This window comes from Acanthopagrus latus, chromosome 22 (genome assembly GCF_904848185.1).
Source record: "Acanthopagrus latus isolate v.2019 chromosome 22, fAcaLat1.1, whole genome shotgun sequence".
Lineage (NCBI taxonomy): Eukaryota > Metazoa > Chordata > Actinopteri > Spariformes > Sparidae > Acanthopagrus > Acanthopagrus latus.
In genome coordinates, this window is record NC_051060.1 from 3,373,832 (window position 1) to 3,445,671 (window position 71,840).

The 71,840-nt window shown below is 42.0% G+C and overlaps 1 protein-coding gene, 3 long non-coding RNA genes and 12 other non-coding genes across 16 annotated transcripts; 10 read left to right on the forward strand and 6 right to left on the reverse strand.

Annotated features, from left to right (window-relative positions):
* The first annotated feature begins 12,196 nt into the window (after positions 1-12,196).
* Positions 12,197-17,319, forward strand: LOC119012692. The gene is made up of 4 exons (XM_037086726.1): positions 12,197-12,244; positions 15,596-15,653; positions 15,743-15,900; positions 16,186-17,319. The coding sequence occupies exon 4, from the start codon at positions 16,191-16,193 to the stop codon at positions 17,127-17,129; it is 939 nt and encodes a 312-aa protein (XP_036942621.1). The 5' UTR covers positions 12,197-12,244; positions 15,596-15,653; positions 15,743-15,900; positions 16,186-16,190; the 3' UTR covers positions 17,130-17,319.
* Positions 17,320-19,796: 2,477 nt separating this feature from the next.
* Positions 19,797-22,459, forward strand: LOC119012682. The gene is made up of 3 exons (XR_005072563.1): positions 19,797-19,852; positions 20,565-20,640; positions 22,048-22,459. It is a non-coding gene; the product is annotated as an uncharacterized LOC119012682 (long non-coding RNA).
* Positions 22,460-34,903: 12,444 nt separating this feature from the next.
* trnav-cac lies at positions 34,904-34,976 on the forward strand. The gene has a single exon. It is a non-coding gene; the product is annotated as a tRNA-Val (tRNA).
* A 65-nt stretch (positions 34,977-35,041) lies between these two features.
* Positions 35,042-36,697, forward strand: LOC119012678. Its single transcript, XR_005072559.1, has 3 exons — positions 35,042-35,391; positions 35,832-36,179; positions 36,282-36,697. It is a non-coding gene; the product is annotated as an uncharacterized LOC119012678 (long non-coding RNA).
* A 444-nt stretch (positions 36,698-37,141) lies between these two features.
* Positions 37,142-37,213, reverse strand: trnad-guc. Its single transcript has one exon. It is a non-coding gene; the product is annotated as a tRNA-Asp (tRNA).
* Positions 37,214-37,823: 610 nt separating this feature from the next.
* trnav-cac lies at positions 37,824-37,896 on the forward strand. The gene has a single exon. It is a non-coding gene; the product is annotated as a tRNA-Val (tRNA).
* A 184-nt stretch (positions 37,897-38,080) lies between these two features.
* On the reverse strand, positions 38,081-38,152 carry trnad-guc. Its single transcript has one exon. It is a non-coding gene; the product is annotated as a tRNA-Asp (tRNA).
* A 613-nt stretch (positions 38,153-38,765) lies between these two features.
* Positions 38,766-38,838, forward strand: trnav-cac. The gene has a single exon. It is a non-coding gene; the product is annotated as a tRNA-Val (tRNA).
* Positions 38,839-39,022: 184 nt separating this feature from the next.
* On the reverse strand, positions 39,023-39,094 carry trnad-guc. Its single transcript has one exon. It is a non-coding gene; the product is annotated as a tRNA-Asp (tRNA).
* A 612-nt stretch (positions 39,095-39,706) lies between these two features.
* On the forward strand, positions 39,707-39,779 carry trnav-cac. The gene has a single exon. It is a non-coding gene; the product is annotated as a tRNA-Val (tRNA).
* Positions 39,780-39,963: 184 nt separating this feature from the next.
* On the reverse strand, positions 39,964-40,035 carry trnad-guc. The gene has a single exon. It is a non-coding gene; the product is annotated as a tRNA-Asp (tRNA).
* Positions 40,036-40,648: 613 nt separating this feature from the next.
* trnav-cac lies at positions 40,649-40,721 on the forward strand. The gene has a single exon. It is a non-coding gene; the product is annotated as a tRNA-Val (tRNA).
* Positions 40,722-40,905: 184 nt separating this feature from the next.
* trnad-guc lies at positions 40,906-40,977 on the reverse strand. Its single transcript has one exon. It is a non-coding gene; the product is annotated as a tRNA-Asp (tRNA).
* A 612-nt stretch (positions 40,978-41,589) lies between these two features.
* trnav-cac lies at positions 41,590-41,662 on the forward strand. The gene has a single exon. It is a non-coding gene; the product is annotated as a tRNA-Val (tRNA).
* Positions 41,663-41,846: 184 nt separating this feature from the next.
* Positions 41,847-41,918, reverse strand: trnad-guc. Its single transcript has one exon. It is a non-coding gene; the product is annotated as a tRNA-Asp (tRNA).
* Positions 41,919-59,420: 17,502 nt separating this feature from the next.
* On the forward strand, positions 59,421-60,073 carry LOC119012542. The gene is made up of 2 exons (XR_005072508.1): positions 59,421-59,528; positions 59,574-60,073. It is a non-coding gene; the product is annotated as an uncharacterized LOC119012542 (long non-coding RNA).
* Positions 60,074-71,840: the final 11,767 nt, after the last annotated feature.

The window sequence follows — 71,840 nt, forward strand, 5'->3', positions numbered from 1 at the left end:
AGTGTTTCCTCTCTGTACCGTTGTTCGGAGCATAGATGTTGATAAAAACCACGTTAAACTGTTCAAAACGAGTTTTGACTAAAAGGCACCTCCCCTGCACAACATGCCTGACCTCCAGAGAGGTTGGAGTAAAACCCCCAGAGAACAGGAAGCCCACTCCCCCACTGAGGGTGGTGTTGTGGCTTAAAATCACTTCTCCTTCCCATTCTCTGCTCCAGTCTGCCTCATTTCCAACATTACTGTGTGTTTCTTGTAAAAACAGGACATCAGTGTGTTTCAGTTTAGCCATTTCAAACACTACTGCCCTCTTTCGCGTCTCTCTAGCACCATTGACATTCAAACTGCCTATTTTAAACATCCATAATGATGGAGATGTTAAAAACAAGACTAAAAACAATCAATGAAATGAATGAAAATAAAATCTATTCATTCATCTTCATTAATAAGCAAGTTGTTTTCTGACTTTATTGATCAGTTTTTTCAGCCTATACACTTCCTGGTCTGTCAGGTCTGACTCAGCTCTGTGCTTCACAACATGTCTGATTGAATCATAAAAACCCTGCAAATCAGGGAAGCTCTGTTCTAACGCTATGTTCCTCAACTCTTTGGTCTGTTGCAGAAAGGACTTCACTATGTTTGCAGGATACACCTGAGCAGCAGTCTGCTGAGTGTGAGACAGGTCGCTGCTGTCAGACACACACCCTTCACTGTCACTGCTGTCATACAGAGCTGCTCTGCTCTCTGCAGCACTCGGTTTACCTGCCAGACGTCCAGCTTTTCCACCCACCTCCACAGTCAACATGTTCCTCCTCTTGCTGCGCTGCTTAGGAGGAGGAACAGACACCAACACAGCCCCTCAGGCCGCCATCTCCTCAGCTACTGTGTTCCCCTCACACAGCTCACCTGTCCCCTCACCTGCTTCACACAGCTCACCTGTCCCCTCACCTGCTTCACACAGCTCACCTGTCCCCTCACCTGCTTCACACTGGTCACCAACGACCTCAACCCTTTTACACAGCTCACCTGTTACTTTACCTGCTTCACTTTGCTAAGGTGCAGCCTCGCCGGCCTCTTCCTCACCTGGTTCACCTCCCTCCTCTGTTTCACCTGCTATTTGGTTTCCCTCACCCATTTCACCAGAACCCTCACCTGCCTCTTTCCCCACACCCGTTTCCCCTACATCCTTGCCCAGCTCATCTCCCACTTTACCTGAAAAAACACCTGACACCTCGTCCTTACCTGTCGCCTCACTCGTGTCATCTGCCACCTCCCCCGTCTCACCGCTCACCTCAGTGCTCTCTTCAGCCCAGCTCTGCATCTCTGCCACTTGTTTTTCTGCAGCTCCTGTCACTTGTTTCCCCCCCCGCGGCACCGGCCATTGCGGCCGCACGCCGCACAGCCGGAACAGGTCGGCCGTCGGCAGCGGCAGCAGTAGCAGCGGCCAGGACATGCCCTGATTAAATGTCCCTCCTGGCCACATCCAAAACGCTTCACAGTGGATGAAGTTGCAAATAAAATACAATCAAAATCATCCACACGGACTCAGAACCGATAGTCAAACTCTTCGTCTTTGTTGTTTAATATCATAAAGAGTTGTCTGCGGTGAGACACAACATGTCTCAGCAGAGGTGACTTACAGCCTGACAACACCTTTCTTGTCGGTGACACCACCTTTCCATGCCTGGACAGCTCTTTAATCAGGAAGTCATCACTAATGAAAGGTGGCACATTTGATAAAGTGATTTTTGTTGCCGGCAGTGTCAGCGGTGTCACCAGCTCAAACATCCCATTCACCATGATGCCCGTCTCCACCAACCTGTTCACCTGTTCCACCTTTTCAAGGAACAAAACCACCGCACTGTTCAGGCGGACTTCACAGAGCCGTGCCCGATGATTTCTCCCACTGCCAGAGCAACCTCCTCCATACTGCACGGGGAGCCGGCTCCAGTTTTGATGCCATACAGGATGGCCAGTCTGTGATCTCTTCTTGTACGTGTCACGCATCACATGTCACGGGTCAAAATGCATGCGCAAACGCACTAACTACTGCAAAACACAAGCGAGCTAAGTGACCTGGTTAGCGGCTTCAATTGATATCAACAAGAAGGGATATGAAAAAAACAAGTGGGAGCAGGACTTTTTTTTCACTGTCTTTGAGAGGTGCTTTCAAAATGTTCATAAAAAGTACAACACTGACTTCCCTCCGAAAAGCGAGCTGAGAGAGAGAAAGGTGAGGGAACTAAAATCACAGCTAATCGGACAACAGTTGTTTTTTTCACACAGTGGAATTCACAAGCACAGGCCGCCACCGAAGCATCGTTGCGAGTGAGTCTCTCTAAGAGGTCCTTCCTGGATGGAGAGATGATAAAAGAGGCATTCATTGAGGCAGCTGACTCCTTGTTTCAGGATTTTAAAAACAAACTAGAAATATTATCATCAATCAACGATCTTAAGCTATCAAGAAGTACAGTTACACAGCGGTGTGAAGTGATGGCCGAGGACCTGACACAGCAGTTTCGGAGAGACATGCATACTGCAAGTGTTTCTCTCTGCAATCAGATGAGTCTACAGACACCAGCGATACAGCCCAGCTGTGCATTTTTATTTGGATGGTCTTTAAAGATATTACTGAAGAAGAGGAGCTATTAACATTACTGCTCATGAAAGAACACACGCAGGGAGAGTTCATTTTTCAGTCATTCAAAAACATTATGGAGAAAACCAACAGCTCCCAGTGTGTAAATTGTGGCCAATTTTGATGGCTGTTACACTCTCTCAATATCAGTTATTCATTGTGCTATATAAAGTATACTCGGTGTATGTATAAATGTATGTTATAATTTTTTTATGTTTGTAGATCATTTTGACCTGGTCATATTGAAAGTAGCTCACAAGCTAAAAAAGTGTGGGCACCCATGCTATGACACATACAGTATGTCCAATCCATCATAGACAACGGCTCTGCACAATATAATAATGTTTATACATCAGCAATCAATACTTTTATTCAGAAGCAGCGCATAATTAGGACACAGTGGTCCATAACACTCACAACAAATGCAGTTTTAAGCTTCCAATACATGCTGCTAATAACTAGGCTAGTATCTGCCAAGACACAAAGAAGCTTCGCATGGGGTTGAACTGGTGGCGATTAGCTTGTGTCCGTATGTCCTGTTAATCCAGCTCGTTTCCTCGGTGTGGATGAGTGGCATTGACAGCTGTAGTGTCAAGGTGACGTTATAATGTAGGACCCAAATGCAGCAAAGTACAACCAAAAGCAGGGTTCAAATCAAAATGCAAAAATAACAAATCCAAATCCAAACCATACCAACGGAGACATGAGAGGAAACAGTGACACACACAAAACGAACTGACAAACACAAGAGGGAAGACAAAGACTATATACAGACACACTAATGACAAGACGAGGAACCACTAGCAGCGCCACGATTTGGATTGTGGCTGGGCCTCCAGAAAACTGGATAGGCCAATTAAATTAAGCCAAAAAAAAAAAAAAAACCTGATTCCCCTTCATCTCTCTTCTGTGGCACTGAGGACAGCAGCTCAGTAGCCTGTGTGGCTCTTGTGTCGCCGTCCTCAGCTCAGTGCTGACGCCGACAAAGATATACACCTTGGCAGTAAGCCTAACTTCATTTCATCTCTTTTGAACGTTCAATACACAAAATATTGAAATGGATTATATCTTTGGAGGGTCTGTTTCTCTCTCCATTTATTTACCCAGCACAGCGGGCAGGAAACTGTCCAAAATGATTTAACTGTTTCATATACATTCAGAATGACAGAAGAACTGTATCGACATGAAATAACAGCAGCATTGAATCCGACACAGCTGCTAAACATTTCTCCTGTAGCTTATTTCTTCAGAATAATTAAATGAATAACATATCTAACCATATAAACAACAGCATAACAATCTGAAATAGCTGATAAATAATCACACAAGCACACAATATAATTAAAACTTGCTTGTGGGACTTGGGGCTTGTTACAGCAGGAGACGGCAGGGTTTCGTGCTGAACACAGCAAAAACTTCTTGATTTTCCAGTGCATTAGTCTATTCTCTTTCAAATAAAAGCAGGGACAAAGAGTACAGTCTGTCTGTCAACATTGTTGTCCTGGTGCCTGTTTTTACCTGACTGACATCTGAAAAGAGTATCTCCACAGTACATGTTGTCATGGGCAATGTGAGGAGGGCCTACAGGAGACTGTTCATGTTGGGGAAAACGTCATGTGGGCACGCGTCGAGCACTTCCACGAGTGTTTCTTTTTTCTTGTTGTGGTTTTGTTGGCCTTTGCCTTTCTTTTAAGCTGCTGCACAAACACACTCTTACCTGTACTCTGCATCTTCCACAGGAATGGAAAAGTGCGTGCAGGTGGGCTGGATGAGAGCCTTGTCACCAAAGGTGTCTGACCATGGCAAGCAGGCAGCAACGGCTCTCATAAAGCCATATGTGTTGGGCTTGAAAGGAGTGTTCATCTCCATCATCTGCTTGTCCAGTATGTCATTCCATAATTTCTGTAGGTCCGAGTTTTGCTGTTCAGGTGATGATTTGCCCAGAGTAGAATCAATGTGCTCATTGTCTAACCTGGCCGGCAACTTCCTCTTGCGTGATCCACTGATATCCCAGCGCACAATCCCATGTCTATCCATCAGCTCATCTGAATTTGACAAGCAGAAACAAAAACGTTCTCGTTTACATTTGGTGCAGTAGGGAGTCAGCTGCAAGTTTTGTTTGGCCAGAACTTTCAGAGAATGTGGCAAGGGCCTCCAAAATAGGTCCTGGAGCATCAACACCTTACTGACTGCAAATGTCCATGAGGTCCACCTCATATCACAGGATCTCTCCAGCTCCAGTGTTTTTTACCCTGGTCGCATCTGTTTTTAAATTTCCAGAAATCTGGCATGTCTGTGCGCCCCAGTATATTTATGCAAGCTGTTTATAATATCGAAAAACACTGAAATGCCAGGAGACATTTTAGCTGCTGTGCACAGCACAAGGTTAAGTCTATGTGAGTTACAATGCACATAATACAGCGTGGGGAAACGTCTTCTTCAGTATCACATGTACCCCTCCTCTGTTCCCCAACATGACTGATGCGCCATCAAACCCAAATCTGACGCAGATGCCAGCTGCCATGGCTCCAGCACTTCCAAAATTGTAGCCGATATTGCCTCTGCAGTCATGTTGTCTGTTTCCACAAATCCCACAGCCCGTTCATTCAATGTGCTGTTGTGCAGGTATCTGACGCATACTGCCACTAGCTCTCTTTTTAACAAGTCTTTGCACTCATCTGCTAAAATCGCATAATATGTGTCCGGCTCATCATGCAAATATGCTTTTATTTTATTTTATTTTTTTTATAAGGAGTGATGCTGCGATTTACAGTATCACAATTTGTATAGTGTGTGCAGTAGTTTACCTTTCTTGGGTAATTCATCCAGTCACCTTTTTACTTCTGGGTCATATTTGGAAACCAGGTCAAGTAGTTCCAAAAAGTTACCCTTGTTTAATGCATCTGGGTTTTTCCGATGCCCACGCAATGGGATTTCTTGTTTTGTACAGAGCAGGATGAGCTCTATTACCATCATGATGTGCTGTCTATGTCTTTCAATGAAAGAATTATCACTGGCTGGTGACTTTGCTTAAAACCATCCATTTTCCCCAGCATGGCTTCACAACCCTCAGATACATGTTTACAGTCTTTGAAGCCTGTATTAATGAATCTATCCTAATAAGCTGCTTCACGGAAATGACGACAAGACTCTCTTGAGATCTCTTGAGATGCTGTATTCCAGCCATGGGAATTTTGAGTACCACCTGTCAGAAGAACTCCTGTCTTTCCCTGATATGTGTGTGGCTGGGAATGTACCGCGTTTGGGCTACCTTGCAGGCTCATCTATTGATGACAGGTCTAGCGGAGGTTGTGACAGGTCTTCTTGGGGAACGGCATTCGTGCTAGGCTGCTGGACCCTGTTTTCTATAACACATGAAAAATTAAAAGTTACCTCTTCCTACTGCCAATATTATTGTTCCCTCCAGAAAATGTGCATGCAGACAGCCAAACACTAACGTTAACATTAGCTTGTTTGTTACTTGCCTTGCTGGTGTGAAGCGGTGGCTATGGGAGGTCTTGATGGGGAGAGGGCGGCTGAACTGGATAGAAACTCCTCTCTCGTAATGTTACTTAAAATGGCAGGAGTGTCCACCACCATCATTCATTTCATTGGATCGCTTGCTGTTGACGATGCAACCTGTGGGCAGGCTTAAGAGTCCACATGTGGGGTAGAAGCCACTGATTGGCTGAGAAGCTTTCACTCAAAGCTTTCCTCAGGCTGCTTATGGGATGAACAGCTAGAATGAAAATCACTCTTTACTCACTATAGGCCTGGGTCAAAATGGGTGGGCCCAGGCCCAATAGTAGTGCAGCGGGTACAAGGAACAGGTGAGTGGAGCCTGGCTGACGAGCAAAAAATAGGTCAGCCTAAGACAACAGTGACAGACAGAAGGAGACTAACATGTAGTGTTGGGCACATTACAAAGTAATTTAAGTAAATTACAAAGTAGTTACCAAGGAAAGTAACTATTGTGTTTTTTGTTTTGTTTTGTTTTGTTTTTATTTATTTATTTTGTTTAAATATGCCTGATTTTTTTCTAAGCTGGTTTCACAAGCCAGTTGCATAGAGTATAAGTGCACAGACAGGTACCTACCAGAACCTTCAGTTCAGTCTGTGCCACAAGTTTTTGTGAAGCTGGAGCAGAAAAATGCAGCTTTAGCTGCTTGGACGACTCTGTGTCCTTCTTTGTTAGCAGAACTCAAATTAGCCACACCTGGCTTGCTGTCATCATCAACAGTGTCAATGCTTCAATAGATTAGAGCTGCTTACAATGGACGTGGACAAGAACTTCGCTTCAGGACATAATGTACACTTCACATGTACGTTTGTGCTTTGAGGTAAAAGGAACTCTTACTCTACTTTAGCCAATCATCATCACTGATATGGTTGTCTCACTCCTCCCTCACCAAAGAAAAAGAAAACAGCTTTGCAGCTCCTGTGGCTGATAGCCAAGTTGGATGACAACAGCTTCAGTGAGTAGATTCAGTTTATAATGCACCACATTTAATTGTGGCTAATGGTAATGGCGTTGTAATGATGGAAATAGTAATTAATTAGATTACTGAAAAAAATAACACCATTAGTAACGCCGTTTATTTTAATGCCATTATTCCCATCACTGCAAACATGCAACAAGAGGGGATGGGAAAACTCCAAGGAGACACTGAAAAGACAGAAGAGACACAAAATGGCATGGAGACAAAACATAAAACACCGAACCATGACACGTAGCATCCCATCAGTGGGCTGATGATGGCAGTGCTCTGCATCCTGACAAGTAGAGTTGACTCTGGTGAGGAGAGCGGGGCTTGTTGCCCATTTGTCCAGAGGGGACAGAGTTTGAGTGTGTATATTTACAAATTCATTGCAGGATAATAGGATAGATAGATTGCTAATTTGACACCAAATCAATAAATAATCAGTAACAAAACAGACATTAGATACCTTTCAGTCACTGCTGTGGTCCGGATCCAGTTCTTGCTGCAGTACGTCCTCCTCCTCCGACAGTGAGTCGACAGGAATAAGCCGTGTGCCGCTGTCGTTATGGACCATGTCCTGTACCTCCCAAATTGTGTACTTTTTGTTGTTATTCTGGTCTGCCATTATTCCTTGTGGTGGTATGTGGAAGAAAATGGCAAGAAAACAGAAAAAAAACACCATCTAAATAGTCAAAAACTGAAAGTGTTCCACTGTGCGCTCTGTGTTTTGGTGCGTAATGGGGGCGGAGTTGTCAATCACCCACAGCAGGTTAGACGTAGCGACATTTTGGGAATCCATTGGTCAATTTGGATGATTGACACCTCTGTTGAACCGTCAGAGCCAATAGAATTAAGGTGCATTCCCCAAATCCAACACTAATCCGCCAATCACAAGAAGGCAAATACACTGTGTGCGAAGACAAGGGCCGTACCTACTCCACCTTATACCTGTCCTCCTGAAACTGAAACCTTTCCTGAACTGTAAGGAATCATTTCAAAGTGACACAGACACATTGGATTAGCTGGTGGAGGTGCTGTAATGCACTTGAACACAATTTATAATCACAAAACAGCAAATGTAAGACATAAGTCATGATTATATCTGTATGAAGTGATGTTTATTTTTGCTCTTCTTCGGCTGCTCTTTCAGTGATTTTGGGGCGTTATACCATTGGAATTTATAGAGTCCCAGCTTTCATATGACATGCTGTTTGTATTGTTAGCATGAAGTAGTGTAATCGCTAGTGCAAATTTTGTGGACATGTGTCATTAGCATGATTTTTCTACGTGCTCATTTAGTTGCTTGGGGTTGAAATTGTGTTTTGATTAGGTAAAAGTGGTTATCATGAGCTTTTCGCCCAGCTTCTTCCTGTTAAGTGGGTGTGCTGCATGAATATGTTGCTACATGGTTAGCATGCCCTACTGATGTCACCTAAAGTGGACTGGATGGTCTCTCTATACTTAGATGGAAATGTATACATTAAGTCAGCTCCGAACCTCTAGCATGAGAGCTGACCTCAGTTCAGACCTCTGTGTGGGCCTCTTCCTTCAGCTAACCTTTGACGCTCCCTCAGAGCTGAATAACGGCTCCCGGACATGTATACCCAAACATCGCCACAGTCTCAAACTCAGCATCCTGTCCTGTTAAATCATAATTCAGGATGTGTAAGCAACACACAGACACTACAATACAAAGCAGACAACTCCACAAACAGTGAAACAGACTGGTGCTGAGATTAAACATCAGATTATTCTAACACCGTGACTGATTAACCAAATTTGAATTTAAATAGAGAAATAATGGGTGTTTTATTTGCCAATTGTAGTCCTTCTTCAGTCTGCTAGTTCAGTGCAGTCTTCTTGCGCAATCCACTTTACTCCACAGAAAAATCTCAAGGTTTGGTTAAGGTTTAATAGATTAAAAACAGTTACTAAACTCACAGTTGTGTAAAATTTCAATTAAAAAGTTATGAATACCCACATTCCCACATCATTAAAACTATTTAAATCAATTAATGCCCCTCCCACCTTTCCGAATGAAGGCCAGAAAACTTGTGACTTCTGACCTTGTGGATATAAAATGTCAACACTTTATCGTTGTATCTTATTAGGTAATTGTTTGAAATTTGGACATAATTAAAATATGACTAGTATTTTTGAGTTTAAAAATATGTTTTGTGATGTTGACCTTTGACTACCAAATTCTAATCAGTTCACCCTGAGTCCAAGCTTACGTTTGTGCCAAATTTCAAGTCATGTTTCTCAAGTAGCATGTCCATGAGAATGGGATGGATAGATGAATGGATAGACGGACAACCACAAAAATATAATGCATCTGGTTATCGCAAGCATGAATTTGGAGGCTTAACAATTCCAGCTATCAGAGTAGAAAATTCAAGACTACATAAACTCAGATAAAATGATTTTAAAGTAAATTTATTTCAGTGTGTCAATCCATCTTTATTTAAATTTAACCTCAGGAATTCAGAGGAGAATACATGTCATGTTAATTTGCTCATAATTTTAAAAAATCTCATGGCCATTCCTTGCTTCCACAGAAACGTAGTCACTATTACCATTATTCAACTTCTCTTTAATTCAAGATAGATTTTATTTCAGAAATTATGTTATTATAAAGATCAGACAAATACTGAGCAATCTTTTTTTTTTCTCCAAACCTGATAATAAGGAGGGAGAGTGGTTGTCCATCGGTCAGAAGGATAAAAAAAAAAAAAAAAAACTGAACCCCGTGTGTGTGTGTGTGTGTGTGTGTGTGTGTGTGTGTGTGTGTGTGTGTGTGTGTGTGTGTGTGTGTGTGTGTGTGTAAACTGTTACACTTTGTGGGCAGACAGATTTATTGGAATTTCAACAATTTCTACAACAAGATGTAGCAAAACTTTGGCTAGAGGGTCCATTAGAGAGGGAAGAGATATTGGAGGGGAGGTGGCTCACTGTGGCACTGGTGGACCAGGTGGCGTGTGAAGGCTCACATTGAGCTTGAGGCAAAAGGTGCTGGCAAAACAGATGCTGACAGCTGGGTTTCTTGGTGCGGAGCCACAGGTTGATGGGATAGTGCAGGCACTGGCTGCCAACCTGCCACAGGTGTGCATGTGCGTCCGCCGGACACACAAGTCCACCACAAAACTTGATGTAAACAGCATCTTGCATGGAAGCATGTCATTGGTGTATAATTGGGTGAATGTGACAAATGAAAAAAACACAATCAATGGAATGCCATTTTCCACTACCATACTTTTGTACTCTCCATAGGATATGATGATCATGCATCATCAATCTTCTCAAAGAAATGACAATGAAATCAATGTGTTATATGACTGTTGCCCCAAAGGCTTTTCCACTTTAACAAACACAATGTTAATCAGTGTAACCAAGCTGAGAAATATAACGGGCTTACATGAACACAGATAACAGAATAGAAAGCAGGCAAATTAATCAGACAAAGGTTGGCACGCAAAGCAGCTCTTTCTTAATGGTGTTTGTGAGGTGGCTCCATGAAGAGCCAGCTGATTAAGCTTGTGATTACTATAACAATGCATTCAAATTGCATTAGCATGTCATAGTTCCTCCTGTTTCTAGGGAAGAGACAGAGATTGACCCCACTCCCCTGTATACTTAAACACAGGAGGATTTCTGAGTCAGGCTATCCAACCAAGCACCTGCTGCTTGCTGCCAGTGATGTCCCTTCATTTCAACGGCTTCATTCGCTACTGTAAAAACAAATACCGCCTCAGGGAAGGACAGTCTTCATCCTCTGTTCAGATCTTGAGAGAAGATTTAAAAGTAACCTTTTAAAAAGTAGCTATCTAAGATAAATGATTCACAAATCATATGCTATTTGTGGGGATCCTAGTTTGTTTGCTCTAGTTTCCTGTTTTATTTTGTAAATGTTGCCCTCTTGTGTCATTTTTCAGTTCCTCTTTCCAGAGTTTTTCACTTCATTTCCTCACCTGTCTTTGTCCCTCCGCACTCCGCCTGTTCATTGCCCCATCATTAGTGTGTCTGTACATAGTCTTTGTCCTCCCTCATGTCTTAATTCTGTGTGTTGTCATCCGTTGTTTTGTTCCCCCTGATGTCCCGTTCCTGTGCCCGGCATCTTCCGTGTTAGTTCGTGTTAGCCTGTGTTAACTTGTGTGCGTCTTGATCTGTGTTCCTCTGTGTTCACCCTGTGTTCTCCACCAGCTTCTTCCCCAGTGTTTCCTCCAGTGTCTCCTCATGCCTCACATGTGGTATGTTTCTTGTCTTGGTTTCTGTTTTTCTCTTTTGATTTGTACTTTACTTTTGTTTGTACTTTGTTTTAGCCTTTAGTTGCTAGTTTGTTTTTTCCCCTAGTGACTCATTTTGGTTTTCTTGTTCTGCTGGTTTTTATATTTAGCTTTGTTTATTAAAAGTTTGCTTTTTGTTCCCCTATTTATGCCTCCTGTGTGTTTGCATTTGGGTCCTCACCTCATTTCATTTACGGTTACGAATAATAGACTGTTTTATTACTATAACTTAAAGGCAAACTTCCACATTTTTAATATTTTAAAGATATCTCATCTAACTGACATCATTGATGCTTTGTAGGTGGTACCAGTGATGTTCTGGTAGTTTTGATTACCCACTGTAGAGCCTGTCTTTCCTGGGCCGTGATGAACCATATCAGTTTGTGATATTTACAGTCAAGATGATTTATCTTTTAAAGTTGACACGAATCTTGCTCCAGGAGCAATAGCTGCCTTCTTACCTAAGGTTGTACAGACATATGGATTTTAATTAATGTTTTCAATACTGATTATCCACTAAGGTCATATTCATCCTGCCATGTTTTGATGGATGACTGAATTTCCATCCCATTTCCCGAGACCCCTGCAATGTTTTCAACATCATTCCTCCTGCTGAAAAGAATTAACATTGTCAAGCACAGTAAAGGACAACTTCAATATCACACCACAAAATGAAACTCTGCAAAGTGAATACATGGATCTGGATTAATATGTTTGTTTGTTTTTTTTGATAAAGCCACTTGTGCCCTTTGATGATTAAAACAATCTGTTTGAATCTCTTCAGATGCACTGTGGGTAGAAAGGTTGCAGTTTGGATGGCCCTGTCACCACCAGGATTATAGCAAGTAAGTGTGCTCATCAGTAGAGGTCAGGAAAGCAACGCCTCATGTAAAGCCAGCCTTCTGTAATTAAGGACCAGTGATCTCAATCCTTCTTTCTGACTCAGCATCCATCCATCGTACCTGCTCATCCTGTCTGTGTAAGAAAGATATGTCGTTCCACTTGCCATTATCTCCATAATTTGTTAAGGATGTATTTGTATGGAAATGTTGGCGCCCTCTCTCAGAGGGTGGTAAATGAATGCCACTAGCAGCAAATGTTGACAGTTAATGAGATACATGTCCGAGTGTGCTATGAGAGAGCTGCTCCTGTCCAGATACTTGTTTTCAGGAAAAATTACATATGATATCCGGGTGGGGAATGTGTCCTTGCCCCAAGTGAAGGAGTTCAAGTACCTCGGAGTTTTGCTCACAAGTGAGGGGATTATGGGGCGTGAGACTGATCGGAGAGTCGGAGCAGGTTGTGACGAAAAGGGAGTTGAGCCGGAAGGCAAAGCTCTCGATCTACTGGTCAATCTTCGTCCCTACCCTCACCTATGTTCATGAGCGATGGGTCGCAGGCACAAACGGCCGAAATGGGCTTTCTCCGCAGGGTGGCTGGGGTCTCCCTCAGAAATGGGGTGAGAAGCTCAGCCATCCAGGAGGGACTCGGAGTAGAGCCGCTGCTCCTCTGCGTGGAAAGGAGCCAGTTGTGGTGGGTCGGGCAACTAATGAGGATGCCACCAGGGCGCCTTCCTAGGGAGGTGTTCCTGGCACGTCCAACTGGGAGGAGACCTAGGGGTAGACCCAGGACCAGGTGGAGGGATTATATCTCTTCTCTGGCCTGGGAGCACCTGGGAATTCCCCAGGCAGAGTTAGCTGATGTGGCTGGGGAAAGGGAAGTCTGGGGCTCGCTACTTAAGCTGCTGCCCCCGCAACCCGATTTTGGATAAGCGGTTGACAATGAATGGATGGATGGACATATGATATCTCTGCACTGTCTTGTGCATTAATCACTGACACACTGCTGCAGAATGTATTCTTCACAGAGGTTTTTTGGAGGCAGTTTTGGAGGTAAACAAATATATCCAAATAACAACATGGCATTATTGAAATGCAGAGTAGTAAAGAGTGTAAGTGAATTCAAAGCAGCTCTTTCACAGAGCCTTCGATAGAAGTATTTTTACTTTGGAGGACAAAAGCTAAAACTTAATGTTGGCCGTGTGATTGAAGTGCTTCAAAATAGGCTAAAATGGGTTTTTCTACAAAGTACAGCAAAAGACAGCCCTAAATACTGCTGAGAAGATCAACACATAACTATTTTGTGAGAGTTCATGGTTGTGAAGGGAAGAGTGCATTGTTTTTTGTCTGTAAGAGAGACAAAAAGTGGGGCAGAGTCCATGTTGAACAATAATATATCACCATTTAGAACAATTACATGTTTCATATTTTTCAATTACTCTATTAATTTAGACAAGATCTTCCCAAGGCTGTGAATGGAGAGAAAAAAGAGAGTGCTCTGTATTTGATATAATATATAAAGTTGTTTTGCAGTGCAGTTGCCTGCGATAAAGCATTAAATCTTTCAAAAAGTGTAACCCCACTGTGATATTGGTTTGTGGACTACTGTTTCATAGCCTTGACTTAAGTATTATAGCAGAAGTAGCAACTTGCCAATCACAAAATTGCCATGCATCAAAGCATACCCTGCTTTATCTTCTATTTCACTCTAGATTGGGCTATAATTTACAAAATGAACATCATGCTGTTTGAAAGAAGACTTGAAACTAGAGATTGTGACCATACGCTAATTTGGAAACATTTACTCAGATAAGAAATTACATAAGTAGGCTCATTTACTCATAATCTTACAGAAAATTAGACTTCTTTTTTATATTTGTGGAGTCGCCCCCCTGCTGGTCATTGGACAATAAACGTTTAAGGCACGTCTGTGGAGAGCTCCATCCATATTTTACAGTGAGTGGTTCAAAATAAGATTTTTGTGGATTGACCAGCAGATTAAAGAGGACTATGCTTCACTGGGCTTTCAACATAAAAAAAAAAATGAGACCTTGACACTAAAACAATCAAAGGGGTTTTATTTTGACATGTATAATGCATTTCTCAGCATTGTTGTGTACTTTTACATTAGAGAAGCAGTTGTGAAAGAATCACCAACTTATTACCTTAAATTAACATCGGCCATGCTTGTCCTTAATGTGTATCATGACTGTTCAGTCTTTATGTAAGTTTGAGGGCAATGACACTGTCATTATCCACTAATGCTGATTTCATTAATCTTTCTGGTAATAGGAGTATAAACCTGCAATCACAGTAGAAACAACAGAAAATGTTCTTATGCAGTGTGATAATCTTTCATACAGAAATGAGGTGAGAGCCAGGAGGACAATAACCTTAAAACCAACTTAATTGAGGTTGTCTCTCAGTCCTCTGATCATGCATCTCAGCATCTGGGCAGGTCTTCTTGGCTGACACACCATATCAGCATCTGTTAAAGAGTTTGCCCTTTCTCTTGGGAGTCCCTCTCATCGGCTCACACTTGGCCCTTTGCCACTGTTGCTACTGTGCTGTCCTCTATGAGTCCAGCCTGCACTCAGTCAGGATTAAAAATGGAAGCAGATATTTTCATTGAAGGGAAATAACCCAATCTGTTGGTGCTCCTGCCACTGTGCACATGCAGGGTCCAAAATGGAATAATCTTCCTTTCTGAGGTGCATGAATGCGCTTGATGGAGGGAGAATGTTACATGCACGTTATGTCTACTTAAGTAACGTTCTAAATTCTACTTGTTAAATTAGCTTTAATACAGTCTGGTGTTTGCTTACTAGTGTAGACCTGTACTGAAAATCCTTACTTTTATTGTGGTACATTTAGATACATTCATTCAGACTGGTTGTCTGCTGGCCAAAAGAATAAAATCACAAAGATACACTGGTAGTTTCACACTAGACAAAACATCCTTGGCCTCAGGTTTTCTTTTTCAGCTGTTGTAATTTGGCTTTTTAAAACTTTTTTTTTTTGAGCACAGATGATCTGGTAATGTTAGGGGTTGACAGATCCAGACTAAAGCCTCAAACTGCTCACAGACTCATCGGGCCACTCCCAATATTATCAAACATGTTTTACATGTATATAATGTAAAATCTGGATGATTACTCAGTACTTCCCAAGAGAGGCATCCAAGAGCAGGTGACAGTGCTACAAAACATCAGTAAACATTGTAGCCTTTCTGGCTAACATTACTGAGCTGGCACACTACTGTTAATAATTGAATAATATATTGAATGTAACATACAGAAATTGCATTGCATTATGTTGAAGTTGGTGAATTTGACCCATTTTCACTTGTTCATGCAGATGTATGTGTGTGACTTCATTCATGAATGCTCATTAAAACTCAAGAAAGACAGATGACGTGAGAAGACTTATATTTAAATTCTTCATTGAATAGACAGAAATAATTTTTGCCACCACAGATGACAATCAACATATTTGTTATTGTAGGAAGAGGCTCACAAGCTCGGAAGTAGCCATATCAGCTTACAAGAAAACGCCTTGCAGAGGCAGATGACACTGAGATGCCTGTCCCAGAGAGTATCACAGAGGACCCCATCCAGATCCAGTGCTAACAGACAATGACTACACCTGCCATCCCTCTCCTGGTCAGTATTTAAAAACTTTAGCCCATTCCTTTTTTTACAGAAAGCTGAGATATGTGTAAATCATATCATCATCTTCATGCTATCAACCTAAATGGCACAGGGTCATGCAATATCTGACAAATTATGGCAAAAGACACATTGCCTTGTGACTCTAAATATTGTGTTTCTTCACCTCATAAAAGTTAAGAGTTTCTGTTAAGCTCATTGATATCATCCAGTTATGAGTACAAACTGAAAATGCATAAGTGATACCAAATAAGGTGTATGATCTTTTGTCCTCTAAAGGTAAAATGGACAGTGCTGCTAGGACGATTCAGCAGTTGAAGGTGCAAGTGGTTACACTGGAACACGAAATCCAGCAGCTGACACTGAAGAATCAGCAGCCACTGATTTCTAGGTTCTGTGTCACCGATGAGGACCACCGTTACTACACGAGATTCAGCTCCAAGAAGGTCATCACTGTGTTTTGGGAGTCTGTTTACCCCACTGCATCAAGGCTTGTCTGTTGGTCTAAAGCACAGCAAGCAGCGGAAGTGATGCCTAGCCCACAGCGAAAGCTTGAACTGATAGATGAACTGTTCATGTTCCTCTTTCGCGTAGCAGCTGGGCTTCAGGAGAAGACTTTGTCATCTCTCTTTGAGGCCAGTGTGTCGACTATTAGTCGCATCATTCTAATATGGACAAACTACCTCTACCAGGTTCTGGGATCACTACCATCATGGATGACAAGAGAGCAAGTGCAGGCCACAATGCCTGACAAGTGCAGGCTCTACTGTCCTCAGCTCAGAGTCATCATAGACTGTACTGAGATCCGCTGTGAAACAGCATCTTCCCTCTCATTACAGTTGGAGACATTCTCAAGCTACAAAAATCACACCACTGTCAAAGGTCTGATTGGAGTTGCGCCATGTGGTGTTATCACATTTGTTTCTACGCTGTACACTGGCTCTGTTTCAGACATTGAAATAACAAAGAGATCACACCTTCTACAGCTACTGCAGCCAGGGGATGAGGTAATGGTGTACAAGGCCTTCCTGATTGAGAAGATGCTGTCAGAGGTAGGGGTAAAACTCATCATCCCTCCATCAAAAAAGTCCACCCAGCTCAGCAAGGAAGACACTCAGAAGACCCTGGCTATTGCTTGTCTGAGGATCCTAGCGGAAAGGGCCATACGCAGGGTGAAGGAATACCACATTTGGGATGGGCTTGTTCCACTCTCTATAGTATGATCTGTCAATCAGCTCTGGGCCATCTGTTTCCTGATGTCTAACTACCAGGGACCTCTTGATATCAAAGGGGACAAACCAGTCTGAGGCTTCCTATCTTGGATCCTATCTTATTGCAAGTGGCTGTATGGCTGTGGCCCTGTGTACTGTAAATGTTTGCATGTAAATGTTAAGTGAGGGGAGGATGACTGAAATAAAGTAAAAACACAAAAACAAGACTGAATTATTCAGTAAACGGGTACTTTGATTCTAAGGTGTTCACAAGTTTATAAATCACTGATTCAGTCTCGTTCTATCATTTCGTTTCTCTTTACACTTATCCGTGAGGGTCACAGGACGTTGCTGTTTCCCCCTAAGGGAAAGGGCTTACTGGGGCCAAATCCAGTTCACATAATGAGCATAGTTGCCAGCTCATCGCAGGACCCTTACTGATGGCTGTGGCTGCCACACAAGGTGCCATCTGCACATCAGGAGCAACTTTGGGATCCAGTATCTTGCTCAAGGATACTTCGACATGTAGCTCAGTTCCGCCCAGGGGAGCCGGAATTCGAACTAGCGACCTTCTGATCACCAGTCCACTAGCTCTACCCATTGAGCTACAGCCACCTCTCAGTGTCCTTGTATAAATCTTCATCATCGATCTTTAATCATTCACAATCATCCAGGGAGTACCCTGCCCTCGCCCTGAGACAAGGCTGGGATTGGCTCCTGCAGCAACACCCTGCAACCCCATGGAAAGGGATAAGCGGTTACGGACAATGCATGACATGACATGACTCATCTGGACTGCTCACATTTGCCACCTGGTGGTGGTTGATGTACACTGCAGATAATGTAAACTCAGCTGGATAAAATCAAAGTCTCCCCCTCCTTTTCTGCCATGTTGCGGCACTGTTAACGCTGCAGTGTTGGCATCCTCTGAAAGAAGAAACATCTGTAACACAATGTAGTGTCCAACTTTACACTTGTAAAGGTAAACTAATGAATATGAAGCAACCTGCAAGCTGTACCCGATCTGAGTTTAGTTCATCTACGATCTGCTATGGCAGCGGAGCTGAAAGGTTTCAGTCTAATCTATGTGTGTACTTCCAATGGCTCTGCTTTGTTGCACATCTACTCAGTTGCAGCTCTGGCAGTCCAGAGCATTCCACAGCTGATATGCAGAGCTTCTATTTTTGCCAGATGCTGGAGCATTGCGCATCAATTCAGCCAAATTCAGCACATAGCGGATCAAGCGAGACAGGAAATCAGACAATGAAACAACATCAAAATATTAATGACCATCCTGGCTGAGCTCAGGGCCAACAAACCGAGTGGGCTACCACCTCTGAGCTTCCACTCTCTTGGGGAGGGAACGGTAATGGACAGGAGATTGATTGACAACTTCATAACTCCTGGAATATAGATTGCCCTGAGTGAAGCAAATACTGGAAGGCCCAAAACAAGAGCTTCTGCTCCACCTGGAGTCACGATGTCAGAGACATGATGCCGCCCTGGTGACTGATATGATACACTGTGAAGGAACTATCTGTCCTGCTTGAAATGTGCCCGCCCCAAATGGAGAGGAAAAGGGCAAGATGAACCGCTGTTAGTTTCTAAGGGGGCTTCAACACACTGCTCACTGTCCTGCCATCTCCAATTGCTCCCCAACTGTTCAGGGAGGCATAGATGGTTAGCATTGTCCTTCTTGACCTCTTAGAGCAAAAGCACTGTGAGAGTGTAAAGCTCGAAGACATGTGTCACCTTGAGTTGAGTTCAGGAGTCTGCTCCACTAGATGAAAGTGTTCAGCCTTCTCTAGAGGGGGACACTGACATTTAAGTGGAGGGAGGTCTTGACCCTAAAAGGCAAACCAAAGAAAAGGCCAGTGGTCTGCATATATGAGTACATGGAAGTATGCATCCCTCAGATCTATGGAGGTGAACCACTCCCCACTCTCTACCAACTTCAAGATCTGACTTGTATTCAGCATCTTGAACCCACCCCACACCCTGGGAGTCAGGGTGAAACACCTGTGCTTGTACAACTGGAATGTACACTCCTTCCTAATATTCTCTGGCAGAGGTGTCTGTGCCAACTAAATCTGCCTTTGTGACATAATGGCAGATAACAAAAGCTGCATCAATATCAGTGGTAAGCTGGGAATGAGTTAAAAGGACAGAATCTATCAGGCTCATTAGGGTCCTAGTCCTCTGGGTAAGTTTGCTGTGTGTTTTGTGAAGTTTTTTGTTGTTGTCGTATGGTTTTGAAACCAATGTTATTGGGAGGTTAGTTTTCAGATGTACAGGAATGCTTGTTATCATAACTTCTGATTTGGTTGAGGAATTGCTGGTGTTTTCCTAGTCTTAGAATGATTCGTCCTCATAAAGGCAGAGCATCTGGGGGTTAACATCCTACTTAACTTCGCCGCCACCTTTTCTCTAACCATGAGAATTGTTTCTTATGTGGTGAGCAAGGTGTCACATCGCGGTGAGGGATGTCCTGTCTTGGTGTTTTGTCTTGTGAAATTCATGTTTTATTTTGAAAAGTAACTCTCCTCTTGTTTCAGGTCACTTGCCCTTCCTCTTGTGTCCCTGGTCTGACCTCATCCCTGATCCTTGATTGTTTTCACCTGTGATCCCCTCCCCCATGTGTATAAAGTCTTTGTCTGCCCCTGTCTGCCTCGCATAAGTATTTCGTCCTCTGTTGTATACTGAAGCCCTGATTCACAGCCTTGCCCTTGATTCTAGTTAAGTATTGTTCATGTTTTAATTTCTGTATTGTATCCTCCTTAGGTGAGTGATTTTGATTTGTATTGTTCTGGTTAGTGTTTGTTTTCTCTAGTTCTGGTTTGATAGCCAATTTTGTTTTCCTCCTTGTGGAGCGCTTTTTGTTGTATTTTTTTTATAGTCTCAGAGTAGCAAATTTTCATAGCCTGTGTTTTGTCCTCTTCGGAGCAATTTTGTTTTCTAGTTTAAGTTTTAGAATTAAGATTTCTGGATAGTGTAGGATCCTCCTTCGGGAGCGCTTTAAGTTCTGTATGTTGTTCATCTTGTGTGTCCTTTGTGTACTCTAAGAGTTTCATAGCTGATTTATTTGTCATTCACGCTAAAGTCCTCTCTCTTTTGTCAAGCCTGACACAAGGTCATTAGGTTAGAAAATGCCCAAACAAGGCATACCCATGTACCCTGCCAAGGCACCTCTAACAAGCAACCAGATAGAAGACCCACCAACCTCACTGTGAAGTAACAGCTTTCCTAGTAGACACAGGAGCTTCTCTTGTTCCACATTAAATCCAGCAAAATCTTCACATTTGAAAGTATTTGAAGAAACAGTTAGAGCTGTAGAGGTTGGAGGTATTCCCATTTGTCTACCTATATCTAAGCCTAGTACAGTGTCTGCAGGTCCTTTCACTGAAATAATGTGAAGATTCACCACTTCCCACTCCTTTCTTTTGTCAGATACCACACCTGTTAATCTAATATCTGCTGATCATGCCAGTTTAACCCCCAGCTCATTCCTGCTCAACCCTTGCAAGTGAGTGAATTGAAGTACTTACTTTTTGATCTAATTACATTTTCACCAATTTCTATAAATTAGGCAGGTCACTCCAACTTCGGACAGATTTTCCTTAACTTCCCAACTTCCAGACATTGCAGAAAATGTAAAAAAAAAAAACCTGCTCTGAATTGAAAGCAAATGTACTTCAATTACTGACCTGCAGAAGTTGAAAATGCATTAAAAATTATATGACCAGCAGAAGGGAAGAAAAATACATTTTGAAGCTTCCTGGACATGTATTTAATAAATAACCAGCTATTTATTAAACAGCAGAATATTGTTATCAAATCATTATCTACCTTATTTTGAAGCAATCACTGAGGTTATATTGTAGTGATTTCAAAGAAATGTTACATGTTGGCAACAGCGGTGCATGAAAATGCAGCAGCCAGTAACTCTTCCAAATTATAGTCTGTACAAAAAACATTGGTGATGTGGTACTCGTTCTGACGTAGATTTAAAAGATACACTATGTGTTTATGTGTATTTGTATATAAATAACGTTTTTTTTTTAATTTGTGTGGCATGAAGGAGTTTAATTTCATTATGTAACACTGTGTTGTATAACCACAAATAAATTATCATGTACTACTTACCATTACTTTGTGTACCTGTGAAATGTTACCAATCTTTTCATCGTCAGAACTTAATCTCGATGCGTTTTTTCAGATGTTACATGCCTATTTGTATCTTAATATTGTGTGCACTTAAACAAGTGAATTTTTTTTTTTGTAAGATTATTTTTACAAGGAACATAACATTTTACCATGAATATCATTTTTTTTTTATTTTTTTTTTTATCTAAATTACTGACATAAGGGAAATCTAGCAAAACATTGAACAGAATGGAAATAAATAATTAGATGTGCTGTAAAGAACCTGCCGCGGATATAAAAGAGTTTCATGAAGACTGGCCCATTTTCTTAGATCAAAGGAATGTGAACTGTTGCAGCAGGATGAGCTGTCTCAGAGAGATAGGCAGCTGAATATACATGACTTAGCACCAATTAGCTAAGAAACACGGGTGAAATCCATATGAATATTCATCTGATGGTGATGACCCATTGCCAGCCACATCACGTCCCTGCATATTTTCCAAGCTAGTTGCATATTGTTACATTTCCACACTTGTCTCACCTTTTCTTGTCCTTCCTACAGTTATGCATAACTCTTTAGTTTCTTCAAACACAGCACAAGGATAACAAAACAAAAAGAAAAGGCTTTCAGGTGCACAGAGAAAAACACCAACATAAAGCATCAAAATTTGCTACACAGCTCTTTCTCTGACACAAAATGTTAACTCTGTGAATAATTTGAACATTGGTAGCTGTTGTGGCAGTGGTGCTGAGTTTGTGTCAACATTTTGTTTTCTCTTCTGTTTAGATTTACTGCTGCTGGAAACCCTGTCAACATTATAATGTATCTTGAGAAACACCATCAAAGGCAAGCACAGCATCTGCAAAGTGCTGCAGTCAGGGTTCTATTTGTTCATCTCTGCTGCTCCAAGTGACCAAACAAGCTACTAATACCACTGAGCAAAGCTTCTCAAGACTGGACAAAGACCAAATTGTTTATCAATCCAGACTGACCAAGTGAACCTTCGCAGTATGCACAGTAAGATTATATGATTAGACAGGACTTGCCATGGTGCTTAAGGCTGTCAAGTGAGTGAATCAATAAATAAATGGACATTCTAAACTTTAAAAAGGGGTGATATTTTAAGCTTCTAGTACCCTGAGTACTACTTAATTTTGTGCCTAAACTTGAAAAAAATGTAGGTTGTGGCTAAAATGGAATGGACTACAACTGACTACACAAGTGGCATGCCCTGTAGGGAGCATTTATACATGTGCACTGGTGCATCTGCATTGCTGGCTGTGATGAGCTGATTGTCCTTCGGCTCATGGCTGTATGTCTGGACACAGTGTCTGCAGGGATGACTGCAGCTCCTCAAAAATCCAAATTGAGTAACTTGGTTTTGGCAAGCCAGTGTTTGCCATGGGCCTGCTTATTGAGGAGCAGCCTGCTCTTCAGACATCCAGTTTATTTGCTCTCTCTCAATCTAGAGACACTCTGGCAAAGCCAGCAGCTGCTGTTGGATTATTCTCCTTCTCCTGGCTGCGACAGGTACTGCAACATAAACATACCGGTCACAACCCTTTTGAGCACCGCCACTGAGCTCTGGAGGAGAAGCTAGAAAATTGTATTCCTCCAAGTGTCTCCACCAATCACTTTCCTTGTGGCCTGTGCTGTTGCGACATGCAGTTACATTTCTGGGGAGGTGCACATCAGGGTAAGACATAGGTACAATGCCGATTCAACATCCCATTATTGGTTTGAGAAAGAAAGTTAACAGTTACGTTAACATTACATTCAGTATGTTTCTGCTCAACAGCATTAAGTTATCTGTCTCCATCATATTTACAAAGCTGTTGGTAAAGGGGCATCGGAGAGCGTGATTAATCTGTGTAATTCTTTTTTAACGCATTATTTTTTGTTTATGACAAAGCATGACATCCGTATCTTAGTCTCAGGCATCAAAATAAAGGCAGTGAAAACAGCAAAGACAGTACTTGTTATATTGACAGCCCTAATATGTACACACTTCAAATCCTTATATTCCATAAATTAGCTGTGCGCATCCAGTACAGTGAAGATCCACACTGAATATTGATGGATTCACCATTGTGGAAATTGCACATGTTAAATTTCCATTCCTTTTTTGTTACATCCACTATAATGTTGAGAATCAGGGGGCACTTTATGGCTGTCTGGACACCCTGGGCTGTCTGGGCTTTTATTAGAGGGGAGCATTAAACCATATTTCCTCTTGAGGAGGCGAGCGGAGCAGCTCATTCCAAACACTAAGTGATTCACTCCCCAGCAGTTACTGCCCCTGCTCTCACTGCTCCCCTGTTCCACTTGCACAGGTCACATGTCCTCACAGATTCCTCCACGAGAGTTACTGTGAGCCCGCCTGTCACTTTGGAATCCTGTGCTTGGCTTACTACCAATGCACTACTCAAATCTACCTTGCAGTAAGCAGGCTCCACTGATTCATCTGCAGTGAATGATGTGCTATATACCATGCATATAATTCACAATTATTACTGACTGAGAGGAAGACACTGGGTGCAGCTATGTGTAATTATGGTTCTCAAGCACTAAGCAGAAAACTGTTCAGCTTGGCTGTTAATTCAGTGCACACTAACCCCTAAAGCATTGGAAGATTAAATCAGGGAAAAATTGGTGTTAAAATGCTTTTCACTGAAGTGAAAAGCCTGATCATTTCACTGAACCCTAATTTATTGCCTTTTTCATTTGGAGAATGTAATATTTCACTGCAGAAATCATTAAACCAAATTTTGATTTAAAGGCACTGTTTTAAATTGATTTTAAATAAACCAACCATTTGAATACTGTCTTCGCCATTTTCACTGCCTTTATTTAGATACCTGAGACTTAGATAAGAATGTCATGCTTTGTCATCTTCAGAACAAGTCTAGATACACAGAACTGCTGTTATTTGAACCATAAAAGTTGTTGGATATAATTTACAGTATTTTTTTGTACAAATAAAATCCAACTAAGAATTCACCCAGATAAAGGCACCTAATGCATGGTTAATGGATTTTGATAGTGATCTAAAAAGCAATTAGCAAATGATCCAGTCAGCCTGGGCACTTTTTTTCGATGGGGGTAATTGGCTGGAAACACTGGATGCAGAGCTAGCTGCATGGCGTTGCCTCACATTTATCATTTCAGCGTGTTTCACCATGTCAGCAGGTTGAACCATTCATAGTGGATGCATGAGACGCATGTGTCAAGTGTGGTGGCTGCGTTTCGTGACCTAGGGATTCGTAGTCTCACCTATTTCTGTAGTATAGTAGGCAGTTTGCCCATGTGACAACAAACACGAATGAGCCGCAGCAGCTAAGCTACCCAGCCACCACTCAGTACAGCAGCATCCAGTGTGTCCAGCCTGAAAAAAGTTTGACAATACAAACTTGATAATAATATCCCAGTTCTCAATACAATTCTTGGAGAGATGCAGACAGTTACACATTATCCATCAATAGTATCTAGGATGGTTATCAAAGATCTAAGTGGCCTGGGAGAGAGATCTCTAACAAACTCTTTAGGTAAACACTGTAAAGTCCCCACATTTTCTGACATAAGCCTGGCTAGTGTTGGTGTTGTTTACATGGCTAATAAATACTCAGCCTTGTCTTGCTAGTCTCCCTCTCCAGTCCCCATACCTGTTTCATAAATCAAAAAAAAAAAATTGTGTTTCTAAATCACTGCCGCTGCTTAAGCCGAATATAGGCTACTTAGCAAAAGCACGAAGATCACCTTCTGCTGCTGAGATCACTCTTGCATGGGCCCCTGCGTAACTCCGCGTGTCTGCATCCGGGTACCTTTCATACAAGCCACATGACAGAAAAAGGTGACAACCATCAGCTCCTAGGTCATCACCTTCATCACAGGCCTCACCAGGTTTGTCATGAACCAGCTCTGAGTTCAGACAAAATATGGGAGATGACACCACGATTTCACTTGATTAACATAGGAGTTTAGTGTACAAACTGAACAACTATAAACAAAATAAGATAAAGTATGTAAGTCAGTATCATCAGTGGTGTTTTAAGTGTATGGGTGTGTGTGTCTAAGTGTAGTGCAGTGTAGCTAATAAAAATAACCAAACAAAAGCCCTGCATGCTGGGAAGGAGAGTGACAGATGACTTGATAGCCAGATTATGAAGAGAGGAGGAGCCCTGTTGTGGATCAGTTTCAGGTGATGCATCTCCTCCAGACATACCTCCTAAATCACCTGCAGACAATTCAGTTAACACACAACAAACTGGACAGGGTCATAGGTGAGTATTCCTCTCATGTTATCTCTTTAAGTTAATATCAAAAAAATACAAGACACTTGGAGATGCTTCAGTTTATAAGAAAATAAAATTAATCCAGCTGTTAAGGTAAATTGAAAGAATTACAACAATAGACTATGTGTAGATTGTTTTAGTGGTTGTGGAAGCTTCTTCTGTTAATGCTCAGTTAGGTTAATGGAAAATCTGAGGCATAGTTAAGATTTTGTACACCAAAAGACCCTGGCTGTCTGACACTGCTGCCTTCTAACATTAATATTAGTGTTACTGGACACACTCTTAATTTTTAAAACATCATTCCTTTGCTGTCATTTATTAATATGAGGGCTTCTCAGGGTGTGACACATTATATTCTGTAAACACCTGATTTGTGTGTCTTATATGGTGTTTGTGTTAATTTATTTTGTATTAGTAACACTATGCAATACCTTTTTATTCTTTTTGTTTGGTTTTTGAACCATGTGATGTAAATTTGTGACAGAAGTATGGAAAAGACATAGTATTGATAAAAAGCCTGAAAATAGAAAATTCCGACAACGGGGCAAAAATAGACTGATAGACTGAAATGGGAAACCTTTCTTGCAAAGCATGGTTGTTAAACTTCACAATCTGGCAAATTTTACTGATGTGATATATCAGTAATTGCAGAGAGTGGTTTTAAGCAGTGTGGTGTTTAAAAGTGCTGCAGCCAAGGAACAGCAAAAGAGATGACAAAAGCCAGCCACCTTTTAGTCATTTGTGGAGGGAAAACCCTGTAAAACTAAACTATTATGGGAGTAATACAGTGTGTTACTACTAATGCTGGTTGTATTATGTGCTTTTACCCAAGTTGTTAGCAGGTGAAAGGTGAAATAAACCATGACCATTTCTCACATATTGTTCTTCTGTTTCTCTACAGATCAGCTCTCAGCAGTATGTCAGTGCCAACATGCCACTATGGACACCAGACTTGGATGGACTTTGCCAGACTGTAGGCTAACACATAAATCAATCCAGCTGTGGTGTGTTTTATTATATTCCTTATCTTGCTCTCTTTTTGTTCTTGAGACATCACTTCAGACACTTCATTCATTCTCAGGGTGGATGTAGACATTCTACAGTTTGGTCCAATGTGGATGAAACTTCAGGAGATGCATATGTTTTAGTGGTTGGACGTAACATTTTACCATTGTCTCTTTTCTGTGCCTTTAGGCCAAAACTAAAGTCTGTTGTAAGAAATAATTGCAGTTAATACACTGTTGCATCACTCTCAAAACCATTGATACTGTACTGAAAGTAATCAACAATGAAAACCTAAGAATTGTAAAAAGGTTTAATTGTCAACCATGAAATAATGTCACTTATTTGGTATTCAAAAGCATTCATGTAATTTATTTTTTTATTTATTACAATGTCAAATAAAGAAGCAGTAACAATATTATACAGTAAAAAGGCTCAGGTGCAGGTATATTCTGTATAGTATACAGTATACAGTGTATACTGTGGGCTGAGGGGATTCGTCAAGCCATGATGATTTAAACGACCTGACCTGATCTGTTTAAGACCACCTCATTCAATGACAACCAAACTCCCTGTAACTGACTTTTTGCCATACAAGGTCAGGGCTGCATCCTTCGGTGTCTGCAAATTGTTGAATTGCCTCTGGCTTGGAACATTTGGCTAGTCCGAGCAGCCCTGCAGCAAAGTCACATTTTCGGAAGAGAGAAAGGAACATTAACTAATTACAATAGAGCTCTAAAGGAAACGTCTTGCTGGTGGCTTGCCTATAGCACTGTCCTCCATTGTTAAAAAGTTGAAGGAGTGTATCTACATGGTGAAGGCACACTGAAAAGTGAGTTTTGACAAACTGTCAGACCACTGATGAACAGCTCTAGTTTAAAGGTTGTGTTGTGCTGTCTTGCAGTAAAACTCTTCTGTATTGTCAATATATTTTGGGACAGAACAGCATCATCATTACAGTTGTGTCTCTTTCCCCTGCAAAAGAATCAGTTGGTACTTTGTTGAATCACAGGGCCCTGGGGAAGGATGGCTCAGCTCTGGGCTGAATGCCAGTAAAGGTCAGCCCACCAAGCTACTCCAGCAGACAATGTATGCATGCTGCCAAACAGGATGACGGGCAGACTGAGCCAGTAACCCTCGGGGCATATGTGAGGGTCAGAACTGTGTGTGTTTTTGTGTAGAGGTATATATTAGCCTTCTGTTGTGGGAGTGAAACCACCACAGGCTCTTGGTGTCAGCCTTTCAGGGACTGAGGACCATGTATTTTTCACTTGATCTATTAATTTCGAGCAATTGTGTACCCCCAAGAGTCACAGAAGTTTAACAGCTCTGTTAGAGGGAATCCTTCAAGTTGCTGGTCTGTCTGTTAAGCCTCTGGTACTGCTTGGGTTGCTTCAGCAGTGTCTGAATGAAGCCCCACTGCGGTCTAGAGAACTGCACAACCTGTTGTATCAATACTCACTCACAAAGAATACAAACTGTCATTGTGTAGGTCTCCTTTCTGTCTATGGTGTTGGATTTATTAGAGTTATTTTTCACTCGTGTGGACTAGAGATTAAAATCTTCATCATTTTCACAACTCTTCATTTTTCCATTTTCTTCCTCCCCTTTTTGGTGACACTGCAGTTCATTCAGAGGTCATGGTTGGTGTAGATTTGGACATGATTTAGAGTATTTTGAGACAGGAATACCTCCAGCCCATAAACATGATTATATGCATCATAAAGTGAAAAACAGTTCTGCATAAATGTTGTGTATGTCTCCTGACACTTTTGGGTTTTTTTCATAGGCACAAACCCTGAGAGAGAGAGAGAGAGAACATCAAACTATAAAGGAACCAGATGAAGTCCAAAAGGTTTGTTAATTTAAAAAAGATAATAATAAAATACAATTTAAAACAAAACGTTCAAGTTCTGATCTTGAATTACACATTATCAAAACATAATATAATAATTTATTTTCAAATATCAATTTAATTCTGATATTGTTTTGAATAAATTATTCTTTTTATTGTAGAAACACAAGCCCTTTGTCTCTGCATCTTAAAGTTGTCCTGTTCTGCCATGATTATCTTTGACCCAAATTGGCCCCTTCGTCCAGCATCATGATCCAGTGCCCCCCTAACCTCTTGACCTGGCAGATCTTCTCCTCTCCACAGAGTGAGAGGATGTTGTCTTTCTTGCTATAAACAGATCACCAGAGACCTTCTTTTTGTAATTTAAAATGACTAAGCACATCTGGTAAAACCTCGGCAGGCGGCGCGTACGGACGCAGCGGCCCCTCTCTGTCCCAAAATGGAGTGACGAAGGAGATTGTTGTCGACTTCCGGAGAGCCCCCACCCAGCACCTTCCACTGACCATCAATGGTGCTGCTGTGGAGAGAGTGAGCAGCACCAAGTCCCTGGGTGTGCACCTCTCTGAGGACCTCTCTTGGAGCAGCAACACCGCATCACTGGCCAGGAAAGCTCAGCAGCGCCTCTACTTCCTCCGCAGACTGAGAAGAGCCAGAGCACCAGTCCCCATCATGCGCACCTTCTACCGCGGCACCACCGAGAGCATCCTGACCAGCTGCATCACTGTGTGGTACGGCAGCTGCACTGCATCCTGCAAGAAGACCCTGCAGCGCATAGTGAGAGCAGCTGAGAGGATCATCGGTACCCCCCTCCCCTTCCTCCAGGACATTTACAAAACACGCCTAGCCCGCAAAGCACTCAGCATTGCGGGCGACCCCACCCACCCCAACCACCATCTCTTCAGTCTCCTGCCATCCGGGAGGAGGGTGAGGAGCCTCCGGGCGAGAACCAGCAGACTGAGGGACAGCTTCATGCACCAGGCCACCAGGATGCTGAACTCTCTCCCAGAACTGCCCCCCCTTCCCTCTCCGCCCGCTGCCCCCACAAACTCTGGACCTTGCTGACCCCCCCCTGACCCCCCCCTCCCCCCACGGACATTACTGACCCCCCCCCCGCCCCCCCCCCCAAAAGGCACCAGCCACTTTACAAACTCAGTAAAAACTCAGTAAAAGAACACTTAGAAAAATATATATATATATATATAAAAATAAAAAAATTGCAAATTGCACTATGTACAAATGTTTCACATGTTTACATTCCGTGATGTCACCTGTATATATTTAAAATCTATATTTAAATCTTTATTTTTTCATTTTTACTTCTACTTTTTTTACACTCATTGTGGATAGAGAGTAACAGAATTTCAATTCTCTGTATGTCTTGCACATATTGCAGCATTGACAATAAAGCCAACTTTGAACTTTGAACTTTGGTTTTTCTTACCCCTCCAAAGAAGATGAACTTCTTTTCCTCAGGTCAAACGAGGTCAAGCACGATAGAGTCTTCTCTCTCTGCATCAGATGCAAAGAGAACTGTTTTCTAACACAGATGTTGTGATTTAATGTGCCTTACCAATGTACATCTCTCTCCCGCTCAACATTCTCCAGTAGGGGGAGGTCATACAATAGATCTTTCCCATGTTATTGTCAAGCCCAAATGAAGTTTATTACTAAATGAGTTTGAGGTTTGGGAGAAACCAGCCCCTCCCCTTGGTGATGGGGACAGACGTCCAGATCTGTGTGTAATACTTGTGTTATTTACCAGCTAAATGTCTGATATGTTTTGTTAAGATAGAACTAGAAGGAATATATGTAAGTCCTTGGTCCTACTGTGTATTGTATATTTTATTGTTTTATGTTGTATACTTTAGTGTTGTTTGCCTTAATCGTGTTTTAATTCTTCTTGAATTAAAAGGGATCATAATCATGTCACTTCTTTTCACAAAGACAAAAATTCAACTTGTAAGCATGGTGAAGTTTTGGAAAGGTTAAACATGATTTCGAAACATGAAAAAAAAAAAAAAGTTTAGTTAGATTAAACTTTTGTGAGTATAAACTCAAATCACAGAAGGAGGGACACTCAGCCCAACCGGCCCCCACCCCTTGTGGTCCGTCTGCTGTAGGTCATAAAACAGAGAAACAGATTTCTCTGCACTCTTCTCTCTTCTCCCCCGCTTCTTCTCCTGATTTCCTCTCTTCACTTCTCCTACTCCACTCTCTTTTCTTCTTTCTTTCCTTTTTATTTTTTTAAGTAATCTTTACTTTTTATTTTTGTAACAAGCTCTAAGAAAAGTGAACTGAACCACCACTTTAATTGCTTTACTTGTATCCAAGTTTAACAGAACAAGATGTTTTTTCTTTTTGATTCTTGATTTGAATATACTGAAGAGGTTGAATTAGTCAAGAATCAGAACTTAAGAACCACCACTTGAAACAAACAAAGAAAATGTCATTTTCAAGACTATGATCATTTGATGAGGAACGTTGCAGTCATTGTCTGCTTCAGAAGCCTTGCAAGGAGTCTCCAACCAAAGAGACTTTGTGTGCTCCCAGCCGAGACCAACTCTGCCCCCAGCGCTCCCAAGGTGGAAAACTGCGCCTTCGGACCAAGAGTTCCTCAACAGAGTACCGGCCTTCCCTCTGGTTATTGGACTGACGCGCCGGGCCGTAGTCCAACCCAGAACTCTCAAGGAAACCAAGCTTCAGGGCCTCCTGACTCCCAGACAAAACAGGCTGAATGTCTTCATACAGCTGGATCCAAACACATGAGAATGAGTTGGGGTCTAAATTTCTGACTTCTGTCTGGGTTCTGACTTCTGTCTAAATTCTGGCTTTCTATCTTGTGAACTTAAGTGAATTGAGATTAGGGCTCGTTAATATAAAAAATTACTCACGTAATATTTAATATATAAAATCCCGACCCTTTAACTTCACCATCTGCCGGCAGTCACATAGCTTCTTTCCTAATTACAGTCTTTACATTTTCTGTTGTCTGTTGTTGTTCATCTAAAATTGTAATTTCATTTATTTCACCCAAAATTATTTAGTCAATAAACATATATAATCACTTGTCTTTGTCTGGAACTTAATTTAACATGGCGAACCGATGGATACATGCAAAGAAGTCACTGCTTCAAAATATTGAGACTGAATAAATTAATTTGAAATTGAACAAACTGTTGAAGTCAAACTTAGAATTAGGTGTTTGGATTAATTTCCTCCGGATTATTCCAAGAACTAAACAACGGAGGTGGTGCCTCATTCATTATTATTTCAGTTGCAGATTTTCAGATTCACATCTTGTGTTTATTTTGCATTCAAATCTGTTTTTTTCAGTTTCAGAGTTTTGGCCCTGATCTGGTGTGGGGTAAATAGAAAAGTCTGATGGTGCAGGCGCTCAGTAACAAGTGCTAGCTTTAGAAGAGAGAGTGTGAAAATGATCCTAAATATTGTAATGCTGGTTCATTTTTGAGACAAAGGGACATACAGAAAGATTTTTTAATGTGGGCATGATTTGAAAGTGAAAAGAAGATCTGAATCTGAGCACATAAACATAAAATAAGACCTCAAATAGAAAATGATATACAAGAGAAAACAAAACATTAAAGCTGCAAGCGGCGATGAACGGGCCCTCCCAGTCCACGCGCGTTGGGGCATGCTACCGTCGGGGCTTCTACACACAACACCTACCGATGAGGAAGCTGTTCCTTTATAATTGGGTGGCCTGCTCCCGCTTGTACTGAATAATGTTCGTTGAAGTCGGAACAACTGTGTGTACTGCTGCATGATTCCCTGGACAAAGACTGAGTCAATAGTCTGCTTCTGGAGCTAGCTGAAGAAAATGTCCACACGAGGGATAATGCAATAAAATAGTTTCAGGAAAAGCTTAAAGTATCATCATCCAATAGCCTCACAAACCCTCCAGCTTTCCGTAGAGTGGTAGGCTCAAACTCCCCTGATGGTTTCAAAACACTGGATGATGTCACCTTTGTGCTCAAACACAGTGTTCACGACATGGATATGGAAGTTAAATCTTACTGTGCTTGCTCTTGGGAGTCTGTGTGCCACCACTCTATCAAGCACACTGGTTCTCTTGGAAGATCTTGAAAAAAATCTGCAGAATCCAGCCAGGTCAGAGAAGTACTGATTAATTAATGGGATGTGCTGCATGATGAAAGCTGAAAAGTAAGAGGGCTGAAAGAGCTTGAAAAGGTGAACAGTTTCTCTGACTGCACATATGCTGGAGCATTGACAGGGCCAAAGCTGAAAATGTTCCCATAAGAATGAACGGGAAAATGCCTCCCAACCTCCTGCAATTTTTGAAAAAAATGTAATGGTTATCACCAAAATATGCCCAACAGTTCAGCATCTTCTGACTCTTTAAAAGGTGGGATGGTGTCTGTAGCTCAAAGTATGAAGCACAAGAAGAGGTTGAAAGTCGATGAGTTTTGAAGAGGATTTCAAGATTTTCCCATTTACTTTCCATTCACACTAATTAGACTGCTACCAGAGTGCCAAAAATAATTGTACCAAGTTTTGATGAATCGTTGTGGAGATATAAAATTGTTCAATTTAAAGAGTGCCACCTTGTGGTCATTGCCTGAAATTGTGCACAGGGCCTCAGGGGTTCATGGTGAAGTAGTACTGTGAGTTATGTGTCATTAGACCACAGCAGTGTCGAGATATGCAACACTTCCTGTTTTGAATCAAATCTGCAGGAAGTTGTTATTTAATAACTTGAGTATTGTTTGGCCTATCATAATTATATTAATAACTGTTTGTCATGAGGGTCCACAGATGCTGTGTGACAAGTTTCGTGCACATTGGTGAGATCACCTGGGAGGGGTTTGAATAAGTAGGTTTTTGACATTTCACAAATTTTCCCAAAAAGATGGAGGCAGAAACGGGCATGGCCTATACCACGAGATTCAGCACAATTCACTGAACGCGTGGATATTTTGAATATGCAACAAAGTATATGGTAGTAAAATGCACTTTCCTTAATTACAGCACCACCTAGTGGTGGAAATTCAGAACGACAATAGTTTATACAATTTTTCGCCAGGTGTGACTTATATTCCAAGTTTGGCGAGTTTTGGGCTATGTTCAGGCAGTGAAAAATAGTGGCTAGTTCTTGCATGGCCAGCATACTCGCTGGACATGCCACCCATTGAGCATGTTTGGGATGCTCTGGATACGACCCGTATACGATACGTATATAACAGCGTGTTCCACTTCCTGCCAATATCCAATAACTTCGCACAGTCACATTCCACAGGCAACAATCAACAACCTGATCAACTCTATGCAGAGGAGATGTGAGGCAAATGGTGAAAACACCAGATATTGACTGGTTTTCTGACCCCCCCAATGAAACAAAACTGCACATTTCAGAGTGGCCTTTTATTGTGGCCAGCCTAAGGCACACCTGCACAATAATCATGCCGTCTAATCTGCATCTTGATATGCCACACCTGTGAGGCACCTCTCGGCAAAGGAGAAGTGCTCACTAACGCAGATTTAGGCAGATTTGTGAACAGTATTTGAGAGTAATGGATCTTTGTGTATATAGAAAAAGTTTTAGATTTTTGCGTTCAACTCATGAAAAATAGGAGCAAAAACTAAAATGTTGCGTTTATATTTTTGCTCAGTGTACAAAAATCCCCATCCTCACTCAGACTTCCATGGTAAAATGTGTATGTCCCAAACACATTTTTAACATCCCTGGGATGACAGGACGCCTTTAGCCGCGAGCAGTGTACCACAATGTTGCCCCATGAAATGTTCCTTCATTACCATGGACACACAAAGTGGTATATTTTGACTCATTCCCACACATACCATCTTGCTACCCCAAATACTCACTAGAGCACCTAATGTGGATTAATCAGCCGCTGAAAATTGTCCATGACAAGTGCATTAGTTCCTTTGAGTTCAGGAAGCATTTATTAAAAAAACTACAGTGACAGCCTATTACGATCTGAATTTAAATGAAAGATAAAATTAAAGGTAGAGAAGTCAACATATTGAGAGATGGTCAATACCCTTTTTGGTTTACTCTTTTTATTAATAACTTAATTAATAACTCTTATCCTCTAGCTTTACAAAAGATACATTTCCAGTGTTCCAATACCAATAACACCATTTAATAAGGGGGCGGACTCGTTAGTGCGGAGCTGCTGTTGACGACTCTCAGAGTACAATCGTTTACACCTCCCCAGCAGAAAACAGTGTCGTTGGTGGGCCGCCGCTGTTGAAGACTTCCAAAGGACAGGCCTTTCACCGTCTCATTGCCTTTCTAGGCAGGCACAAAGATCCTCCACAGCCTCGCAGCTCCACTTTTCTGATATCCTCACCACAGCTTTAGGGAGCTTTAAGCTCGGCTCGGCGCCTGCAGCAATGAGGTGGACCGTGCCGCGTTGCAAAACGGATTTCCGCCGTACGTGTGCAAATACAGTGGCCTTCAGGTGGTTTCCGTAGTGTAGTGGTCATCGTGGTTTCCGTAGTGTAGTGGTCATCACGTTTGCCTCACACGCGAAAGGTCCCCGGCTCGAAACCGGGCGGAAACACAGCTGTTGAAAGATGAAAGATGAAATGAAAGCACATTTGTATCAGTGCAGCAATTTTTGTACTCCAAATTCCACACTGTCCCAATTGTATGCATCATGAAGGCACCCATGTGTACTTTGCTGCAGAAAAAGGAAAACCATGCGATTTGGAATGCACCCAGTCAATGGAATGTGTTTCTACCTTTCATCTTGTTGCTTCATGTTTCTCCTATCCCTGCCTGCCGTGTCTACTTGTCCCAGGAGTCCTGATCGGGGCTGCTGTAAGTCACCTCTGTACTGTATCTCCCATCAGATAGATCTCCATCAGACTCAAAGGCTGTGTTCAGTCTGGTGTCCATCAGTGTTCACTGGGAGGCGACTATGGCTGGTTGACTACACCAAATTGACCACCGTGACTCTCCTTGTCATAAATGATGTAAGTGCAGGCACTTGTATTTCTATTTCAGCATGTTGGGCCTCACCCTACATATCTCAAACAAAGGAGAGGCCTGTAGGGGAAATCAAAAGCCTAACTACAAGGGCCCTCTCAAACTTGAGGAATTTAAGAACAAAGGAATTGAGCCAATGCTCAAAATGTCAGGCAAACTGTAATTCAAGTTACTGTCCATCCCCAAACTTTCCCTTTTGGATTGAAGTGGCCACGGGCAATAAAACAAATATTAACAATTCTTGATAAACTTCAGGCTTTGAGACTAGAGGCATAGCATTATCATCATGATTATTGATCCCTGACTTCAGGGTGGTGCCCCATGTTTGTTATTGACCCATAGTTACCGACATTTCATTAATTAACAATAACAATTTAATTAATAGTCAAAAATCAATGAATATTCTTCATTGATTCCCAACAAGCAGCTGCTGCAGCAGGAGGGTGGCACACCTGAGGAGGATCAACTCGTTATCCACTGCCTGTATCTACCTAGTGCTCTCCTATACATGATCTCCAGCGCCATTCTAATCTGCCTTCTGCTCATCTGTTCACTTGGGTTCATCCAAGCCAGCTCCAGTCTACCCTCCGTGCATGCCTGCCTGCCTGCAACCCCCGTCATCTTGTCCACATCACCCTCCAGCACAGTTTGTAGAATAAATCTTCACATCTCTACTCCTTTATCCGTTGTCTGCATTTGGGTCCTAAAATATAATCTCAACCATAACACTAACAGAAGCCAGGAAACTTACTTTTGCCCCAGGTCCACCCACGAGGTAAATCCGTCCATGAATACTTACTAGCCCAAAGAACACCTGTCTGAGCAGTTTTCAGAAATGCACTGGTAGAGACTAACCCTGTGTTATTGAAATCTATAGCTGTGTGAAAGAGGCCCGGCAGACAGTGACACTGATGCACATTAGGATTCACAGTGAGAGCGTGCTGAGCTGCCTGCCCACTCACCTCAACTGATTATCTACCACATCCAGTGTGAGAGATACAGAAACAGACAGACAAACTGCCAGCCTGGGGTTTCAACTCATATGGACAGTGTGCCGCTGACAAACTTTGCCATGTGAGTAAATAACTTGTTTCAATAGTGTCTATTAGTTATAACAGAGTAGCTGAACTGAATGGCACTGACAGGGAAGAGTATGAATGTGTCTAAAGTTTGTGTATTGTCGTGCTCATTCAGCTGTGAGCTGCATCAATGTTTTGTCCTTTGTTGGAGCACACCCCCTGCTCCTCAGTCAATACTGCCTCATTCTTGCAGAGAGGAGGAAACAGTGTCCTGTTGATGTGCCCTGTGTGTACATAGTTTGCGATGTGATGCTGCTCAGTGTGGCCTGCTGGACTACATGACTTGTTAAATGATTGCCAGTCTCAGGCAAATATTTGTGATCTTTGCCCTTGAGTTGACAGTTGTCTCTCTCATCCCACTCCATACATCCTTGGAGATGTTATCCTCCGGTTGACGTTCCAGTTTTATCCTGACGTGTTCACACCATGTGCGTAAGCTCCTCCTAGAATATTTTCAGCCGTCAACTGTAATTATTGCTGCATTGGGCGTGGCAGCAATTCAAAAAGCATTTGCAAAGTCATGCATACATGCACCCTGAGTTGCAGCTCGACAAGTCCTGGTGCGTCTTGTTAACAGGGAGGCTAATTTGTTGGGCACAAGCGACAATGCAGTTTTACAGTTTTGGGCAATCATCAGTAGCTGGTAGAAAACACAACACTCCCCGTCGGGGAATCGAACCCCGGTCTTCCGCGTGACAGGCGGAGATACTGTCCACTATACTAACGAGGACAGACTCTCTCGTGGCTTCTGTCTGTGAGCGGGCTGCTCGGGACGTTTCAGCGGTTACAGAATATGCCGAGATCTACCGGGAAGCGCGTCCGCTGAAGGACAGTGACGCATTGTTGCTAATGTTCAGCGGATGTGGTGCTCCCAGTTGAGGTCCCGTTGGCCAGGAAGCCAAAGGGCAGAACAGTAGGACAGCAGTAGAACTCACCGTGGTCACTGGCCTGGGGCAAGTCGTTAGCGGCTCGGTGGTCTTGAGCTTTGCAGTTTGAGATCTGTCTGAAACCTCTCCATAAGGGGGCGGACTCGTTAGTGTGGAGCTGCTGTTGACGACTCTCAGAGTGCAGTCATTTACACCTCCCCAGCAGAAAACAGTGTCGTTGGTGGGCCGCCGCTGTTGAAGACTTCCAAAGGACAGGCCTTTCACCGTCTCATCGCCTTTCTAGGCAGGCGCAAAGATCCTCCACAGCCTCGCAACTCCACTTCTCTGATATCCTCACCACAACTTTAGGGAGCTTTAAGCTCGGCTCGGCGCGCCTGCAGCAATGAGGTGGACCGTGCCGCGTTGCAAAACGGATTTCCGCCGTACGTGTGCAAATACAGTGGCCTTTAGGAGGTTTCCGTAGTGTAGTGGTTATCACGTTCGCCTCACACGCGAAAGGTCCCCGGCTCGAAACCGGGCGGAAACACAGCTGTGGGTGTACTATTGGTGAGTGTGAAAATCAAACAGAAAACGCCACCATGTGCAGCACTGGGAACACCTCGACAAGTGCTGGTGCATCTTGTTAACAGGGAGGCTAATTTGTTGAGCACAAGCGACAATGCCGTTTTACAGTTTTGGGCAATCATCAGTAGCTGGTAGAAAACACAACACTCCCCGTCGGGGAATCGAACCCCGGTCTTCCGCGTGACAGGCGGAGATACTGTCCACTATACTAACGAGGACAGACTCTGTCATGGCTTCTGCCTGTGAGCGGGCTGCTCGGGACGTTTCAGCGATTACAGAGAATATGCCGAGATCTACCGGGAAGCGCGTCCGCTGAAGGACAGTGACGCATTGTTGCTAATGTTCAGCGGATGTGGTGCTCCCAGTTGAGGTCCCGTTGGCCAGGAAGCCAAAGGGCAGAACAGTAGGACAGCAGTAGAACTCACCGTGGTCACTGGCCTGGGGCAAGTCGTTAGCGGCTCGGTGGTCTTGAGCTTTGCAGTTTGAGATCTGTCTGAAACCTCTCCATAAGGGGGCGGACTCGTTAGTGTGGAGCTGCTGTTGACGACTCTCAGAGTACAGTCATTTACACCTCCCCAGCAGAAAACTAGTGTCGTTGGTGGGCCGCCGCTGTTGAAGACTTCCAAAGGACAGGCCTTTCACCGTCTCATCGCCTTTCTAGGCAGGCGCAAAGATCCTCCACAGCCTCGCAACTCCACTTCTCTGATGTCCTCACCACAACTTTAGGGAGCTTTAAGCTCGGCTCGGCGCGCCTGCAGCAATGAGGTGGACCGTGCCGCGTTGCAAAACGGATTTCCGCCGTACGTGTGCAAATACAGTGGCCTTCAGGAGGTTTCCGTAGTGTAGTGGTCATCACGTTCGCCTCACACGCGAAAGGTCCCCGGCTCGAAACCGGGCGGAAACACAGCTGTTGGTGTACTATTGGTGAGTGTGAAAATCAAACAGAAAACGCCACCATGTGCAGCACTGGCAACACCTCGACAAGTCCTGGTGCGTCTTGTTAACAGGGAGGCTAATTTGTTGGGCACAAGCGACAATGCCGTTTTGCAGTTTTGGGCAATCATCAGTAGCTGGTAGAAAACACAACACTCCCCGTCGGGGAATCGAACCCCGGTCTTCCGCGTGACAGGCGGAGATACTGTCCACTATACTAACGAGGACAGACTCTCTCGTGGCTTCTGCCTGTGAGCGGGCTGCTCGGGACGTTTCAGCGATTACAGAGAATATGCCGAGATCTACCGGGAAGCGCGTCCGCTGAAGGACAGTGACGCATTGTTGCTAATGTTCAGCGGATGTGGTGCTCCCAGTTGAGGTCCCGTTGGCCAGGAAGCCAAAGGGCAGAACAGTAGGACAGCAGTAGAACTCACCGTGGTCACTGGCCTGGGGCAAGTCGCTAGTGGCTCGGTGGTCTTGAGCTTTGCAGTTTGGGATCTGTCTGAAACCTCTCCATAAGGGGGCGGACTCGTTAGTGTGGAGCTGCTGTTGACGACTCTCAGAGTGCAGTCATTTACACCTCCCCAGCAGAAAACAGTGTCGTTGGTGGGCCGCCGCTGTTGAAGACTTCCAAAGGACAGGCCTTTCACCGTCTCATCGCCTTTCTAGGCAGGCGCAAAGATCCTCCACAGCCTCGCAACTCCACTTCTCTGATGTCCTCACCACAACTTTAGGGAGCTTTAAGCTCGGCTCGGCGCGCCTGCAGCAATGAGGTGGACCGTGCCGCGTTGCAAAACGGATTTCCGCCGTACGTGTGCAAATACAGTGGCCTTTAGGAGGTTTCCGTAGTGTAGTGGTTATCACGTTCGCCTCACACGCGAAAGGTCCCCGGCTCGAAACCGGGCGGAAACACAGCTGTGGGTGTACTATTGGTGAGTGTGAAAATCAAACAGAAAACGCCACCATGTGCAGCACTGGGAACACCTCGACAAGTGCTGGTGCATCTTGTTAACAGGGAGGCTAATTTGTTGAGCACAAGCGACAATGCCGTTTTACAGTTTTGGGCAATCATCAGTAGCTGGTAGAAAACACAACACTCCCCGTCGGGGAATCGAACCCCGGTCTTCCGCGTGACAGGCGGAGATACTGTCCACTATACTAACGAGGACAGACTCTGTCATGGCTTCTGCCTGTGAGCGGGCTGCTCGGGACGTTTCAGCGATTACAGAGAATATGCCGAGATCTACCGGGAAGCGCGTCCGCTGAAGGACAGTGACGCATTGTTGCTAATGTTCAGCGGATGTGGTGCTCCCAGTTGAGGTCCCGTTGGCCAGGAAGCCAAAGGGCAGAACAGTAGGACAGCAGTAGAACTCACCGTGGTCACTGGCCTGGGGCAAGTCGTTAGCGGCTCGGTGGTCTTGAGCTTTGCAGTTTGAGATCTGTCTGAAACCTCTCCATAAGGGGGCGGACTCGTTAGTGTGGAGCTGCTGTTGACGACTCTCAGAGTACAGTCATTTACACCTCCCCAGCAGAAAACTAGTGTCGTTGGTGGGCCGCCGCTGTTGAAGACTTCCAAAGGACAGGCCTTTCACCGTCTCATCGCCTTTCTAGGCAGGCGCAAAGATCCTCCACAGCCTCGCAACTCCACTTCTCTGATGTCCTCACCACAACTTTAGGGAGCTTTAAGCTCGGCTCGGCGCGCCTGCAGCAATGAGGTGGACCGTGCCGCGTTGCAAAACGGATTTCCGCCGTACGTGTGCAAATACAGTGGCCTTCAGGAGGTTTCCGTAGTGTAGTGGTCATCACGTTCGCCTCACACGCGAAAGGTCCCCGGCTCGAAACCGGGCGGAAACACAGCTGTTGGTGTACTATTGGTGAGTGTGAAAATCAAACAGAAAACGCCACCATGTGCAGCACTGGCAACACCTCGACAAGTCCTGGTGCGTCTTGTTAACAGGGAGGCTAATTTGTTGGGCACAAGCGACAATGCCGTTTTGCAGTTTTGGGCAATCATCAGTAGCTGGTAGAAAACACAACACTCCCCGTCGGGGAATCGAACCCCGGTCTTCCGCGTGACAGGCGGAGATACTGTCCACTATACTAACGAGGACAGACTCTCTTGTGGCTTCTGCCTGTGAGCGGGCTGCTCGGGACGTTTCAGCGATTACAGAGAATATGCCGAGATCTACCGGGAAGCGCGTCCGCTGAAGGACAGTGACGCATTGTTGCTAATGTTCAGCGGATGTGGTGCTCCCAGTTGAGGTCCCGTTGGCCAGGAAGCCAAAGGGCAGAACAGTAGGACAGCAGTAGAACTCACCGTGGTCACTGGCCTGGGGCAAGTCGCTAGTGGCTCGGTGGTCTTGAGCTTTGCAGTTTGGGATCTGTCTGAAACCTCTCCATAAGGGGGCGGACTCGTTAGTGTGGAGCTGCTGTTGACGACTCTCAGAGTGCAGTCATTTACACCTCCCCAGCAGAAAACAGTGTCGTTGGTGGGCCGCCGCTGTTGAAGACTTCCAAAGGACAGGCCTTTCACCGTCTCATCGCCTTTCTAGGCAGGCGCAAAGATCCTCCACAGCCTCGCAACTCCACTTCTCTGATGTCCTCACCACAACTTTAGGGAGCTTTAAGCTCGGCTCGGCGCGCCTGCAGCAATGAGGTGGACCGTGCCGCGTTGCAAAACGGATTTCCGCCGTACGTGTGCAAATACAGTGGCCTTTAGGAGGTTTCCGTAGTGTAGTGGTTATCACGTTCGCCTCACACGCGAAAGGTCCCCGGCTCGAAACCGGGCGGAAACACAGCTGTGGGTGTACTATTGGTGAGTGTGAAAATCAAACAGAAAACGCCACCATGTGCAGCACTGGGAACACCTCGACAAGTGCTGGTGCGTCTTGTTAACAGGGAGGCTAATTTGTTGGGCACAAGCGACAATGCCGTTTTGCAGTTTTGGGCAATCATCAGTAGCTGGTAGAAAACACAACACTCCCCGTCGGGGAATCGAACCCCGGTCTTCCGCGTGACAGGCGGAGATACTGTCCACTATACTAACGAGGACAGACTCTCTCGTAGCTTCTGCCTGTGAGCGGGCTGCTCGGGACGTTTCAGCGATTACAGAGAATATGCCGAGATCTACCGGGAAGCGCGTCCGCTGAAGGACAGTGACGCATTGTTGCTAATGTTCAGCGGATGTGGTGCTCCCAGTTGAGGTCCCGTTGGCCAGGAAGCCAAAGGGCAGAACAGTAGGACAGCAGTAGAACTCACCGTGGTCACTGGCCTGGGGCAAGTCGCTAGTGGCTCGGTGGTCTTGAGCTTTGCAGTTTGGGATCTGTCTGAAACCTCTCCGTATGCCATTAAAAGATTTCGTATGTCCTAATACAATACAAAGTATGTGAAATGCAGTGTATTCAAAATATCAGGGTGTCCTGCTACATGAGGTTACATTTTACAGCATGCCAACTTTTCTGACCCATAATCCTCTAAACAGCGGAAGATACATCATGTGTGTCATGCAAATATAAACAATTCTGCCAGCACACAAACATTTGACAGCTCATTTGACAGAATGACAGACATCACAACGACAGATGAAAGCACATTTGTATCAGTGCAGCAATTTTTGTACTCCAAATTCCACACTGTCCCAATTGTATGCATCATGAAGGCACCCATGTGTACTTTGCTGCAGAAAAAGGAAAACCATGCGATTTGGAATGCACCCAGTCAATGGAATGTGTTTCTACCTTTCATCTTGTTGCTTCATGTTTCTCCTATCCCTGCCTGCCGTGTCTACTTGTCCCAGGAGTCCTGATCGGGGCTGCTGTAAGTCACCTCTGTACTGTATCTCCCATCAGATAGATCTCCATCAGACTCAAAGGCTGTGTTCAGTCTGGTGTCCATCAGTGTTCACTGGGAGGCGACTATGGCTGGTTGACTACACCAAATTGACCACCGTGACTCTCCTTGTCATAAATGATGTAAGTGCAGGCACTTGTATTTCTATTTCAGCATGTTGGGCCTCACCCTACATATCTCAAACAAAGGAGAGGCCTGTAGGGGAAATCAAAAGCCTAACTACAAGGGCCCTCTCAAACTTGAGGAATTTAAGAACAAAGGAATTGAGCCAATGCTCAAAATGTCAGGCAAACTGTAATTCAAGTTACTGTCCATCCCCAAACTTTAATCTCAACCATAACACTAACAGAAGCCAGGAAACTTACTTTTGCCCCAGGTCCACCCACGAGGTAAATCTGTCCATGAATACTTACTAGCCCAAAGAACACCTGTCTGAGCAGTTTTCAGAAATGCACTGGTAGAGACTAACCCTGTGTTATTGAAATCTATAGCTGTGTGAAAGAGGCCCGGCAGACAGTGACACTGATGCACATTAGGATTCACAGTGAGAGCGTGCTGAGCTGCCTGCCCACTCACCTCAACTGATTATCTACCACATCCAGTGTGAGAGATACAGAAACAGACAGACAAACTGCCAGCCTGGGGTTTCAACTCATATGGACAGTGTGCCGCTGACAAACTTTGCCATGTGAGTAAATAACTTGTTTCAATAGTGTCTATTAGTTATAACAGAGTAGCTGAACTGAATGGCACTGACAGGGAAGAGTATGAATGTGTCTAAAGTTTGTGTATTGTCGTGCTCATTCAGCTGTGAGCTGCATCAATGTTTTGTCCTTTGTTGGAGCACACCCCCTGCTCCTCAGTCAATACTGCCTCATTCTTGCAGAGAGGAGGAAACAGTGTCCTGTTGATGTGCCCTGTGTGTACATAGTTTGCGATGTGATGCTGCTCAGTGTGGCCTGCTGGACTACATAAGTTGTTAAATGATTGCCAGTCTCAGGCAAATATTTGTGATCTTTGCCCTTGAGTTGACACAGAATACACACCCATTTCAGTTCCACTTAATCAAAACCGATGTTAAAGCGTTTTTTTCTCTATTGAAAAACTGGTTGAACTCATCTGCTCATTGTTCATTTCACCCAGCTCCTCCTCCACCTTACCTCTGGAAGCCAGTTGTCTCTCTCATCCCACTCCATACATCCTTGGAGATGTTATCCTCCGGTTGACATTCCAGTTTTATCCTGACGTGTTCACACCATGTGCGTAAGCTCCTCCTAGAATATTTTCAGCCGTCAACTGTAATTATTGCTGCATTGGGCGTGGCAGCAATTCAAAAAGCATTTGCAAAGTCATGCATACATGCACCCTGAGTTTGGGCAAGCAATTGTGCCTATGTACAGTTTCAAGGATTTACAGCTGGGGCAAGTATGGAGTTGGTGACCAGATGAGGAGCAGCTGTTGTTTTCCCCACTGTTAGTTTCTTTCCAATCACACAGCCACTGGTTTAGTTGCTATGTGGTGGAGACTATGAATAGCTACTTTTCTCTCAGCTGTGCAGCAGATGAGAGTCTCTGTCTGTGAACTGTTACCTTTACATCTGTATGTCTTGCACAATAAAGGTGCTCGTCTTTTCTGACAAGCTTACCCTGCTGATACTGTGGCAATGGAAAATGTTGTCTTTGCTGTGATTGAGTTTTAGAGCCCTACAGCTAAAGTTGTATTCTTTGTGGTATTGCTTTCCTGGTATTGCTCCGACCCTTATAAGAATTATGATTATAATATTAGCATTTCACTCTCAGGGGTGGAGTGGTCCATGTATTGCATGCAGTCACATGAGGACTGTTACACTATGGAGACAACATATTTCAGTCAATGACATTCCTCATTCCAAACCATGACCCTTACACTCCTAATCGTCATTCTTACTTGCGGACATGAGTGATGACACAGGAGGTTTAAAGCAACAAAAGTTTTTTTTCTAGCACAGACACAAATCATCTGTTGCCACATCTGGTAACAAATGAGTTGCAATCATGCATTTATGCTTTTTAAAGATCATTGTCAGCAAAACAACTCTATATTATAAAAGTAGATGCTGAAGAGCAGATATTCCGATCCGAAATATGCATGTTTGATGTCGCCACAGATGGAGGCCTCAATGCTGTGCTATCTCTGACATTAAACAGCCATCACCACCTGCATCATCCATCCCCAGGCACTACTTCCTCTAACACCTTCATGCTCCCGGGACTCCCGGCTCCAATCTCACTCAGCTCACCTGTCAGTGGAACGCAAACTACCTGAGAGACAGGAGACAGCAGGTGAGGCTTGGTAAAATCACACCACAGCACTGGTGGTAGTTGTTTCTGAAAATGCATTATTTAAGACTGATTTAAATTGTTTTCTGTCCTGTGTTTATGACTTGAGAGCTGGTGGTTTCTTAAATATTTTCCATCTGCATAAAAATATAAATTTTTATTTTCTTTTTCAGGAGTTCAGCAGTTTCACACATTTCATATATTTTACAAACCGCCTGGGAAAAGTGGTTTGTAAAATATGTGGTTGTTTTGTATTAATGCAACACATTAACACAAAACAACCACTGAGCATACAATGAGGAAATAACACACTTGTCTTTTTTGTGGTGTGATTCAACATTAAATTAATCATGGCTTACATCTCCCTCTCTGTGGTTGTACAGTGGGACTACCCAGGCACACAGGTGTGACACAGGAGGAAACCCTATATCAGTTAACGTATGATACCTGCCTTAACATCAGAACTTGTTTTGTACTTGTAAACTAGTATTACAGTGAGCTGGAACATTACTTAGCTGAGTTCTTGATCAAACTGCCTGGTCCTCATTATGTCAGATTATGAATCATTCGCTAAAGGTGCAGCAAGCCTGTTTGAGGACTGAGCCCTGGAATAAGCTCTGTGTAGTCAGTGTGGTAATAATACCAATGTTTGGCTTCCTGGGCTGATGCATGCCAACTGCCAGGTCTTTGTGCTTTCTGAAGAAAATGCACTGGGTTTGTGAGCAGCTTTTCTTCAGCTTGCAGCATTCCAGAGATGAATAATGTGTCAGATGTGGTGGGGCTATCAGTGCAGCTGACAGTGCAGCGGAGGTGTGCTGGAGGAAGCCCATCTGTATACACAGCATCACCATAGGGAATGACAGGGAGCTGCTAGCATCTGTCTGGCTCAGAGTGTAAAGCCATATCCCTGCATCCGCTGTGGAATTAACAAGACGGGAATACAGCCTCAGCAATAAAGCACTCGCCAATGAAAACCCCGTGGTGAAACTGTCGGCATCAGTTGCAGATGGTGCACTCACCAGAAGTCCACTACCAAACTGAATATAACGTCATCAAAGACTTAAATTTTACCCTGTACTTTTTTGCCATAATTTTGCAGTGATTATACTGGCATGAGATACTGAACCAAGACCAATGTAACATTTGTCTGGAAGAAGACAGCTGTGAGAGTCACAAATTAGTGTTCCAATTAAAGTGATTTAGACATCTAAGCCTGAGCTGGACCGAAAAGCATATGACTGCACAGAGGGTGGCCAGAGGCCATGCTTGAGAAACTCTTCATATTAAATCTAATTAGCTGAAAAAGAAACTCCCTCATCCGGCAAGAGTCCACAGGCCTAAATCCAGCAGAAAACTCCACCTCCATTTTTTCAGTGTTGGGAGAAGTATTTGGATCCTCTACTTAAAGACATAATATATAAGTTTGGTACATTAAAATCTCTTAAAACTACTAGACTTTTGTTATACAACATATTAGGTTCACTTGACATCTGCATGAGAAGCCCAACTCACGCTTGCATTTTGGCTGCAACCAGTTTGTTCAGCCAGTTATTCAGTCAAACAGAGTTGTTGATGGGTCAGATGATTGAGAAACGGTGGAGACAGGCAGTCCTGCAACCACAGACCACAAACTTGTCCCCCAGTGAAAACAAGCCACCTCTGTGCGGTTACTGCTGAATTCAGGTTGATAAACAGGCATGAAGATACATCCACTCTTTATTAGAGTATATAATAATTCCACCTCCATGGCAAATCCAAATTAAACAAAAATGAATAAATAAAATTGAATAAAGTCTTTAAAATTCACTACACAATTGAACCAGTATGTGTTTTCGCCTGTAGACCCGCCGCCTTCCTGCCAGTCACCTGCCACTTAAGCTATCATTAGATCATCTAATCATTAATCATTATCATTAAGCTATCCTGCTGCCTCTCTATTCTTCTGCGCTTGGGTCCAACGCATCTGTTACTAACTTACCAGCTATGACAGAGAGAACTGGCTAGTCAAGACCCAGCAGATGGTTTGTAACTTAACTTAATTTAACCAACCGTCATATACCCAGTGCATCCAAGGTTGTTGGAGAAGGGCTCCGTCTATGGAGTACAGACAGGCAGGGAGGTGTCATCTAAACCTCGGCTTCAGAATTTGCATGGGCAAAAGACTTTTTGAACACCCTGGACTGTCTTCCTGATGCTCAGCCCACATGCCACCAGCTTGCTAGTCTTCCGTAAGCTCCAGTGTCTGCTATCCAACAGTGTGATGTCAAGCTGCTTGTTGTCATATCTGCCCATTGCTGTAGGAGAGATGAATAACGTTGTCGGAGATACAAAACGTGAAAAAAAACACCCTTATATATATGTTTTGGAACTACAAATGAACTTATTTTAGCGCAGTGATTTATGTTAGACAAAGAAATTTTTCCATATAAATCAGCTAGCGGCGATTTCGCACATGCCCGATTCATAGTATGGATGCAGAGGGCTGAACATCTCCTGCTCTGACCACAGCTGGGAGAGGGACAGCTGCATGCAGACTGGGCCCTCTGTGAGTGCACTGAGGACAGGGGAGGGGCCCATGGCAGCACCCACTGCTCACTGAGAAGTGTAAGAACGATACATGCTTTCACTATCAGTCTCCTTGGCAGTGGTAACTATAGAAATCATACAGTCTGAATATCACTTAATTTCCAAATTGAAATGGGGAAACTGTGCAACCAAAATTTTAAAATGCAATCACGTTTATGATTAAAATATGTGTTTTGTTGCTTTTCAATTACATATAATGGTAGCAGTTTTCCAGGCTTCTATAGTGAAATGATATTAGCAGTCCTGGAAGGCTGTGATTGTGAGAAGGGTAAATTACAGAGTATGTTGTCCTTTCTGAGATATTTTGCCTTGCTTCAGCAGGCTGGTAAAAACTCTATCAAAGATTTATTTGATGTTTTTAATCTCCCTGCCTCCCCCCTCTCTACTGTGTTGTGTTTCACTAGTCAGGCCCTCTCAGTCACTGGCTGTTCCCAATCACTGCTCATTAAGGCTGTGGCTTCCAAAACCACATTGAAGTGTCTGTTTCCATTCAGCATTCACTATGATGATTAATGTGCTATTTTCTTTAACAATATTTTATCCAGAAAAATTATGTCAAAAGATGGGACATTTTGCATCTGTGGCAATTTTATCCAACAAACAATTGAATTAAGGCTTCAATTAGAGCATGCAGAATGCAGCGCCCTTATTCTGAGTAAGAAAGGAAACAAGAGCTCTTTTGTTTATATATATATATATATACACATATGCGTGTGTGTGTGTTCCTTATCTGGAATCCAATCTAAACCAGTTCAGTCACTCCGCAGGAAGAGAACCAAAACAGCTGGCCACACACGCTTTTCCCTCTATGAAATGTCGCCCACTGGGACAGGTTCATAATCCAAGTCCGGATGATATGGAGACAAACTGTATGGTATGGAGTACAAAATAAATATTACCAATCAGATTAATCTAATCTATAAGCTATTTTTTAAACAACATGAAATAAATGCACAGTAACTTAGCTTAATACTCATTTAGCAAACCACATATGGCATCTGCGAACATTTCATGCATTTGATACCAATTGTAACAGTTTGTGATCTTAACAATTGTATTGTAGATAGCAAGAAAGCAAACTAATTAGCAAGTTCAGACAATGGAACTCCAGAGTTTTTGGCTCTTTCATGCAACTTCATGCTTGGTCAAAATCTCTATATGTCAATATTTCCACAAACATGACCCCATGGTTGGAATCAGCTCTCTATCTCTGCAAATTGTTCGGTAAATGTAAAGTCATTTTGTGGCAGAAACCCCAGATCACATCATTAAATAATCAAGGTGTCATAAAGTAAACACAGATGTGTGAGTATAAGTATATATGTCACTGGGACAGAGTGAAATAAGTTGGCACACAGCATAAATTATTATTATTATTATTTTTTTTTTTATTACAATTTTAGAAAGAACTTCTCTGAGGAATGATGCAGTTGCAGCTCCAAATCTCTAGCAAAACAACAATAGCAAAGCATCTGCACCTAACCTCTGCCAACGTTTATGCTTATAAAGTGAATTAGAACAAAATTAGAGCCATTTAAGTGCAGAGTACCCAGGCAGATTCTCCAAATGTGCCATTTTGGAACATTTTTAATATTTGTCAGCTACCAAACTCTATATTTCACTTAAATGTTTCCATAGCTGCTAAAAAATAGCCTAAATAGGCTCCACTCAGGCTTAACAGGTTAACATAAGTGAATGCACTGAGTACATCCCATTTCACGTAAATAACACCCATGTTTCCCTTACTTGCGTTTTTTCATTGCATCTTAGTCCCACCCACAGAGGGTGAGGCACAAGAAGACCATGGGAGGAGAGAGGAAACAAGGAAATTCGTTTTAAGAGAAATCTCTGCAGCATCAAGTGAAGTGACCTCTATTTCTGATGACACTGACAGTCGGCTTCGACAGCTGTAGAGACTTTTAATCAATTTGTGTCTGCACACAGCCCCTTGCCCAAAATGCATGTAGTGATTATTATACTGAATAACAATTTTGACAGTTAAATAATCAATAATGTAAACTGATGTGTAATTGCAACCAGCTCTGTTCACAAAAAGACACACTTGTATGGCTTCTTATAGTGCAGGTAATGTGACGTTTTCCTCATTATGACATATTATTATACCCAGCAGCAGCCCATCTGATATTAATCACAATGTTTAGTTTTATGACCTGCACCACCTTATTCATGGATATACCAGTGATCCCTGCATCAGAACCATGATTAAAGAAGTCTTTTTTCCTTGCACCTTATATTTTATACAGTTTCAGAATAGACATTTACATGATAAAAGTTATAGAGAATATATTTCTTTAAATCGGATGACAGTTTTGCTGGATGATCAAGGGCTGATCTCTGGAGTAACTCTAACAGCTGGATCTGCATCTGCTTTGTCTGGTTTTGTGGTTTGTGCAAGTTCAGTTCCTGTTTTATTAAAGTTTTATCGCTCATTGGACATGTCAGAATGTGATGCTCCTGCTGATATCCTGATTATTATTTTTACTGCGAAGCTTCTGTTATACACAGTAAACTTCAGTTTCAAACTGCATCTGTGATTTTCTCTCTGTGAAAGAGGAAATTATAAACTTTAACTGACTATTGTTGTTGTACTAACATGCACTCTTCTAATGTCTCAAGAAGGGCTTCAGAGAATTTATTCAAGTTTGCAGAAAAATTATTACTGGATTGGTGACCTCACAAATAGCTTGTATATAAGTGAACTCAATGTGAACAACCTAACAAAATAATTCATACAGCATCCATAGAGCCATGCTGCAAATGTGAGTAAAAACAGTATGAGTGGCGGTCTCGTGGCCTCTTTTTCTCTTCTACACATGCACCATTTGTGACTGGATCGATATGGAAATTTCGATGCTACCGTTCTACTCTTGATTTTCGGAGGAAAAGATTGATATCTAGAGTAGTTTGAGGCACCACTTACAGAGGGTTGAAATTGATTATAGCTGATAACAAATGCATTTGTGTGTGGAGCTTTTTTTTATGCAGCGACAGTCGTGCAGAGGAGAAGGTGCTGCTGGGGCAAGACAGAGTCCAGTCACTGTTTACTTCAGCACTGGCAAGTATTATACAGGTACAGAGACGGTAGCTACTGGCACACTCACTTAAGATTAAATGTTGATAATAGCATAACAGGTAGGAAGGTTAAATTCAGTAAGTGTTAGTAATGCCATTAGAGGTTTTGATCAACATTCTAAAGCATTCTTTACACTGACACTTCTGTAAAGTGCTTATGAATAACAATACACATGTTTATGGTACCCCGCGACCCTGCAGAGGATTAAGCGGCGTACATATAATGTGTACAGATGATGGATGGATGGATGTTTATGGTAATATGATCAACATATATATAGTATTAACTATATTAACACTATATAGCTCTATTAACATTATATTGTCAACAAGCATGAGAGGAGGAATAGAAATACCAAAAAAAAAACTTGCTAATTTATCACAAAGGTTCTTCTTTGACACACTTTACAACTGAGAAAACGCCATCTGCTGTTCAGTTTTTACTTTCTTTTTTACACTTAGTTTAACATCAACATTTTGCTTAATGGAAAGTGTCCCTTTAAAAAAGAAATTATTAACGTGTGTTAATAAACTGCTGAATTCACATAGGGCCTGCTATCATGTATAACTGCAGACGTTATGTGGCTTTGGAAATTGAGTACTTCACCAAACTGAGTAACTGAACATTTTTTAGTCATTTTGTGGTCATTATTAAATCAGACAGATTTTTTCACAATGAGGTCACCCAAACATGTGTCATTAACACATTTTATAGCAGATCAATAATGATTTTGTTTTTCATATCAATAAATGAAAATCTATAAATTCATGAGGCCTTTAAAAATGACTCCTTGTTAGAAAATGGCACAGTAGCTCACAAGGATTGTACATTTTGTCATCAACATGTTGTGTTGAATATTAGCAGAAATCCCCTTGGGACTTTTCTTACTGAGATAACCTGTGACCAGTGTTGCTGTTGGCCCGGATGTACCAACAAGACCCAGGGGCTACAGACGAGTGCAGATGCGGTTACATCTGCCAGGTCCCAGAGCACGGCTACAAGCTGTGGGGATGCAGACTAGCTACAGCTGTGGAACTCATATTGTGGTCTCTCTTTCTGTGTTTGCCTGAAAACAAGGGGGCAAGCCTGCTCATGAGCTCTTGGTTCACTGTTCTGGTAACATGATAGTTGGCACTGCTCAGTAGAGGGTTGGAGCAACATTCAAGTTTGGATTAAGGTCACACCGATAGCAAAATATTAGATGCAAAGGAGACTGCTTTTGGTAGCACGCAACAAACTGCTTCCTGTTAAGCAAACTAAACATCTTCCAGAAGAAAAAGAAAATCTAAATTTAAAACAATTCCCCACATTTTAACAACAAGAAGGCCCATGACCAGATGACTCAGGTCCTCACTGCAGTAGACAACATGTGCAAGGTCAACAGATACATGGCAGACAAAGAACACCGCCCTCCATCCATGTCAGTACCTAAGCAGTAACTGTGTTATGGGCCTGGTGGAAAAGGAGTTAAGAGTGTACAGATGCTGTACTGAAACACACCAAATAGTGGCTCATTAAACAACTTTGGAGGAGTAGGGAAAACCCTGTTGATAACATATAAAGAATCAGTACTGTAGAATCATCTCTTCATTTGCCTGTTTTTTCTCTGGAACGTTGTAACAGGATGCCTTAGCTCAATCAACCATAAGCTAGTCAGATGTAAAACTGACCCCTCGGGGTCTTTGCACTTTCGGATTCCTGTGTTCCACCATACAAGCAGTAAGGAGCCATTTTTCCCTCCTTTTTTTCCTTTTTTGCTCTTTAAAACAAGTCCCCAACCACTTCATTTCGGCTGTGGACTATGAAACTACTATCAGCATGGGGGTGAGTAGCTAATAACTAATTTGTCCAGCAGCTTCCCCCTCAGTGCAGAGGCTTTTCAGTCTTTATTAGAAATACTGTATCTCAGTTAGCTCTAACCTTGGCTTCCCCAGCCACATCACACCTCCAGCCCCACAGCTCGTCAGCTGAGCCACCTTCATACAGAGAAAACTATTTCAAATGCACATGAGCCTGAAGGGATTATTATTGTATGCATAACCATTTAACAACTTCATCAAGCTTTGGCCCAGAATACACTGTATTGGACAATTTACCAGCATATATATATTTTTTTCTTCTAATATTTAATATTATAGATCTTATATTTAGTTATTGTCAACTATCCCCATGGAAATACCAAAACCAATAATGCGTTAGACCTTCTCTTAGTACTTTCCATATTGTATTTAACGTCAATGCAAACCACTGATGCATTCACATTTGTATGTGTCATTGGCTACACATCATATTGACATTTCTACAATACATGCCAAATGATGTTCACAAGACATGTACACTACTCAAAACTAGTTAGGGATAATGGGTTATGGATGCATATATGCATGTGTATGTTTATGAAAGTCAAATAAAATGTGTGTCGCTCCCTCATAAGACAATTCGATACGCATCTAGATACATGGGCTACAAACGATTCAGGTACAATACATATTAAATATGTAACAATTAGGTGCGATTCGATGAGATGCGATTCGCTTACCTTCAAATAGATATATTTCATAAAGGACCAGGGAATCCCAAGTATTTTTGTTTCTTCTTCTCTAATATAAACTGAAGTCTGTCTCACACACCCCTGCCAAGGTGCCTCACTTTGGCAGCTAGTTAGGGAGAGAAATATGAAAAAAAATATTATTAAAATCTTAGCTCTTCAATACATTTCAATTCATAAACTTTGCAAGGCCGCTCTAACACTGAAAACAAAAAATACTGTTGGACAGAGTTCTGTGTGCCTGCTAAGATGGGAGGGCAATAAGCTGAGTCTTTAAACACTGTCTTTAATAGCCATGCCGTTGTCTTGCATGTGTTTGCTTGTGCTAGCTGTAACATTACGAACAATAGCGTCCACAGACTCCTCGTCGCCCATGTAGTTTTCTCTATGCCGTCTCACTGGGTGAGTTTTCAGATTTGTCGTGCTACCACTGTACTTAATAGCTGTTCTACAGACCTTACATATGGTCAGACTTTTGTCCAAACTTTAGATTTCAGATCAGCGGGTGCATTGTAAACAGTGTTGGAGTTGTTGGACATGTCGTTGTTGATCTTGTGGATTTTCCCTCAGATACACTAACGTTGCTCCCCCGAGAATCTCGCGTTGAACATTTATTACTCTCGTAAGAATCTCACATTGACCTTTAACCTTTTATGAGAGTTGAGAGACTCTCTGCAGAATTAGCAGCAAAGCTTCAGTCAACTGATACATAACTTTGGAATCGGGCTATCGACCGGTTAATGGTAAATTTAAATCGATACAGGGATCCATGTATCAATGTAGTCGCATTTTTAACCTTCAAACCTGTTACCGGTATATTCTATAGCCATAGCTATAGCCATTTAGAGGGTGCTGCAGCACTATCCGCATCCCTAGTTCACTCCCTTCTATTGTATTATTAGATGAAATGTGGTCCAGGCAAAGATGGCGAGATAAATGTCCTCAGACCCAAACCTGACTGGCCTTCAGCGTGAGATTGAACGTTAATGTTATTCCCACAGAGAGTACATATGCTGCATGTCACACAGTGCTGCAGCATGCCTGACTGCCTGCTGTTTGTTCACTGTGGTTCATCCTCTTTCACTCCACACTCACACAAGGAGGGAGTGGGTCAGTGATACACTGCCACTCCATGCTTCACTGGCACATAAGCACTGCCGTCTGTCTCCAGGCCATGCCGTTCCAGAATAGCTGATGCATGGCTCCCTGTATCGAGGCTGCTGTGGAACAAGAGGAGCTGTGGAGAGGAGCTTGTGTGTGACTGAGCTGAGGCAATAGCAGATAGAGACAAGCATGGAGTGGCAGAGCAGCAGACAATAAAAACACTGAACTTGAGCCTCATCCCTGTTTGTGATCGACTGAGCCTTTCGAGGATGCTCCTTTAATACATAACCATGATACTATCACCTATTACCATGAGTTTGTTTAACTGTGGTAGATAAACAGGTGTTTTGGGAGCATTCCACAACTTTCACAGTCTTTTGTTGCCCTTATTCCAACTTGTTTGAAACATCAACCTCAAAGTAAGAATATATATACAAAAGGTCCACGATGAAGTAAAGCATTACATTTTTTGGCAATTTATAATTGAGTGTACTGTTTGTAAAAAAAAGATTATCAATTTATCCCATTCTGTTTTATTGATGTTTTACACAGCATCCAAATGTTTTGGGAAGCAGGGTTGTACAACTTGTTTAAAATATCTGAGGGACCCTGTTAACAAGGATGTGGAATCTAACTACAGCAGCTCCAGAGATGTTTTACATGTGAGGAGTTGCTCTCTTACAAATCACCAGGCAGTGAGGGGAAGTCAGGAGTGGATACATTCAGCAGTGTGTACGTAGTGCCATCTGCTGATGATAAGGTGGAACATCCCACGCAAAGCTGTTTCTCCCTGTGTACACTGGATACAAGCTGCCTCTCACAGATAATGGACTGTAAAAGTTTTATCATCTTAAATTCAGTGCAGGCAAGCTCTGATTAATGATGAGTATCATCATCAATCAGATCTGAGAGGAGTGCAGAAAGGTGGGGGTAAAACATAAGTACAGAGAAAAGTTCATGTTATGTGTTAGTTATGAATTGCATATTTGATGGAATTGATGTTTTCACATGTTTTACAATTAACCCTGCCTGTGGAATCTAATCCAGTGTGTGTGGGCTTGGTGTTAAAAAATCAGATATTATTAAACCGTCCTTGATACAGCATACTGTAGACTGCCAGGGAAAAAGATTGACATTGATACTGGAAAACTGGGGGAAAAAAAAAAAGGGGGGGTTGAGGATCATCCCTGGCGAGCAGACTGGTATTTCCTATCAGGGCTTAGCAATTTTGGCCTGGCAATGTAGATTAAGTCATGATTTAGAGTTTAAAGGAGAGGGAAAGGTCAGGTCACGAAGTACCAGAAGTGTTGGAATTCCCTCCTGTCACATGAGTTGCTGTGTGGATAGTCTATCCTCAGCAACAAGGCGGAAACAAGACAATCAAGTTTGTTGTATAAAACTATCCAGCTAGAGGGACTCTAACCAGACCAAGTTCGTAGCATTACAGGTAGTAAAACAGCACTGCAAGTAGGAGCGATGCTGCACAGCTGCACCTGTTGCTACCAGATGACCAGCATGGGTAACAAGAAGATGAGCAACAGAAAAGCAACACCAAGAATCAATTGAGAAGGACTTACATGAAAATGATGCAAAGAAAATGTGGGCAATGGTGAAATCCATTACAAATATGACTCCTAATAGGAAACCACTGTATACAACAGATGAAAATAAAATGACAAATAACTTGAATAACTTCTACATGAGGTATGATTTGCATGATTTCTCGTTTTAACATAAAACTATCATTAGCGCCATAACAATTGATTATTGATGCCACAAGGTTTTTTACTAAGACAATCATCACCAGTTAGGCAACAGTCCCTAATGATGTCTCAGCTTTCCTTTTGAAGACATGTGCAGATGAACTTACACCAGCCCGGGTCTCTGCTGTTTTCCAAAGAGAAGGAACTGTATGTGAATCAACTGACTTCTGGAAGACAATCATCTCTCCACTTCCAAATAAAACTGTCCCTAAAAAAAAAACATAATGATTACAGACCTGTAGCCCTGACCTCCAGTGTTATGAACTGTCTGGTGAAGTTGATGGTGTGGGAGTTAAAGTCCAAGATACAAGGTCAGTTAGATTCTCATCAGTTTGCATATGATAATGCCATACAGACAATCATTTTGAACCTTGTCTGAGTCTAAAATCATCAAAACAGGGACCACAGGGATGTGACAGTTCAGCAGTTGTGTTTACTCTGTATGAATATGATTGTACAAGCAGTCATCCCAGCACTTACATCATCAGGTTTTTGATGACTCCCCCATCTTGGTACTAAAGGACACAGATATAGACATTTCAGTTTATCATCTCATTGTTAATATTAAGAAAACAGAGGACTTTATTTTTGATCCAGGTCAACTGGGAGATCATTCTTTACTACAGGTCCATAATGATTATATCACTCACGTTCATTCTTACTAATCTTACTTATTCATCCTGATTTCAGTAAATCTCCTTAACTCAAACAGGGGTATGATGACGGGGAGGGCTGCAATCTATTTGGCACTCGCTGTATTGTTTGCACTTGTGTCTTGTATCTGTCTATGTATGCACTGTATTATATGTATTTTATGTGACAGGCTTTTGTCCAAGACAGATTTCCCAGGGCACAAATGAATAAATCTTGAATTTTAATAAAAAATTTTAAAAAAGAAAAAAAAAAAATCAGTCAATGAAGCTCTTTCTCTTTTGATTAATATTTACTCTCCAAAAATACACAGTCAAGGCTTTTTGTTTTGTGTTCCATCAGAGCAAAGTCAGCACTCACCAGTTATTGATTGATAATTTGATGTTGATTTAGTGTTATGGATTTTAGTGACACTTGTTATACCTGTAATTGAGTAAAATGTGGGCTTTCATTTAAATCAGAATCAGAATCAGAAATATTTAAATGTCCCACAGACGGGGAAATTGGTTTGTTGCAGCAACATCAGATTGTTACAAGCAATAGCAATAGCAAAATAGACAATATAATTAAAAAGGAAAGAAAATAGAATTGCCGTATATACATATTTACATGATATAGTGCAAGAATGAACAGCAAATATTCATATACAGATTTAAAATATTGATAATAAATATGGGTGCTGAAATGAGTTTGTACAGACTTATTGCACAGTGCAGAGTACAGGGTGAGGTCTATATGGGCAGTGCTGGTTGTACAGTCTGACAGCAGCAGGTGGGAAGGACCTGCCATACCTCTCCTTCACACACACTCAGGGTGTATCAGTCTGTTGCTGAAGGAGCTGTCCAAAGCTGTGAAAGTGACCTGCAGGGGTTGGGACTCCTGCACCAGCAGCAATGACAGCTTGTTCATCATCCTGCTCTCTCCCACCACCTGCAGTGAGTCAAGAGCGCATCGCAGGGTGGAGCTGGCCTTCTTGATAAGTTTATCAAGTCTCCTCCTGTCTGCTGCCGAGATGCTGCTGCTCCAGCAGACTACTCCATAGAAAATGGCTGATGCCACCAAAGAGTCATAGTCATAGCCATATATATGTATATACATACATATATAAAGAACATGTACAGAACATATATAAAGAACTAATCATAAAAAAAGGTTCATTAAAAAAGTACTACTACAATTACTGCTACTATTACTGCTCTTGTCTCCAACTACTGTTCTATGTCCTAGATGTGGTCACTGAAATAAGACAGCAACGCTAATGATTCAACATCATAATGTGATGTTTTCACATACACATGATAAATTAGTGTGCCGTTTTCTGTTGTGGGTTGTTTGACTGATTGAATAAACCCTTTGTTATAAATTTGGCAATTGCCCATGGCCATGACATCAATTGTGTCACTTTGTGGATTCAGCCAATCAAGTAATTTGCCTAAATTTTTTTTAAAGAAAGTCATGGAATGAGATGGTGATGATGGGATTTGTGCCTTGCAATATTGTTGACCATGAAGGGAGGCATGTTTTCAATTGCATCTTTAATTGTATCCTTAAGATAGATAGCTTTTTCCTTACAATCCCAAATTTCTAACTTCACCCAGTTTTTGTAGCTTCTCTCTCCCACTACAACATCCTGCTTCTCTCACTGCTCCCATGTTGCAGTGTCAGCTGGGTTGTGGTCCTGCAGGTTGGGCTCATCATAACAGCACTTTGTGCACACACGTTGCATGCATTTTGTATTTTCAGTATCACATGTGATACCTGACAGCAGTGCTGACAGGTATCACAGATGCCTCTGCTTGAAAGAGCATCAATTGGGAGCGAGATGTTCGCATGTTCCCAGCAGGTGCATGTGTTTCATGTGTTGCATGTGTTGCATGTATTGCGGTTGCTGGACCTAGCCTCTGTGACATATACAGTCAGCACTCATCTATTGTATAGTTGTGTATAATATTATTGTTCATAGTGTAGTTTGAACTGTATATATACAGTGTGTATATCTTACTTTCTACTTATGTTATGTACAGAGTATTTTTTGCGGACCCATTGCTGCTGTAACAAAATAATTTCCCAGTCTGGGATCAATAACGGGATTCTATTCTATTCTATTCTATTCTATTCTATTCTCATCTAACAGCAGGAATGATTCCACCTGAGCCTTTTTGGCAAGTGGTATTTTTCTCTGTTAGTTTTGTTATGTTTTCCCTCACACTTTGTTTCCTATATTTCTCAGCCCTCCTCTTTTCTTTGCTGACTTTTCTCTGGAGTGTTTTGTTCTGATCCTTCAGTCTCCTTAATGATTTTTTCAGCTTCTTTTTCTCTTGGTGGTGGTGATATAGGTGGGCTTGGTGGAGGTGATGTAGGACCTGGGACTGGACCTGGGTCTACCTGGATGTCTCCATCATAGATGGAGTTATCTGTGGGAGTCATGTTGATTAATGCATTTACATTTCTTCTTTTGGCTGTATGTTTTGTTTGAGAATTTCTCCAAATCTCCCTCAACTTCTCTCTTCTTGACGGAGTGTCATGATTCCATCATGGCAGCCCTGCTTTTTCCCTTGTGTGTGTTTTGTGTCCCTGTCTGTATCATTCCTCATGTGTCTCTCTCCTCAGTCTGTACTGTGTGTGTGCATGTGGGCGTGGCTTCTTCTCCACAGGCAGCGCCAGGTGAATTCACTCTGCAATCAAGTCTCCCATAAAACCACTGGTTTCTCTCCTGCTCATCGCCAGATTGTTTCGTCAGTCAACATGGTTGTTTGAATCTTGGCTCCCTTTGGTATTTTTACCTCGCCTTAGATTGCTGTGCTCGTTGTACAGACTCGTGCTTTGTTTCCTCCCTGCTTGCCAGTGGACCTGCCTGCTACCAGCTTCCCTGTGCTCTCCATCTGCACTGCCATTGTCCTGCACGGACCTCACGTCACGACGCTCACATCCACGCACTCACCGGTGACTTCGCCTACCATGCCAGGACCCTGGGACTTCGCACACCCCTTCACTTGCACCTGTTTTTGCTCCTCCGTTGAACATTAAAGAACTATTGTTACACTGTTAACCAGAGTCGAGTCGTGCATTTGGGTCCTAATCCAACGCAAACCGTAACAGGGAGAGTCTGGATTCTAAATGTAGGTATCTCCCCTTCCTGTTTCTGTTCTTGATATCTGTTTACAGAGTAACAGAATGGTGTGAACATTTTAACAGTTGTGGGCCAACTGGGCCAGCAAGGCTTGTTGCATCATCAGAAGATACATTTCATTTTTAATATGTTTATTTATTAATAAATACATCAAATTATTAAACATTGTACATTCTCCTCATTTCATAACTGTTCCTCTCAGTTGCACTGCCTACTGTGTTCTAGTTCAACAATAATTTTAGCTATCATGTATTGCCAGGCTTCAAGAAATCTGCCTCAAGGCCTTTTGAATCAACAGTGAAAGCACCCCTTAAAACCCTCCCTCAGACCTTCCTATTGGCCAGGAATGGAAACAGACAGTTGTTTTCTTTTCTTTTCCTCAGCAACTCCTCTATCTTTGCAAGGTCTGAATTCAGTCTCTCCCTGTATATCTTTGTCCTCTCTGCTCTTGCCATGATTATCTGCCTCAAGTTGACAAAAGAAAAGGGAATGTATGGTTTGAGATGAAGACAAAACATTGTTTAGATTTAAACAGCATTCTAAGGTTACTGTGAAGGGGTCTGCTGTGTCTGTCTGATGAACTAGAAATCTGTATCACCGAATAAAACTGAACTTAAGTAAACACAATTGATTGTGTTACAATACATTGCTAGTACTGCACGACCTTGCAGAAGAAGGTCCTCTCCTTCCCAAGGGTGTCAAAACAGTTGCCTGTTGAAATATCCCAAAAATAGTGTCACACCATTTGATTTTTAATTTGTGTGACAAAATCTTTTTGATTAAAACTGACTCAAAACATTATGCTTAGACTTTGAAAAGAGTAGGCTCAAAAATAGACATCTGTATTATTTTTCTGTATTTTTTTATTATTATTTTTTATTACACATACATTTAATACATGCACATGAAAACTCTTCAACCATTAGACAAATTTATAATATTACTATGTACAATTGGCAAATCAATAAGACAAATCAATAAGACAAATCATAACTAAAACAATAATAACAGAAAATATATAATAATTAAAATAAGTTCATAACACAAACACCTGCACATTTTATAGTCCCTTAACCCTCCCCAACCCCCTCACACAGATCTTTCTCTAATTTTCAAAACCATGCTGGATATTTAAGGTGAATGTTGATTAACAATAAAAGGTTAAATCATATTATTATTATTATTATTATTATTATTATTATTATTATTATTATTATTATTATTAGAGAGTAAGTCCATTGGATCATAGAAAGTGAATGCGGTGGTTGCCACCTAACCGCTAACATCTTTTTAGCCACTGTACATGCAGAAAGCCACAGCAGCCTTTGCATATAGTTAAGGTTTTGCCCAGAATCATAATTTAAGAGCATACATTTTGGAGAGAGGTCAATCTCTAAGCCGAGTGCATTGTATAGATGTTTTACTATTTGTTGCCAAAAATTTTGAACTGATGGACACTCCCACATGATATGCAAGAAAGTCCCTATTTGATTCAAGTCACACAGATTACAATTTGGAGAAGTAGATAACTTAATCATGAAACACCATTTTGGTGTTAAATGAGTACGATATATGAAGTTGAGATTGGTTAACTTATTATTCAGGTTTTGCAAGGAATAAGCATAATTCCTCCAAACTCAATGCCAGTCTATAGATGATTCAGGGCAGTCCCTATTGTACACATTTGTTATCACTAAGTGGGTCTGCATATGTTCCAACAAATTATTATAAATTGCAGAAACATGTCCTTTAGGTAGGTCTGATATTTTCTTAAATAATTCCATTATTGGATGGACACACCGAACTTCACCTCAGGAATGGCTCCTATCACCGCGCAGAGGAGGCCAGCCTATGAAAATGACTCCTTTCGTTACGTAACAAAAGGAGCTGAATCTGAACAACCTGTAGGAGCGCCGCTTTACCAGTGGGTGGGCTTCCAAGACCATGCAGGACTCATTTGCTTTCCTCATTCCGGAAGTTGTCAGGCTCAGGGAGGACCAGTTTATATACGTAGAGACCAGAATGTTTTTCATAATATGGGACCTTGAAACAGCATTATACCGGCATCCTCCCCTAAAAGCAGTGTCTCATCCAGACATGTGTCGTATGCTCTGGAATGATGTCTGCTTATCAACTCCAGCTTGCCTGTTTTCTTACTCTTCACATAATCCTAAACCTCTATCCCAACATAATTCAGTCAACTTTTAAACAACTGCTCTACATTATGGTCATTTACTTGTCGATTTGTCGGAAAAATGTCCAAAGCTGAGCTGACTGAGCTGACTGGTTTCTCAGCGTTTTAATATTTCAATGTCTCTCTCCAACATTGGGGTACCTTTTGAGCAAGTTCTAACTCAGTTCAAGTCTGCAAATACCTGATCTTTATGATGAATAACGGTTTTCAGTTCTGCAACCTTAAACAGACAGGCTATCTTTACCAATGCTAAATGCACTGTGATAGTAGCTGCATGGAAATTCGGAACACACTCTCAACAACAACCTCATTGCCTTGTACTGTATAGTCTTGATTAAATGGCTCTTACCTGTCCCTGCACTGCCCGTAATAAATACATATAATGGACCCGGCTTTCCTCCATTTACCCTGAGCACCATATCAGCCTATCTGAGCACCACTGCTCAATCTGTTAAAAAATACACATCTGTGTCTCATTCAGAGACATAACTAAAGCTAAGCCGTCACGTCTGCAGAGGACATTGTTCCTCTTTTCTTAATGTGCAACGTCTTTGCTGTTTACCACTAAATCTGGAATACTATATACAGGTTCATCCTCTATCTGCTCTGTCTCTCTACATTCCTCTATACACTCGAAATGCTCCAACTCCTGCTCTGGGCACAGCTCGCACCAGGCATCTTCTACAACACCATCACAATTGATAGAATTTTGACTCGTCTGCATTCTCTTTCAATTTGCATCTATTCAGATCAACAACTGCTTTAACCAAATGTTGCAATTTACCACCTAATCTCACATGACCATCGCTATAAAACTGTTAAAACATCTCAAACCCTGTCAGTTTGAGCTGCCCGTCTTCATGCTATGGCAGGAACAACTGCAAAATGCTCTGACAGAACAATTCCAGATACTTAGTCTACGAAAAGCGCATTTAACAAACAACGGCAGGTTGCGTACGTGTTCGTTTCACAATAAAACCACAATTTTTGATTAATTTAACCCTATTAACACACATTTTGTTTTTACTCAACATGATACTCTGACGCTAATGTTGACAAACACATGTCATTACATGTACCATCTTTCGACCTATTCTAGTACCTGTCAACAGAACTCCTCATCCACATATCTTCATCGGCAAGATTATGTGATGATGCTTTTTGTATTAACACACTTAAAGGCAAACTCATTCTAACTGTATTCTCCCCTACCGGCACAAACACTACTTTCCTAGAGCACTCCTTAAAGGAGAACTTTGGTCGATTTAAACATGCAGCTACATTGATCAAGCTACCCTTGGCTTGCCAGTACCGAAGACGCAAACACATTTGGTCCAACCATTACAGGGCTCCGTGAATGGAGAGTTAGCATTGACAGCTAACAGCATAGGATCAGAACTTGATCCTATGAGCATGTTAAGAAGCTTAAAACACAGTGTAAAGTTCTGGTCATCCATGCTGCTGGAATTCCACCCTATAAAAATAATTCCTTATTTTGCCAATAGGATTAGATGGAGACATGTGCACCTCTCTCCGAAAACAATGCCAGTGAAAATTAAAAAAATTGTGACCAGATTGCCATGGAAAAGTTGACATGTAGCGGCTCCTTCTAAGTGTTCAGATGTCTCCGTTCTACCTGCTTGCTTTAAAATACTATTGAGGAGATTTTTCCACTGCATATGAGCTGAAGAAAATGAACAAAACCACGTCGGGACGTCAGCTGACAAACACAAGCCAACAAATCATGCTGGGTTCCCTGTCAAAAAGACGGGGTACCTCTAAAAAACAACAAAAAAAAAAAAAAAACAGCAAGCTGCAACAACTTTTTCAAGGATTCTTCATCATTCAGTACATTTCGGCTAACTTTTTGAGATCTTGCACCTCCTTTACCCTTCCGCAATGCTGATACATTTGACACAACCTGTTCTACCTCAGGTAAGTACTGAGCAAAAAAGATGTATTCAACATTTTGTGCAAATCTACCATCAGCATGTAAAATCCTGTTATTTAAATTACAGGATTTTACATACTGTAGAGGTTCCATGCATTGATGACTGTCACCGTAACAGTGTGCCACCAGATGTACATGTACCATCTTCGGGATCTGAAGCTGAACTTGCAGGGTGCGGCCAGCATATCAACGAGATCAACACCTCCCATGAACCTGTTACATGTTTCAACAATGGCTGGTCTGGGAAACATTATGTGAGTTTTGGATTTGCAATCCTAGCATTTCACATTTCCCAGTTCAAAGCCAACAAAACAGGAAATCAGGTTCACTGCTTTGTTGTCATACCATCTTACATCTTTCATCTTTCACTCTGAAGTCCACTGATCTTCTTCCAATTTTCTTCATTTCTTCTACATCCATCATGGTGCAGTCTTTCATCCTGTTCATCCGGATCGTGCCAGTGTAGTGGATTCCTCTCTCTTTTAGAAAACATCAGTTCCCCTGGTGCAACACGCTGAAGTAGTTTTAGTTGTAATTTTTCCTACTGGAAGTGCTGATGTCATTTTCAGTACAACTACTCCTTTATGGGCATAGAATACTGCCATAAATCGCACGTGCACATTGAGACTCGCATGGCATGGCAGGAGAGGAGCTGGGGAGCACACTTACCAGCTCAGACCAAAGAAAAACACCATCAAATCCATCTATATGAAAAGCAAATATCAGCAAGAGGCTACATCAGGAAGGCAAAGAATACACTAATGCAAGCAATACAAAAGTTCCAGCCAAAAAAGTGAGATCACAGAAAAAATGTGCCCTCTCTTGTAAATTTAAATCTACACAGAAGGTAACCCTGGCTGAAAGGGAACAATGTTTCTTGGACTACTACAATTTGACACAAAACAGGAAGTATGATTACATTGCAATGACAACAGAATGTGTGATTAAAGAAAGGCAAACATGCTGTGAATCACAAAGAAAATGCACATTCTCATTTAAATACCACCTGAATGTTGGGGGTGAGAGGATTAGAGTGTGCAAGTCTTTTTACCTGGGTACACTGGCAATTAGTCAGAAGCCAGTTTACAACACACATTAAAAAAAACAAAGAAAAGAAAAAAAAAAAACGACTGGCATAGACAAAACCTCACAAATGCGCTTTCAATATGTGGGGATGTGCTGGACAAAGTGTCTTTCTTTATGATGTTTTTCAAAGGTCTGAAGTTGGAGTTACCGGAGTATGTGTATACACATGGACGTAACCACGCAGTCTTTGGGGGGTTCATGTCCCCCCCAATATTGAGAAAATGGCAATCTGTCCCCCCAAAATACAGTAGAAAATATGTTAAATATGCACTCTTTTTTAAATCCTGTCAACAGTTTTCAGCAGTTAACAATTTACAGCCTGGGAACATAGCGTTCGTCTGTGCCACATATTGACGGAAATGACCCATGACTTATGTGGAGCTCCCGCAGGTGCTAAGTGCTCCAATTTGCAAATGGGTAGCACCGAAAACACACCGAGTCAGAGAAGGCGTGACCTGGCTTTAATGTTCTCCTTCAGGATTGGATCATACCACTACTTTTAAACAAGCAAGATGAATCATCAATGATTGTTTGGCAGATCTGTCAAAAAGAAAAGAAAAAAAATCAGGGGAAGGGGTCTCATTTGGACTCCCCCAATATCTATACCATGGTTACACCCTTGCTGCAAAGTACATAAAAACAAATAAGCAGCAGTACAGCACAGTACTATATGTCACATATGTCAAAGAATGGCTGTTGTATTCTTTGTTCATTCTTACTCATTTATAAGTTAAATTTCATGATGGTTGAATGTTTCAGATGGGTAAAAAGTGCAGTTAAAAGCAAGGTTAGGTTAAATTCAAACACGATTTCATGTTGTTTGATGTTGCACGTTTAGACCACAAGGTGGCATTGGTGTTGCGTGAACTGCCGTTTGAGAGTGTACAAAAAAAACATAAAAGACCCCATGATGTCCTGCTTCAGTTTAGCTGCAGCTAAATCCCCACAGCAGTTACTCCCAAGCGAGAAAAAAAAAGTACTTTATTGTATTTCAAGTATATTTATATTTCCAATAGTATGTTGAAAATGTACTTACACAAATTGTACTTTTTGTAAATATATAAAAAGTATATTAGCATTACGCTTTTACACTAACACTTTTAACACACTTTAAAATAATTATACTATATTACACTATATAGAAATATATTATACTAAAATATAATTTAAGCGAAAGTTATGTGTACTTTCTAAAGTATACTTATTTGAAATTTGTTTTTATACATATTTTTGATATATTTTAAACTGTATGCTCAAAATTGTCATTGTAACATACACTGAAAGCATATTTTAAAAGTACATATTTTAATATCCACACTGTAATATTAAGTTTGAGTGTATTTTAAGTTGCATTTGACTCTAATTATGAAGTGAAGTTATTCACGCTAGTACTGAAGGACATTCTTTTAGAAAGTATTCAATAGTATTACTATGAAAATGCACTAAAACCCATTTATGAAATTTTGTGCTGTGCATAGAGTACACAGATAGCAATTATTGCAGCTGTTCTGTGATGTTTAATCAGTTTGGCAAACAATATGAGACGTCTTACACACTAAATGACATAAAACAAAACATCAAATGCACATTTCAAAACCGCAGGTGCACAAAAACTGTGTTTTGCTGAAAAGCAAGTGGTTTAAAGTTGGTGCAGTGCTATATTATGATATATATATGATATATTATATTATGATTATAGCACTCTGAAAATGGAGATTGTTGATAATATTTCCTTTTGATTTCAGATTTACTTTAAAAGCACTCTACCTGTTTCCATAGACAAATTTCACCTCAGACTTATAGTACTCCAACTCAGAGTGTCACTCATGTAGTTCCAGGAAGTTCTGATGTGGATTTTCACAACTAAAGCCCTCCAAAATGTGACTTTTTTGCTGATATTTTCCTTTGATTTCAGATTTAATTTAAAAGAACAGTACCTGTTTCCACAGACTCACTTCACTTCAGAGTGATAGTACTCAACGTCAGAGTTGCACTCAGATAATTCCAGGAGGATCTGATGTGGATTTTCAAAATTTAAGCCCTGTGAAACGCAAAATATTTATAATATTTCCCTCAAATACAGATCGATATTGGAGGGAATCTGCCGGTGTCCACAGACTAATTTCACTTCAGACTGATGGTATTCAACCTCAGAGTTGTTCTCAAATTATTTAAGCATTATTTTCCCTCCAAATTCAGATTGACATGAACACCTCTTTCAGCAGGGCCAATTTCACCAACCCAGTCACCCCGGAAGACTACCATGTCTAAAAGTATTCATCCCCCTTGAACTTTTCGACACGTTATCATGTTTTCACCACAAATGTAAATGTATTTTATTGGGATTTTCAAAATTTTGAAAATCCACATCAGATCCTCCTGGAATTATCTGGTTGCAACTCTGACTTGAAGTACTACCAATCTGAACACAAATGAGTTTGTGGAAACAGGTAGTTTTCTTTTAAAGTAAATCTGAAATCAAAAGGAAATATTATCAACAATCTCAATTTTCAAAGTGCTTTAATTTTGAAAATCCACATCAGATCCTCCTGGAATTATCTGGGTGCAACTCTGACGTTGAGTACTATCAATCTGAACAGAAATGAGTCTGGTGAAACAGGTAGTTTTCTTTTAAAGTAAATCTGAAATCAAAGGGAAATATTGGCAAAAATGTCACATTTTAGAGGGCTTTAATTTTGAAAATCCACATCAGATCCTCCTGGAACTACCTGAGTGAGTCTCTGAGGTTGAGTTCTATCAGTCTGAAGTGAAATGAGTCTGTGGAAACTGGTAGTTTCCTCTTAATGTGGAAATATTGAAAATATTTGACTATTAAGTGGGCTTTTATTTTGAAATTCCTCACCAGAAACTCCAGCTATTGAGTTCATTTTTTATGTTGGACTAATTGTACAAACAGATGAAATGTCTTGGCCCCCATCTCCTAAGGCTTCAGTGTGGTCAGAATAAGGATGGTTATATGAATTAAATAATAAATAAATAATCAATGAATTAATTCCTTAAATGCTCAATTAAGTAATCATCTAATCTTTTAGATAATTCATCAATCAATTAACAGACTGGCTGATTGATTGTATTTGTGTGAAATTGCAGACTGCCTTCATAAGTGTCTGCTTTTATTTTGAATTCTGTTCTGGCGCGGCATTACCGTAATATCGCCTATATACAGGCACTGCAAATTAAGTGGCAGCTAGGTTGACCGGGGATTTTGGAGTGGAGGGTGGCTTGACTGCAGTACAGGTTTCTGGAGGTAACATACCTACACAGCAGAGTAGAGAGTAATTTATGGACTGAAGATTTGGAGAAAGAGAAGCCAAAATGGAGACACAAGACAACGTCGACAGTGAAAATGATGAAGAAAAGATGGAGGACGAGTGCCCGTGGCCGTACCTTGAGGAATTGTTCATGCACAGAGGGAGAAAAGGACACAGCGTGGCCCTCCACCAGGGCCAGGCTGCCCGGTGGAGGGAGGAAGAAAGCTAGCAAGGAGCTAGAGATAAACGTGGAGATTGGTGATCAGCAAACGGGGGCACGCCATGAGAGAGTGTCCGGCAAAATGATCAGGGCGATGGCGAAACAAATGTACGCCACCCTGACAGCAGAGATGAGGAGTTTGCCGCGAGTGCTGGTTGACTAAATCTTTTCCTCCGCCACAACAACTTCAATTGAAGAAGAATGCCAGAGAATTCACAGAGAGGCTGGCGAAGTTTGTGACATTTTAATGGCCAGGCCCAAATTGCCTCCTGGTCCCAAATAAAGGTCTGGTCTGTTAAGTGATCGAAACAAATAAACGCCCCAGCTATTATTTGGTATGTTATGGTGTGATAACTTTCTCGGCTGGGGAGAGAGACATGCATCGGTTTGGCCCACAGTTGTCAGCTGTAGACGTGGCAGAGAGGTGACGAGACATGACTCATCATGACTGACAGGCATCAAGGCCACTCAGCGTTACATTAGTACATTTAGTTTTGTTATATACATATATTTTGCTCTCTTTGTTCTAGGATCCAGAGGCAGTTGCAGTCCTCTTACCCCAAGTTCAAGACTTCCTGGACTGACAGAGCAGATGTAGTAGAGGCTGGCATGGCCAGATTTTTTCAAAGATTCATATGATCCCTTTTTTGTGTATGTTTGAACACATGTATAAGTGAGTATATTTAATAACTGTCATGACTGGATTTATGTTCTTTGTATCATGTATTGTTGTATCTTTGTTTTGATTTTCAATGCCCCACTGTGTCCTTTAAGTGTCTCTTTTCTGTTCTTCCCTCTGTCTCCCTCTGTCTGTAGTTTTGTTCCCTCCATGTTCTCTCCTCTGTGCGCTTCCCCCTCGTTACCTCACCTGGTTGCCTCCCTCCTCTTTTGACTCACCTGTTCCTCGTCTTGTCATTAGTGTCTGTGTATTTAGCCTGTGTCTTCCCTGTAGTCCTTTGCTTTTTGGTTGTACTTTGTCTTGCTGGTTTTGATGCTACTTTGTCTCGCTGCTTTCTTTGCTACTTTGTTTTATGGGTTTCTGTACCTCTTTTGTTTCATGCTCCTTGATTTTTGCATTCAGCTTTGAGTTGATAAAGCTTGCTTTTTGTTTCCCCATTTCCTTACCTCCTGTGAGTAACTACGTTTGGGTCCACCTCCTATATTCCTCTAACCATAGTCTTCCCCTTTAACCCCAGCATCATGGCTCACCTAATGTCAGTTATTGACGGTCTGTCCTTAATACCAAAGAATCATTTTTGAGAATTAGCTGATTTAAGTTTATGTATTCAGGAATATTCATTGAAATTTAAATAACATAAGTGTGTCATCTACTTTCAGTTACAGCCTTGACATACATCAAACAAGATCTTGAAACGATGGAGCATGAGAGTGAGGATCAGCAAAGAGAGTCATCTGATGAAGATGATTTCTTCTCCAGACCAATCTCCAGAAGGCTGCAAAGTCCAGTTGAGCTTGATACATTGTCTTGATACATCAAGCTCAACTGCCTTACAGGCTGTAACGATATATGTGTTGAAACTGAAATCGCGACACCGCAGTGTGAGTGGGCAGAATCGTGACACAACTTCCAGTCCAGATCCAGCCCTATGACCTCTAAGTAGCCACTTTCACACTGCGACGCCACATTAACACCACAGCGGTGGTTCGCCAATTCTACGCCATTGGTCGTTCACACAGACAGGAGGACAGAGGCTGTTTTCTGGGGAAAAGTTCACTGAAGTTTCAGTCTGGAGAGCTGACCATCACAGAGATTTTTTTTTTCATCACAAACATTTGGTGAGTTGAAGGCTTTTTGCTGGTGACAGATGCTGTTTTTTGGGCAGAAATATGACGAGGAGTCAGGAGGACAGTTGGAAGGACGGACACTTCTCCACATACAGCTGTGGTATTTTTTTTTTTTTCCCTCATAAATTGCCAAAGACAGTTAGTTACTACATTACCTAAATTTTGGTTCTGTAACGTTGCTTTGTGGGACATTTCTCTTTAATTAATTGAGGGAGGGACCTGTGCAGTAAACAGACCCATCAGATAGACACGCCCTCCATACACGCAGCCGGCTCATCTATTCACACGGGTTCAGTTTCCTAATACTGCGCCTCTGATACTATCAGACAAGTATGATATACAGAAGTTATTGAAATGTTACATAAATTTAAAAAATCGAGGTTTGTATCAAACCATTAATCAAATTGTGATATAAACCGTATCGTGAGTTTGGTGTATCGTTACAGTCCTGGCTTGATGGTTATCTTGCTTGTGCCAAAAACACCATGGAGCTGCTGCACTCCTTCTCAGCCATTAAGAAGCTCTCTCTCAAGCTGAACACCGCTCTGCCTGCCTCTGCCGCATGTGAACGACTTTTTAGCTTTGCTGGTCTACTCTTCACAACCAAACAAAGCCAGATAGAATCTGTTAACCTAGAAAACCAGCTCCTGCTGAAACTGAACAAAAGGTTCCAAAAGTGAAGTGTGACAGGAATGCTAGTATGTCTAAGAGTTTAAGACACTTACCACACTTTGTACTTTAAATATTTTTTTTTAACACCAGTACTTTGCTTAAATTGTACTCAATTACAAGTAAATGTAACAGTACTTGTACTCGAGTACAAATTTTCAGTACTCTTTCCACCTCTGCTTTACTACAACCACAAATATGGAAGTGCATGTAGGCAAGTGACACTGCTGGTTTGAATGTTTATGACAATGAGAATCTGTAATGTTTTGATATTATGTGATATTACGTATGAGATGCATGTGTAAAATAAATAACTAAATGAAATGGGAGAGACATAGGTTTCTAACCACACACTCTTTGATAATGATTGCTGTTGAAATACAGAGCTATTTCACGCAGCAGCTTCAAGTGTCTTCAGTTCATTCATTAATGCAGGACTTTTTCTGTCTTTCGTAGAAAACACAAAACAATGTATGTGCAGTTTGAATTCTTAGAGGCAGCAGACATACATGCACAAACTGATTGTTAGTCAAATTCACTCTTAAGCAGTTACATTTGTCTTTGCCTTAGTTCCATTCCTACAACAGGAGCTGGCCACAGGTTTGATTTTTGACTTAGAATGTATCCAGCAGCAGCAGCAAGACCAGACAGCTAACACTACTGTCGCAAGTCCAGTAGATGGTGGTGTTTAGCTAAATAGCCAGAGAATGTTGGTTACCAGATGAGCCAGCA

What these genes read in the sequence shown, in the direction of transcription:
- LOC119012692 (XM_037086726.1), top strand. Translation starts at nt 16,191, where the DNA reads ATGGACAGTGCTGCTAGGACGATTCAGCAGTTGAAGGTGCAAGTGGTT.